This window comes from Strix uralensis, chromosome 3, assembly GCF_047716275.1.
Source record: "Strix uralensis isolate ZFMK-TIS-50842 chromosome 3, bStrUra1, whole genome shotgun sequence".
NCBI classification, from domain to species: Eukaryota; Metazoa; Chordata; class Aves; order Strigiformes; family Strigidae; genus Strix; species Strix uralensis.
Window position 1 is genome coordinate 127,415,626 of NC_133974.1, and position 70,126 is coordinate 127,485,751.

General features: G+C 42.2%; 4 protein-coding genes across 8 annotated transcripts in view; 2 read left to right on the forward strand and 2 right to left on the reverse strand.

Moving 5' to 3' along the window:
* Window positions 1-2,154: 2,154 nt before the first annotated feature.
* Window positions 2,155-13,933, reverse strand: CNRIP1 (cannabinoid receptor interacting protein 1). 2 transcript variants are annotated; one of them, XM_074864358.1, is made up of 3 exons: window positions 13,425-13,933; window positions 12,610-12,754; window positions 2,155-2,874 (listed from the first exon to the last, which is right to left on the reverse strand). In XM_074864358.1, exons 1-3 carry the CDS (start codon window positions 13,892-13,894, stop codon window positions 2,794-2,796), a joined length of 696 nt encoding a protein of 231 aa, XP_074720459.1. In that variant the 5' UTR covers window positions 13,895-13,933; the 3' UTR covers window positions 2,155-2,793. The 2 variants fall into 2 exon arrangements, with proteins under 2 accessions (XP_074720459.1, XP_074720457.1); XM_074864356.1 differs by lacking the exon at window positions 2,155-2,874 and adding an exon at window positions 6,481-7,938 and having other exon boundaries at window positions 13,425-13,907.
* A 3,718-nt stretch (window positions 13,934-17,651) lies between these two features.
* PLEK (pleckstrin) lies at window positions 17,652-40,664 on the forward strand. 4 transcript variants are annotated; one of them, XM_074864353.1, is made up of 11 exons: window positions 17,652-17,853; window positions 21,184-21,290; window positions 21,601-21,769; window positions 25,414-25,569; window positions 30,658-30,839; window positions 32,107-32,198; window positions 32,958-33,142; window positions 34,812-34,916; window positions 36,618-36,701; window positions 37,847-37,916; window positions 38,780-40,664. In XM_074864353.1, the coding sequence occupies exons 3-11, from the start codon at window positions 21,722-21,724 to the stop codon at window positions 38,917-38,919; spliced, it is 1,062 nt and encodes a 353-aa protein (XP_074720454.1). In that variant the 5' UTR covers window positions 17,652-17,853; window positions 21,184-21,290; window positions 21,601-21,721; the 3' UTR covers window positions 38,920-40,664. The 4 variants fall into 4 exon arrangements, with proteins under 4 accessions (XP_074720454.1, XP_074720453.1, XP_074720455.1 ...); XM_074864352.1 differs by having other exon boundaries at window positions 21,187-21,290; XM_074864354.1 differs by having other exon boundaries at window positions 21,187-21,290; window positions 21,604-21,769.
* A 12,536-nt stretch (window positions 40,665-53,200) lies between these two features.
* FBXO48 (F-box protein 48) lies at window positions 53,201-56,029 on the reverse strand. The gene is made up of 2 exons (XM_074864359.1): window positions 55,622-56,029; window positions 53,201-53,680 (listed from the first exon to the last, which is right to left on the reverse strand). Exons 1-2 carry the CDS (start codon window positions 55,880-55,882, stop codon window positions 53,519-53,521), a joined length of 423 nt encoding a protein of 140 aa, XP_074720460.1. The 5' UTR covers window positions 55,883-56,029; the 3' UTR covers window positions 53,201-53,518.
* Window positions 56,030-56,670: 641 nt separating this feature from the next.
* Window positions 56,671-70,126, forward strand: part of APLF (aprataxin and PNKP like factor) — a 24,362-nt gene continuing 10,906 nt past the window's right edge. The window contains 6 exon segments of the mRNA XM_074864638.1: window positions 56,671-56,755; window positions 57,800-57,856; window positions 57,859-57,944; window positions 59,323-59,449; window positions 62,174-62,352; window positions 65,072-65,460. Of these exon segments, the coding sequence (XP_074720739.1) occupies window positions 56,671-56,755; window positions 57,800-57,856; window positions 57,859-57,944; window positions 59,323-59,449; window positions 62,174-62,352; window positions 65,072-65,460 (923 nt within the window).

The window sequence follows — 70,126 nt, forward strand, 5'->3', positions numbered from 1 at the left end:
TCCTCTTCATAGTCTGCTCTTCAAGAGAATCAGTAGTGGCAGAGCAGGTAAGAAGGCTGTGATGGTAACATGGTTAATGTCTAGATTTTGGTGTTTTGATTAGAATAAAGATGGGTGAGACAGTTGCTATGAGGCTAGCCTGGCCATGGTGTGATGCAGGTTAACACTATGTTCTATCCAGGGTTCCTTCTATAGATCTCTGTATCCCTCAGTCTTGATTTACACCTGGACTGTTCACCAAGGTTTCATTTCTGTGGGAAGATAGGATGCAGTGTGTCCACATTTTATCCTGGTGTTGAATTTGGGTTCAGACAGGGCATGTACCCTGACCTGGGAAATAAGAAGTGCTCTCTGATTCCCTTAGCTACTTGTTCTTTCTTGTTGTAGCTGTGCCTCACGGGAATGCAGCTCACAGACTGCAGTGATGCTACTTGAGTAGGAAGTGGCACAAAACCAGAGCGATGAATCCTGCCTGGCCAAGCTGTGCTGACTTCTGCTTTGAGTGCTTCCTAGTATCTCCGAGTAGTGCTGCTGCACAGGGTGTTGATGTACTTACTTGGTACACCCCTCTCTGTAAGGAGGTGTAAGGGCTTCCTTGCATATCCCATAATATGGAATATAGTGCTGCTTCTCCCACCCCCTTGGATTATTACATTAAAAGTTATTGAATGACTGGGGGCCTTACAAGTTTTGTGAGTAGCTACTTACTGCAGAGCCTTCAAGGCAAATGAGTTTGATTTGTTGAGTGAACAACAAATGGTGAGAGAAGAGAGTCTTTTCTGTCTCTCCGTTATGGGTGAAAGATGAGATGGGACGTTAGGGGATGGCAGGTGAGCTATGACAGTACTCACTAGCAACTACTGACTGCCTGGAGAATGCTCTAGTGAGATCTGAAAAGTTTTGAGATTGGTATGAAATGTGTGGAAAGTTACTGACACTGAGCTTAGCGAACCAGAAGCTTAAAGCTACTTACCAGTAAAAACCATGGGAAGTTCTTTAAGAGACCTTTGAGGCTAGGAGCAGTCTTTCTAGCAGAACCTGGAAGGAGTATTAGAGGTGACCGAGTTGGAAGATGACCAAAAGAATTGGGGGGGGGGGGGTGTTCTCTGGTATTGTTATATTTTCATGTGAAGACTACTAGTGACTGTTCCTCTGCTGCCTGTGGGTCAAAAGCTCAGTGTCTTTGAATATGCTTTGAGAGTCTCCTGTCTCTCTTGCTGTTTCTGTAGTACCATGACTCCAAGCTCATGCCCCTCCACTGGTTTCCCTTTAGATATGTGGGCAGAAGCTGGTGTCTCAGATAAGACATGATCACTTGTCGATTTGTAGAATGGAGTGCATAGAAAAAAGTGTACTTACCTGTCCTAGTCATGGTTCTCAAAGAATAAAGACTATAGGAGGATTGACGAGGTGGCTCATAATGTCCCTTTCCTGTGCTGTTTGGATCATATCTGAGCCCTGGAGCTAAGTATGTGGCAGCATTCCTTCCTTGCTTGCCTATTTGTGCTTGAGGGCTGCTGCTGCTGCTGGCATTGCAGGGCTAAAGATGAAGGAAATAAGAATTGATAGCTGGTTTTATTTTAAAAACAAGAAAAAACCTGCAGGAAATTTTTCAGCTCTGCTAGCTCATTATGTAAGTGATTCTGTACCTGTATGCAAGCACAAATGTTAGCTCTTGATCCCTAGAGAAGAAAATATATTTTTCTAAGATAGGGTATATGATCTGTAGAGGAAATCTTTTCACTGTATTTAAAACAAACAACCTCTCTGGAAGTATTTCCTCAATGAATTCTATATTAATTTGTATTAAAATGGTTAGGTCTAAATTCTTACAGTTCTGGTTTAAGCAAGGGCAGTTAATCCACATTTTAGCATATTGGGCCAAATTTGTCCCTCATGTTAACTCCATATGTTCTGGGGGAACTTTGTGCCAGGAAGGCATTTGGCACTTTTTCTTGGTTTCTTAACCACCCACCTCAAGGGTAGCAAAGTTCAGTGTAAACATTGTGCATTTGAAAATGAGAAATCAGCACATTTATATATGACTGTTGCCTTGTTCTGATAGACAAAATGCTGCAAGCCTCTTGAACGGTGTTCAGTCTGTGACAGAACTGAAAGACACATGAAGCCACTTTTTTTTTTTTGTTTGTTTTAATGCTTTTAAATCTTTGGAGTGCTGTCACATAGTTTCCATACAGAACAGGGATGACTGCAGTTTTATTTTTCACACAGTGGTATTTCTTGCATTTGCTCAGCTTGCCTGTAGTGTAGTGTTTAGGCAGAGAAGTAATACAGTTAATTAAAAGCAAACAAAAAACCCCCTAAACAAAACAGAAAAGCACCAATTTTAGACTATATATTCTAAACATAGAATTGGCTGGGGCTTGTTGTCTACAATAAGTCTGAAATATGGAAGTATCTTAGGTGAATCTGTTGGCATAGCAACTTAGACTGAGTGGAAGAGTGCCATCATAGTCAGAAAATAGTATATGTTGTGATGTTAGTGCATGCTACTGCCACTTCTCTGCAGACAAGGCCCTCTGGGGTTCACATTAAACTCGGAATGATTCAGTTCAGGCTTCTGAGAACACTTGGTCCCTGTACACATACACTGTAGCTTAATGTAGATATTACCGAGGACGTTATCCCAGTCACTCCCGTAACAGCAGGATGGCACCGACCCTTGGGGTTAGCATGCTGAGAATGGGCAGAAGGGCCAGCTTAGCTCCAGCAGTCGTATGGTTCATGCCTTCATCTACATCAGCTGTTTATTATCGCTTCTCTCAGGATTGTTCAAAGGCTGCAGAAGTTATCGGATGGGATACCAGGCTGTTCCTTGCTATTTGGGATAAAGGGAGCAGGAGTGTCTGTTCTCTGGGGGAGGGAGACAAAGATGTTACGATAGCATATGAAGCACTTGTATATGGCAGCATTGAGACTCAAATTTGTCCAAATGAGGAAAAACAGAATATCAAAGCCTTACTCTTGGTCAAGGCAGATGTGCTGTTATGAATTATTTTTTTAATTTAACATTTTTTAGCATCAGCAGAGATGGAAAAGCTGTCATTGCTTTTAGGCCTTGCTTCCAATGAAGGTCTCTTTGTAACTATATACTCATACCTGAGTGATGCAACTCACTGCAGGTCAAAAGATTACAAACTCCAGTGATTGCAGTGGGAGAGCTCACAGAAGCTTGTGATTCTTCACTTGTGCATATCTTATAATACAGAGAAATTTAGTGAGTGTTAGAGCACTGTGGAAACAATCTACATAGTTGTCTGAGTTCTCCAGCACTGTAATGGCAGATACTGCAGGACCTCCACCACCAACCATCAGCAGTGCTTTCTGCAGTCCTGCTTCACTCGTTTATTTTTTGGTGGCTGGTCATTTTCTTCTTATTTATAGTTGGGATACAGTTGGAATCCCTGTGAATTTCTTCTGTAGGAAGAGGCAGAGAAGGCTATACATAATGTATAAGGGGGATTGAAGGTTATATGTAATATATAAGGGATAATGGGATTGCCCTTCCTGAGTGCACAGAACTAAGCTGTGCCAACTAATAAAAAGAATAATCAACAACTTCGAGGTAGGGACAGAGAAAATGAAGCAGAGAGGACTGGTTTGGCTCTTCCTGGGTTGATGCAGCCTTGTCTTCCTAAGGCAGAAAGCCAGGGCTCACAGGGATATGAAACCGTAAATGCTGGTCTCAGGGAGAAGGGAAAAGGAAGCAGTCCAAGGAATGCTGGTGAAAGCTGCCAAGCATGCAGCAGGGAAGGCCTGTGGGCAGGAGTACCTGTGTCTCCCAGCCAAAGATCTGGATTAGCTGCACTAAGGGGACTTTCCAATCATGGCTTGTGAGCTTTGTAGGGCTAAGGGAAAACATGAATGTTGTCAGACTCATTATACTGCTGCTTTGTGCTTCAGGGTTGACACAGCTATTAAGGCAGTGCTCAATGCTTTGAATTCTGAAAACTGCAGCACTTGTTTTGGATCTCAAAAAGAGGTTAGCATTTACAGTGTGCCACGTCCTTATTTAATCAAAGCTTCACACGGAGACCCTAGAAGAATAGAACTGTTTAACATAGCACATGCATCAAAATTTTACATAGTGAATGAGGCAGGTGCTCGTAACCAAATGGGAACCAACCTTTGCTGGCATGTAAAAGTCTTGTGTTAAAACACTTGCAGCTTCAATACAGAAGTTCTGTTCACATCTTTTTTATAGGAAGAATGTAATAAATGAGGTTTTCTGATACTCTGCTAGCCTGAAATCAGTAAGGGTCACTGCATCTGCAAACTGATGGACAGAGCCTCAGCTGAAGCCAGTGAAACCTCCCTAACTTGTGTTAGTAGGGCATAGAGACTTTAACAGTGTTATTTCTTTTTTCAGATACAGTCAGATGGTAGGAGATACAAAAGCCTGTAGTAGCTGTGCTAAACACAAAGCCTTGTGCAAACTCTAATGATCTAATGCAGGATTGCAACTGTAGTAATCATGACTAATAACTTGCTTTTAGATACTTTTACTCAGCAGTCTGAAAGTGCTAACTGCTACCTAAATATAGATTAAAAAGTTACTCTGAAAGGTTTGGTCTATTTGTTTCAATCTCCTTATGAAAACAAAAGCTGTGGACAGTTCATGAGAAAAATCTTGAAGTCTCTCATGTATAAAACCTTCAGATATGAGTGCTGTGTGGCTTCAGCTGGATTTGCATATTGTCAGCATTTTCTGACATTGTAATGGATAAAAATATATATTTAAGCTTAGTGTATTGTGTCCAGTTCTGAATTTTGGAGTTCTGTACAAAAATGGAAATACTAATTAGAAAAAGCTGTATAAAGAACAAACTTGTCTGGAGGTTAAATGCTGCTGATTGAATACTGCATCAAACTGTCACAGCAACTGTTTCTTAGTGACTCAAGCTTTATGAATATTTACCAGAGTTTCCTGGGTGAAAGCAATTCAAAACATTACTTTCCAGGTAACTGCTAAAGTTTTGGGTCTCCTTTACTAGGAGCAAATGTTTGCTTTGTTAGCAAAGCACTTGCTGAGCAAGGGGGAATTGATGGGACTATTTTGCTTTACCATGTGCAGAGTATCAGTGCTGGTGGTGTGGATACTCAACAAATACCACGGGACTAATCTTCTATTTAGGAATAATGCAAGGCAGTCAAGCCACATTTCTGTATATGTAAACCTCATTTAGGGGAGAAGGACATAACAGCTGATAAACGCCATTTACACCTTCCCCAAAATAAGCTGTTAACCAGTTCTTATCCTTTTTCTCATTGCCACCATCTGTAAAAGGGGTGCTGCAATTCTGGGCAGCAGTGTTCAGTCTTAGGATATGGAGCCTGCAAGACACAGTTGGTCTGGCCATTTCCTCCTTCCTTTTCTCACTCCATCTGCAGGCTCTTTCTTGACTGCCCTCTGAACTGAATTGCTACAGGACCTGCTAGGACATAAGAAAAGAGGTGCCCTATTTGGCATTAATAGGGGCATGAATATTTACCTTGGGACAGGTGTGCTTCCAGCTAGCTGAGAGTTAACACCCCTCCTGTGCCAGGACAGGCTAGATTTATTCACTGTAACATTTCTTAAGTGCTGGAGAGCTAGGACATTGTGGGCCAAGGATTTCCTAGAAGCTGAACTCAAAGTGAAGGCCTGTATTACACATTTAAATTTTACTAGGGCAGAATTTTCTCTGTTAATTTATGTATCATACGTATTTCTTGCTGATGTGCTTTCAGTTCAACAAAATAAACCAAAGTATGCCAGTTGCAGAATAAAATTGCTTTCTAGTAGTGCAGAGATAAAATTGATTGACAGCTGGAAGTTTGGTATCATTGAAGACTGTTATCTGGAATCTTCTGCTAAACTGCTGGCAATAACACTTCTGTCTGAAGTACAGATTTCATTTGAATTTGCTCAGTTGATTTTTTTCATTTTGAAGAATTCTTTCTGTAGTCTAGGGAGAGTCTGGGACAGAAGGTAACACAGAAGATAGTTTCTAGAATTTCATCGCATTGAAATTTGCCTGTGTAATATTGCCTCAGAGTAGAAATGCAGCTGGCTAGCTCACTGTTCCAGTGGTGTATTACATCAGTGCTTCTGTCAGGCTCTTTTGTCTGTAGAAATCTGCAGACAGTCAAGCTTTTTGATTAATAATTCAATGGAATAAAGTATTTCTTTGATATTTCACTTCTGTCCGAAGCATATGCTTTCCACATTATGTTAGGGCAACAAAATGCAGTTGTATTTGATCAATAAGCTCTACTGAGTGTTACCACGTGAACTGTCCGCATTCTAGCACATTGGATCTGCATTTCCTGGAAACACTAGCATTGGGTAAAGCACATTCTGGTACTTTAGACTGGATTCTCAGAAAGCACTACTCACCCTCTACTGTCTGACTTCCTAAAACCACTGCCTTTTTTGACAGAGTATTTTCAACTCATTTAGATGGTCATACTAGAGGAGAAATTGTTTAAGTCCTTTATTACAAAGGTCAAAAGTCATGGTTACCATTTACATACACAATTTACAAATTATTCACAAAAGGAGTAACAGATATGCAAGAACTGACAGCTTCAGCCCAAGTTGGGGATGGGACAGTGTATTTGTTTCCCTGCTTTATTTACTAAGAGATGTTTGTTTTTCATTGTCTGTATGTGTTAAACACTGATCTAGTGTTTATGTAGCACCTTTAGTCATAACCATGCAAATGTTTACATGCTTATCTTTCCTTGAAAGAGTGCAGTGCATGTATAAACATGCACTTGGATCTCTACTCTCTTCACACTACTGAGTATTTGTTGGTCAGAAATCCTGTTGATTTTCGTACAATACAGTGGTCCGGCTTGGAAAAGTTGGTTTGTAGGATTTTATTGATTTGAGCAATGTGTCATTAAAACAAAAATGGAGATTACTACCAGAACTCTTACTCTAAGAACTAAATTAACTATGGCTGCTATATCTTTCAAGAATACTGTATGATCTTAAGGTATTAACCATGTTGTTAGATGTCTTTGATACCACAACTGATTTATTGCTTTTCCTTCATTCAGGTTAGCATGTTTTATACCGTTGCCTAAAGCTATTTCAGAGACTGGGAAATTTAACAACAAAGAATTTTGAGAGATTTGGTAAATAAGCAAACCTTTCACAGAATATTTTACAGCACTTAACAAAAGGGAAAATGAGTTTCCAAATCCCCTGATATGAAAGCACAATATCAACAGTGCAGTAGCTGCCATTTAGCTAAACCTACAAATATCCATAATTTTCACTTTTTGCTGTCCACTGGGATGACGTGTACGACAAAATGCTTGAAGGATCACATCGATTTAGGAGCAAACACAAATATAAATACAGAAATCACCGATGTGACGTTGCATCCAAATTCTAAGCAATAAAGCAAAACACTTCACAAAAGTTGTTACATCTAGTGGAACTGTTTAGTGGGAATAATCCAAATACTTATGACAGTGTTATGATGGTATGACTTTCTACCCAGCTGTCAAATATTCTTTACCATGAACTTTTCAGTATTCTCAGGGTGTCAGATAAAGAATGTTGCAGATGCCATGGTAAACTTAAAATACAATAATAGGCAAAGATTTTAGTGGCACCACCTGTACATACAACGTAGTTGTTGGAACCTTACGCAACAAAGCAACGTTACAGTATGCCTTTGTTAAGGCTTCTTGCTGGTTTAAAAAGGTAGATTTTTCATTTGGGAGATTGTCCAGCAGTATTGGTTTCACATCTCTTCAGTGGAAGGTCTCTTTATTGATCCACATAAGACTGCGCGTTTCATTTGGTTTGCATTCATACTCAATACTGCCAAAACTGTTTCCCCATTGGCAATGATCCCGTTTGTGGTAGTTGTAGAATTTGACTTGCCAGACCGTTTCAAAAACGCCAATGTCGTTAAACTGTGAGGAAGAGGGAGTATCAGTGTTAGTGAGTTGATCATTTTGTTGGTTTCCCTCTTAATGAGGAACAACACTCTAATGAAAGTATGGAATGTATAACAGCTGCTGCAAGGGTTATTGTTTCTCAAGTCAATAAATCAAAGATGTGTAAAGCCTGCTCTAGCAGTCACAAAGTCTTTTATGCTTAGGCATACATAAAACATGAAGGATCAGATTCTCCATACACTGTCCTCTTGCACTTATATCTGAGAAAGGCAAGGGAGTAAAAATGTTCAAGTTCCCATATGGATAAATGTTACTAACAGCAAGAATCAAAGCTATAATCATTCCTAAGATGACACAGCAGTAGCTGACCCAATGATCTCAAAGTGGATTGTATGTACTGTAGCCCTTGTAGCAGTGATCTGTAGTGATACAGGCCATCACTTCACCTTTATACCATACCTGGAGACTGCAGTTAGGATTGGGAAGATTCCTTGTTTTGCACAGTCTGAAATCTTTAAGGTCCCTGTATTTTGTAGCCTTGTGTTTGCAGTGTCTTGACTGAGACACGCTGCTATTAGACCACTTACTCCTTCCCTGGGATTCTGTTTCGCATTTGACATGAAACTTAAGCAGAAGAAGTTCTTTGTGCATTTCTGTAATTGCTAGTTTTACTGTGATAGTGCAGCTTTTCAAAGTTAGATATGAGTGACAGAAGCTAGGAAGTAGATAATCAGCGTATTTAGCAAGTAAGTATCTAATACAGTGAAGGAGTAGTGAGACATTGACTGTAAGTTGTCTGATTGTGCTTGCAACTTTGAAGTGAATGAGACTATGGCTATACTAAATTCTGTAGAATAAAATCTCCTATTTTTTTAAGCCACTGCTAGACAGCTATGAACGAGGCTTTCAAGGATAGATTTTGATTGCAATTATGGTTGTATAAAATTTGAATTCCTGTGCCTTGAGACCTTGCAGAGAATCTGAAGTGTGGGTGTGAAGCCTATATGTACTGCTGCTGGTCCCAGTAGTAGGGCTTGTGTATGCTGTTAGAAGATACTAGATAGTGGATTCAGTGCTACTGAACAGCACTGTTCTTCAACATTTCTTCCTTTTAAATATTTCCATTACTCACTTTAATGACAGCTTCTTCACTTGACTGTTTTCCATTCCCATCATGTGCCTGGGATCTGACCTCTGATCATCTGCCTATTATGATCACACTTGCAAAGTCAGTATGAAAGCCCTTCTACAAAGTGACTCTTCCTGAGTTCTAAGCAGAGCCTCCTGTATCCAGTTTTCTCAGAAGGACACGTTTGGGTTTTTTTAGTTCAAGATGTGGTTTGTAAGCTGCTGCTGCTGCTGCATAATGGACATTGCTTTAAACCTTCCGCCAGCCCACTGTGCTGTTGTCAAGTCTAAATTTAAGTTACCAGAATTGTGTGCTGTTAGTGGAAGGTTTTTATTTGGCTCCAGTTCCAAGTGTTACCTTAAAGGAGTAGCTGAACTATTTCTGCTACTTCCTTTGACAAAGAGAGAATCAAGTGTACAGGCTATTTTCTCTCTCCTAGTAACTAAAATCTTAATTAAGGAATTTTTTAATTAATCATCTTTGATAGTAATCCTGATACGCTCATGATGCAAGACAGTAAAGGTTAAGCACATTGGATATTACTGTGCACAGTCTACAAAGAGAAATTGTCAGAGAGTAGTGTCAGCCACCCTCAGTGTGGAAAGAGAAAGAAAAGGCATTTTAATAGCATTTGTAGAAGGTGATATGATACAAGAGCAGCATTTAATTTCATTAATGTATGGAGGATCTGAATTTCAACAAGATAGAGGAAGAAAAATTCTTTCTTCCTCCAATGACCCAGTTTGCTGAGCTACCCTGAGTAGTTTGACTGCTATGGATTTCCAGAAGGAAAGAATTAATTGCAGAGCTTTTCTGCTACCATGTGCCTCCCCCCCTCAGCCCTGTACTTAGCGCCTGCAGCAGCTCTGTGGCATAGTGAGCAATCTGCATCCTCAGAGCTCCCCTTATTTCCTGTGGCTCCTGCAGCTGAATCCTGGCTCCTCCACTGGACCTGTACATGGGCTTTCCCAGGGCGGAGGGATGGCCCTACCCTTTGTAGGTGAGGCTTAGAAGCCTATTTCCCTGTCTGCTATTCTGTCACGCAGTGCTATAGGCATGAATAGTTATTTAATCACTCCCTCTGAATTTGCATGCTAGGATGATTTGATGGCCTTTATTACGGGGAATAGAGGTCTAGCTTCTTTATTCAATCTTAGTCTAGTCTGACCAAGAATAAAATGAGACCCAGAGAGGTTTCTAACTTTGTTTACACCATTTGCTAGACAGTGTAGCAGTTTCTGGATAGTGTGCATAATTGAGCATTCAGGTAACAGAAACACATCCTCAGATTCTGGAATTCAGAAACAGAATTGTTGTTTTACATGCATAAACTATAGCTTTAACAGGTCAGATGTCTACTAGCCAGTTAAAGTAGGAGCACAAAGAATTGTTTGTTTAAAGTTTTAAAGCAGATGGGAAATAAATTCTTAGGGACCTTGATGGACCTTCTGTCTTTCAGGCATTAGATTGGCAGTCTCAGACCAGTTTTTAACTGCAGGACTGACCTCACAATCTATTTATTTCTAATGTGATTTCATATTTTATGCCTTAAATAGCGTCCTTATCTCCCTAGGATGCATAAGGATCCTGCCTGTTCTAGAAAAGGAAGTGGAAGCAGAAGTTCCTCATGTCGAAGCAAAATTTAAAGCTGTATGCAGTAAGTCCAGTTTTGAAGATTCAGGAAGTAGGTATTAGAAGCAGTTTTCAGACTGGGCTATCTGTTATGGCTCTGTCTAGCTATGAGTTACACATGTAAATCCCTGTTGAGTTTCCTATATTTAATACTTCAAACTATCAGTTGTGGATGTCTAAGTCTGTACTGAAGAACCTATCTATCAAAATCAAACCCTAAAAGGGGTTGAGGACCTGCTTAATGCTTGAAAACTCTCTTAGCTTCCTGGTTAATATCCACAGATTTGATTTGTGAAAGCAACTGTTTGGACAAATATTGTGGCTACTCATTCTGATGCCGCAACAAACCATCTCAGAGCTTCTGTCTGAAAATCAGACCTTCCTTGCATTTCTTGGAATTACTTCATTTACAATTTGACTTGGTTTTCTCCATAAGAAAAGTTAAACTTTCAGATTTTCAGAGTTCCCATTAGTGCAATGCTTATGGGTGAAGGTACTAAACCAGGGATGCCATAGTCAAAGCGGCTGTTTTTTTGGGAGCGCTGCCCTTTCACGTCCTGGTATAAGGACATTGTGAAATGTAACTCAACAGTGGCATCCAGCAGCCCTGTTCTGCTGGTTGAGAAGTCATACTGGGCGTTTGGTCTTCCTGGGAGTTGACTGTATAGAAAAGTGATTAATGTGGACAAATACTTCAGGGTAGTCTTACTAAGCTAAGATTATGAAGTGGTAACTGTTAATGTAATGTGGGTCTCCAAAACTAAGTTAGGCATGCTGTAATTATTAGAAACTCCAAATGGAGATGTTAACAGTTCTTATTCAGAAGGGGATTGTTGTGCTAAATGATGATTACAGGAAAAAGTAGTGAAGATAAAGATCAAGATGAAATCTTGTGTGCAGTGAGCAAATGTGAGAAAAAGCTGAAATCTGGTGGGCTTGGCAAGGTCCTAAGCTTGTAAAAGTTGGAACAGACCCTTAAGAGAGCTTCAGATGAAGATGGCTTACTGCCTTGTTTCCCCTTTTGGTGCAGGAGGCATAGAATAAACAGCAGGAATCCCTCACAGCTGTAATCAGGAGAGCGGAAAAAACCCAAACAGCCAAACCAAAGCCAGAACTAACCAAATCTCCCTCTGCACCCTGAGCGCACCACCCAGAGGGTGTGTGGAAATCTGCCTGCTGCTCTTCCTGTCTTCTGTCAGCTCTGCTGCCTTATGGGCTGGAGCTTTTGTCATCTCACTTTGGGGCCATGGCATATATCGATTCTGGCCCTTGGAGCTTCTCTTTAAGGTTGGGGTGAGGAGCCACTTGAATAAGACCTTAGGTTAGTGAATGCAGAGATAATGTGATAATGGAAGTGTATGGGGAAAGAAGGGGAGAAGACAGCCTTTGGGGGGCTGTGGGGGTGTGCTCACGCATGCTTTCAGCCTCTGGCAGGCCCTCAGGCATCCCGCAGGTGACAGGTGGAAGGGGAGGGTGGTCACCCCTTGTGCTTCGGGTGTGCTCTACTCCAAAAAACCTGGCAGTGCTGGCAGGCAAAAGGGGGGTCCCTGTATGCCAAGCGCTTGGATTCTAAGCCTGGGACCTTGGTGGGCGTGGCCTGAAGTCTGTAATACGTCCTGCAGAAGAGGCGAGGGGTTCAGCGCTCATTTCTTTCTGCTGCAACACCCCAAGGGCTTTGCTGGTCTCTAGAAATCCCCCTACTACTTCGTGGCCCTTGCTGCTCTCCTGACTTCCGCTTGGGAAGCAGGGTTTGTGTTTTCCAGCTACGCGCCCACCAGCAGTCTTACCAGTGCAGAGCAAAGAAGGAGGAGGGCAGCAGCTGTGATCAGTCTTTGCCCTGGAATATTTGACCTCCACACTTCTCTCCAGGAGTCAAACCCCCCCCCTCCCTTGCCTCCCCGTGCCAGGCTGGGGGTACCACGTACCTGCATGTTGACCTGGATGGGCTGTCTCTCCCCGCTCTTGGTATGGGGCACCCCTTCTGTGTCGTAGATGCCTGTGTAAGAGGCCACCTGCGCATCCCTCGATATCTCTTCCAGGGGGACATTGACGCCGCCAATGCCCATTGTCCTGCAAAGAGAGAGGATCCAGCCTTGCACCAGCCCTTCACTCCCCATTCCTGGCAGCTTGGAGCCAGCACGCTGGCTGGCAGCCTGGCAGCCTCTCTGCTGGGGGATGCTTCAGGGATTTCAGCAGCCTTGCAGCTGCTGCTGACTCACTGGGGCTCCTGAAAAATGTCAGGGCTCTGCAGTCACCCAAGGAAGGTGTCGAAAAGAAAGGCGGGAGGGATCTGATCTGGAGTAGCGGGGGAGAGGTTAGTTGAAGCTCTTCTCCAGAGCCGCCCCTCCACCCAGAGCTGGTTCCCCAGCTGCAATCCGCCCTGGTCCCAGTCTCTGCTTTGTCGTGCTGCAGCGGGGCTTGGGCTGCAGCCAGAGGGGCCTCTTCCCTCTGCCTCCAGGGCAAACCGCGGGCAAGGGGGGGAGAAAAGGGGCTCCGGGAGAAGGTGGGCAGGGAGCGGCTCCCTAACGCGGCCTCACTCCCGAGCCAGTCGGGCAGAGCTCGGGAACAGCTGGCCACGGACCTAAAAACGGGGCCACAGAACCAAAAGGGGCGGGGAGCGAAAAATCACGGAAACTCCGTGTTGTCAGCCTGCCGGGAAAAAATATTAAACCTCTCAAAACTAAAGGAGCGGGGAAGGCCGAGCGGGGGGAGCCGCCCCGAGCGGGGAGGCTGCACTTACGTGGCCTGGACGGTGCCGGGCCGTAGGGCCACCTCGATCTTGTACTTGGCCCCGGTCAGCAGCTTGATGGTGCGGTTCTGGCCGAAGCGCTGCCCGTCCACCTTGAAATACACCGCCCCGTCGTTGGGCTGGATTTTGAGGGAGACGCTGATTTTCACGAGGCCGGGGATGTCGCCCATCGCTTGTCGCCGGGGCGGGGGGGAGGGGGGGGGGGCCGCGGGCTTTGCGCTCGTCTCGCCCCCTCCGCGGAAGGCGGCTGGCCGGGACAGGAGAGCGAGGCTGCGAGGGAGAGGAAGAGGAGGAGGGAGGAGGAAGAGGAGGGGCTGCCGGATCCCAGCCAGCCCTGCCCTTCCCAAAAGCAGCGGATGATCTATTTGGTTTTTCCCTCCCCCTAATCGCGGCGCAGCATCTGGGCGGCGGATGCACCACACCCCCCCCCATCCTCCCCGATCTCCCGGGCTGGGGGACATTTGCAGCTGCTCAGATAACAGCCGGTTTCCAGGGAGTTAATCCGGCCCCGATTACTGCAGCCTTAATCCCGCCGTTCGCCCCGGAGGGAGCGCGGGGGCCCCGCACCGGGCGGGGCGCCGCCGCCGTTCAGCACCACGGACAGCGGCGCGGGCGGGGCGGGAGGGACCCGCCGGGCTCCTCCGCCGGCGGGCAGCGCGCTGGGGGCAGCCCCCTCCCAACCGCCCCACCGGGGGGGATACCCCTCCCAACCACCCCGCTGGGGACAGCCCCCTCCCAACCGCCCCGCCGGGGGGGGAGCCCCCTCCCAACCGCCCCTCTGTGCGCCTCGCCCGTCGCCGCCGGGAGCCGTCCCCCGCGGGCTGATCGAGCCCTCGGGGCTGGGCTGAAGCATCTGCCTGGCGGCACGCAACAGCCAGAGGTGCCCGAGAGGGAGGGGAGGGCGGAGAGCAAAGATGGGGTTTTGGGGCTCTTTCTCTCTCCCTGTATGGCAAAAAGGTTTTTGTGAGCCAGCATGCCTAGACTGAGGGTCAGTTTCTTGTTCTCTGAGGTCAACATCAATATTTGGTTTAGGGTTTCTGTTGAGATTTTTTTTAAATCACTTTATTGCAATCTTCTTATTTTAATAGAAAAAACCCCTCTCTAATTGCAGGATCAGATCCTCATTTCTTTAAGTCTAATACTACTCTTTACTTATGGCTGGTACCACTTCTTCAAGGAGAAGAATCTTTGAAACTGCAAGTCGTACCATAATTCAACTCTCCACAGGTCTCATTCCCACCTAACAGTTAGAGATTGCTTTTAACCCAGGAGCAGGTTTGTGCATCCTTTCCATTCTTTTGCATTTGTTCTTGTTTGCTGTTAAAACTGCAACATTCTTATGGCTGACACGGGACTTGGGCCACAGATATATTTTTTGTTTGATTGGATGTTATGGCAGAATTAATGATTTTGTTAGGAGAATTTCACAGCTACATGTTGCACTGGACCTGACCTTTTCTTTGTTTTCCTAAATCTGGGTTATACACATGGTGGTAAAACGTAGTATTGCTAAGCCAAATGGAAAATACAGCATTACCCAGCTGCATTTCTTAGTGCATGCAAGTTAATTAGGGAATTAATTTTATTGTGAACATTAAGCAAAAGAATACATTCTGTTGAAAACAACCTCTGCAAACAAACAAACAAACAAAAAATCCTACCATATTTACCTTGATTAGGTATCCAGCTAAGAATAGACTTCATAATGTGTCTAGCCAGCCAGATTTCCACAAAGATAAGGGCAGGGCATGATCCCTGCCTCTCAGAACTGTGTATGTGATGAGCTTTGTAAGTAACATCCTACCTTCAATAGCAGTCACTGGCAGCAGGGACTCCCCTATAGGGAAGTTGTTACATGATGCAGTCATTGCTTCTCCCACTAAACAGTCAAGAGTGAAACAAATGGTATTAAAAAACCCCCAACATTTCCCTGTGTATGATGAGGCAGCGGCATTATCAACATTGATGTATAAGGAGAATCTTTTGGGCTTGGTGAGTCACCTAAGACTTGTATTGTCAAAGGGCACCTAGTCAGAGAGTAGTTGCATCTAATCAAGTAGTAAGTTTCAGGAGCAACTCAGCCCATAGTGGGGGTCAATGTTTGATCACAAATCATACACTGAACTCCTTAGATTTGTTGCAAAGATCTTTGTTGACTTTAAAGGTCCTCGAAAGCAGCCCACCAAAAGTTAGGTAAAATGAATCCCTCCAAGCATTGTTGAGATCAATAATGAATGGGCTTGAAAATATCTTGGAAGTTATCAGACAGTCAAGGGGTATGCACAGGTTTTCAGATGAGGAAGCAGCTGCTATAGACAGACATGTATCTTGTAACAAAAGACCCCATTCATGTTTCTCCATATCTTTTTTGCTCATTGCAAAAGAATTCTCATTTTTCATTATATTCTGCTGAAACTGCTGCACTTTGTGGCTTGTTGAAAGTTTTGCTTGCAGCAACTGCTGCTTCTGTAAGTTTCAACGCAATTCAGTATGAAATCACAGAGACCTTACACATGGGGAATCTGATAGTATCACTTAAAGGGGTGTGTGAAGAATAATGGCCATTGCCAGGGATCAGTTTTACTCACCTCATGGGCCAGACATATCATGTTGTAGTAAATTGTGTGTAGCTGAAAACATTGATTGCAATTAGTTTCCCAAGTACATGAGAGGTCAGATCTATAACGAGGTTTTTTCCCTTATTATTTCTGCCTGAATGATCGTCTTTGTCTGGACACGGATCAGGCTGTGACTTTATTCCAGATCGCTGTAGCAAAAGTGGCAAACCTGAGGGAGAACACTAAAAAAGCATCATATTATGGATTATGTGTGCATAGGCTGAGTAACTGTTTTACCACGTGAAAGTGAAACAGTGGTGAGAGCAGAACTTTTATGAAGAAGGAATTTTAAACATAGGCATTGCTTTGCTTTTCACTGATCTGATAACGTCTTACGTTTTGAACCCCTTAGTGCTTTTGAAGGGGGTAGTGAGCCCCCTCAAGTGAGCTGCACCCAGCATGCACAGCTATTCTCATCTCTCTTTTTCTTCCCAGAACTAGGAAAGTCTTCTCACACTGCAGCGTCATCCTCCAAGACCTCTCTCTTGTGCCTAGGCCTTCCCTGCTGCAGCTACATCACCTGCATGTATCACTGATGGGGGACTACTGCAGGGGAGAGGTGAGTGCATCACAGGTGAGGTAGGATGCATCCAATGAAAAGCCAGAGTTAATATGCAGATAAGCCATGGCCTATGCTTTGTGCTGGTCGAATTTATCTAGAAAACATTCTAGAAACATTCTAGAAACCATTTGGTTTCTCGACTGCATCCACTCAATGTGATCTCTCTATGCATGATAATATGTTAACTGCATAAGCTTTTCAGTATTATCATTTATGCAGTCCTTCCCACTTATAGTTAATGCACTAATCCTGCTGCATAACTCCACAATAATTAAATATATAAAATGTGCCTGAGGTCAGAACAAGATGGTTCATTTATGGCAGCCAGCCCACAGCATTTAGATTCCAAGGTGACATGGACAATACCTGTAACAGTCTTTTCATGCTTGCTCCTCTTTGATTCCTTTCCTAACACAGTGCTAAATTTGGAAATGTTCCGGGTTTGGGTTTCTTTTTGAGAAGTGGATCCAAAGCCACAATCTCTCGCTTGCTAAAAATAGTCATATGTGTGATTCCGTATGGAGTGAATTGTGCTGAGACTTGCACCTGCCAGCTCTCCATTTAATACTGTAATTCTTTTGAGACCTCTGCCTCTGCGCAGAAGTGAGAAAGAGTTTTACTGAACTATAAGCCGGACTGAGTCTATCACCTTTGCAAACCACTTGTGCATATTATTTTTTCCCATGTAGCCAATCATTTTGAACATTGGGCATTTGATTTAATTTCCCCTGGAAATGCAGCTTGATTTGCTGGAGAGATGCATATTTATGGAGAACTCACGTGCTGTGTTACAGATGGAGCGGGCTTACGGCATTTACAATGCAGCAAACGTGTTTGAAGAGCAGCTCTGCAAGGCTCGTAGAGAGAGCAGTGAAGCTGAAGTAACAAGCTGAGAAACCGCCTGTCTTCCTTGCAGCTGACACGTTTATTTGCAAAGATATGGTTCCAATTTTCGGTATAAACGCCCATCAGTCTCTCAGCTAGATCCCTTGCTCAGATAAATGTGGTTGATCACTTTTTTTTTTTTTAAATGCTTGCAGGGGTGGACCCTGAAGTAGCAGAAAAAAAACAGAATTTTGGAGGAAGTACGGCAGCAAGATCTCCTGTACAAGAACAGATCACTTGCCAGCAAACTGAACTAAGATACTGAGCTCTGTTGCAGATTGTGCTATTGTGACAAATGTTGCTAATCCAGCATCATGCACCTTTACCTACTAAGGACAGAAATGGGGAGAACAGGGTGAGTTGTGGCAGGTTTCCACAATGCAGGTTACTTTCCCTTTCTGCCAGACAAAGCTCTATCCTCCCCTCTGTGGAGAGCTAGAAGAAATACAGCTTTTCCACTCTCTTATGCCTGGTGCTGCTCTTTAGGAATGGCTGCATAAAGAGGACATGCATGAGCAGTCCAGGCCATCCCTCACACCTGCCGTGGCCACTGTATGGTTAAGGAACATTTTGCTTCACATGAATGATTTCACTGATCAGCACATTTCTGCCTGGGGCAAGAGAAAGTGCTGATTCCCCTGTGGTGATGAATGGTGATAAATGAAACCAAGCCTCAGTGTTAAAAGAAAAGGATTATTTCAGACATGTAAGCTAGAAGGACAAAAGGAATAGCTGAGCTTTGAAGATGAAATAGAAACAATATAGAGGAAAGAAGTGTTATAAAAGTAGTTGTTTCCAACTAATATTAGATGGAGGTAATTTTATGCTTTGACACTGAGTTCCTTAAGTAGCTCATGGTAAATTCTGGAGTCACTGGCTTGGTGCCACTGTGTCTAGAATTGCATTTCGCACCTCCAAGGGCTCTTCATGCAGGTAAATGAGAAACTGAGCTTTTGCGAAAGTGTGGAGTCAGCATCCTTTTCTGTTCAGATTAAACTACTTTTTAGTATAAGGTTATACAGATGTTCTATTGAAGATAATCTGTCCCTGGACATTTCATATCATCAGTTTATTGTGCAGGGCCCTGTCATCCTGACTCAGCACAAATCAGCAGGAGCAGATGAGCAGGAAAAGCTGTGGAAAGGCTGCCTCCAGGGAGGAAAATGCTGGCAGATTCTTTTGTCTTTGTTCCCCATAAGCACTTCCACTGGGGAAGGGGTTTCCTTTCCTCAGGTCTGAGGGGCCACAGGGTAGAGACAGAAGGAAGAGCTAACTGTGAGTGACTTCTTTGTCTCTAATGCTTGACCAGGCTCTGTAGCATTATGGCCTCAAGGCAGCTAAAAAAGGGATACTTTAACTATAGTGAAAGGTATTTAATTCGAGTTGCCGTTGTCTATGACCTGTATTTTTGCATTATCCAATCAGAGCAAAAAAATATATGTACCTTTTCCCAAAGATGGAACCACTGGAATGAAAGGGAAGAGAAGGAAATAATTCACCTTCTTAAAGCAAAAGGAATTACTGACCAAAAAAGACATTATACAGGAGGAGTCTACAAGCTCCTAAGTTTATCAGGCTTATGTGAAATGAAGGGAGCCTTCACAGAAACAGAAATTCAGTTAGATCATCTCAACTCTGGGATGCATCTTCAGTTCATTCCAGGCCTTGGGACTGGTAGGCAGATTCCTTACTGTAAATGTGACACAAAGCTTTCTGATCACTTTTTAGTGATAAAACATTAGTGATCACTTTTTAGCTTGGTTTCCAAAGAGCGTGAAGCTTTTATTAGCTAGGTGTGACTTACTGTCTCTCTAATAAATTTAGAATCTTTTGGCTGATGTCAAGTACACTTGACAGCCAGAGAATTGGAAAGCATATATTGAATCTTTGATTTGCAAACTGTCTAATGGATGACTGGCTTGGTCAGCAACTAGGACCTTTAACAGCAATAGCATGATTGACATGAGCAAAGGAACAATGTACTGAGACTCTGTAGGTTCTAGAAACAAAATCCAAATAACCTAATAATACATAAAATCATCACAAAAAGGTGTGCTTTGGGCAGAATGCACTGCAAAGTGTATAGCCTGAGATTGCCACTACAGACAGGTGCTCTGCCTGAAGATGAGACTGGAGGGGGGTCATTTAAGCAGCAGCTAGTTGAGAAAGGTCTGGAAAGGAAAATCCGAATTCAGACAGTGAAGAGAAACATTCAGCAGTTGGGATAGTGAAGCACCAATACAGATAACCAAGAAAGGAGTGGAGTCTCATCTGGGAGAACCACTAAATAGGCATCAGCGAGGAATGGCTAGAGAAAGTCTCTGAGGGCTCTTCTTACCCTCTGATCCTCTATCACAGACCTTGTCAGACTTCTGTATACTTCTGAGTAAGGGCTGAGACAAAGAAAGTCAAATGGAGAGCAGGAATTTCTGTCTGTGGAAAAGTCTCTGTTTGGAGATCTTTACCAGTGGCAGAGGTGACAGATGGAGTATCTCTGGGCTCAACCCGTATCTGAATGGGCTCAACCCGTATCTGAATGGGCTCAGCTGTAAAAGTGAGTTGGAGTCTTGTGCATGAGAGATACTTTGCTGTTGGCAATGCAGCAGCCTCCTTATTGCCTCCCATGTACCACCACCCTTCTTTCTATATGGAAAAGAAGGGACTGTGACTCTGGTATATATCAATTTTTGGAAAACTATGGCTTTGCCTTATCTTTTACAGAATCACAGAATCATCAAGGTTGGAAAAGACCTTGAAGATCATCCAGTCCAACCATTAACCTCACACTGACAGTTCCCAACTCCACCAGATCCCTCAGCGCTGGGTCAACCCGACTCTTAAACACCTCCAGGGATGGGGACTCCACCACTGCCCTGGGCAGCCCATTCCAACGCCCAACAACCCCTTCTGGAAAGAAATACTTCCTAGTATCCAGTCTAAACCTTCCCTGGCACAGCTTGAGGCCATTCCCTCTTGTCCTATCGCTTGTTACTTGGTTAAAGAGACTCATCCCCAGCTCTCTGCAACCTCCTTTCAGGTAGTTGTAGAGGGCGATGAGGTCTCCTCTCAGCCTCCTCTTCTCCAGATTAAACCCCCCCAGTTCCCTCAGCCTCTCCCCATCAGACCTCTGCTCCAGACGCTTCACTAGCTTCGTTGCCCTTCTCTGGACACGCTCGAGTCATTCGATGGCCTTTTTGGAGTGAGGGGCCCAAAACTGAACCCAGTCATCGAGGTGTGGCCTCACCAGTGCCGAGTACAGGGGTAAGATCCCTTCCCTGTCCCTGCTGGCCACGCTATTGCTGATACAAGCCAGGGTACCATTGGCCTTCTTGGGCACCTGGGCACACTGCTGGCTCCTGTTCAGCCGGCTGTCAATCAACACCCCCAGGTCCCTCTCTGACTGGCAGCTCTCCAGCCACTCCTCCCCAAGCCTGTAGCTCTGCTGGGGGTTGTTGTGGCCGAAGTGCAGCACCCGGCATTTGGCCTTAGTGAAACTCACACCAACTGTATCCAAATGAACTCTGCAGCAAGTCAAAGATGCTCATAGAAAGTGACATTCTGCGGCACTTTATGTAATGCACTGGTCTAATCCATTTATGCCTATTTGACAGCTGACCTCTTTGGGAAGCCCCAGCATTGAACTCCAAAACCTGATTAAGTCTGATAAACAAATTTCTTGTATCAGCAGAGGGCGCATCATCTTTAAGTGAGGTCCCTCCAGCTCACTGCCAGGCCCCACGTGCTCACCCACTGAGAGTCAGACTTCAAAGACGGGATGAAGTGACAGAACCGGTGAGTTGGAAACCTCTCTCTGAGATCCTCTTGGCACGCACCAAGCAGCAACACAGCATGCCGCCCTGTTTGTTGTTTTGCTAGAGTTCATGTGTTTGCAGAGTGGGCCTGATTTCTTTCGAATGGGCACTAATATGCTTATTTAGTTTCCCAGGACTCTGTCATCAAGGCTGGCTGTATTTGATACAGTTACGCATTTTGTCAGGCTGTTGCCTGTTCTGTCAGAGGCAAACTATAAATACACACGTGCTTCTGCGTTTCCCTATCTCTTACTCTGTAAGAGGAAATGGGCTTGTTTTCATGTGATTAGCAGGCAGAGGAACTTGTGAAAGTGACACAGCTGTACTGTAAAAACGCCAGCCCACGGACTTTGCTGCCAGAGGAACTTAACTGCCAGCACTGATAGACCTGAGAGCAGGATTGCCTGAGACATGGAGCGAGAACCAATGCGCATAAGGGAGGGCTACTTGGTTAAGAAGGTAAGTGGGCAGTTTTGGACTGTGTGGAGGAGGAAGCTAACTCTGAACATGTTGGGGAGGTGTAGGGGAACACACTTCAGTTTTTTAAAAAAGAATAATTTCTTCCAAAAAGAACAGGCAAAAGAACAGAATTCCTTGAGCAGTAAAACAATGTGGTGTTAGTGATTATAGAGGTACTTGATAGCGGTTATATCTTGTCAAAATACTTCATAAGGCATTTTGCACATATTTCAGATGTACCTTTGGATCAAAAGATTCATATTTTTATTAAGTAACCTAATGCCCTTAGTGGAAGCTTGGCAAAACAGGTCACAGCTTGAAATGGCCACAGCCTGCTCGATTGCACTTAATTGCTGAGTTAAACATGAAGGAAGCATTGTGACATTAAAGAGGTCAGGTCACCTTGGCCTGGAGACAGTGTGTGGGGCCACAGGCACTTGCCTTCTTTGGGAAGGCAGTAGCTGCCCCACAGCAACCTCTGCTCTGGAGTCTTTTGTGGTAGAGCCTGTAGGATAAGGCCTTGGCTTTCATTTAAATACTTTGTGAGATCAGTCTGGTTTAAAGCAGCCTAACTAAATAGTGTCAGTCCTGGAGCAAGAGAGGAGCTCTCTCTTGTGGTGTCTCTGCTCATCAAAATGAGGATGTCACTCATTAGAACAGCTGGCTGGAGGGATCTTTAGTCTGGGACCAGTGTTGTGAAGAGGCTGCTCCTCAGTCTTGTTTCCACTGACACTGGAAGGAAGAGAGTAATTGCAAAGCTGCAGTGATGCTGTCATGAGGAAGGAGAGAGCCAAATTCATGCTGTGCAGATTGCAGGTCTCTAGTTCCAATGGCCTGATATAGAGAGCAAGTGACTCATGATCTATATTCCTCCATGACAGGGGAATGGCTGGAAACTTAGACACTGGGACAATCCCAAACTGTGTGCCTGGCTGGGTATGCTGGGGAAAAGATGCATACAGATGTGGCAGTGTCAGTCCCTCAGATTCCTGGGGGTGCTGGGTCCCCAAAAACTCTCTCTGTGCAGGTACTACTGAAGTTGCTGTTGGGTGCTGTTGCAATGGCAACAGGGAAGTGGAAATTGTGCTTGTTTCCTAGAACAGCCTCTTAGGTGGCTCTGTCCTTACAGAAGTGAGCTTATGCTGGTGGTGAGGAGCAGCGGTGTGCTAGAGGAAGGGCTGGAGGGCAAAAGGAGCAGAAGATACAGATCAGATGGGTACCAGCTGTTTGATCCATCAGTGAGGTTGCTATGAATTCCACAATCAGAGCTTCCAGCAAGGACAAGCATGCTCCTGATTAACCTTACCTGCTAATTATGTACTCTTCTCCTCTCCTTTATGTAAAGTGAAACCAAGAATTTGACCTCCCAAAGGTGTCATCCATGCACCAGCTCTCTTTGCAGAGATATTTACATTAGGCTGGGAAACAGTGCTGTGCTTGGGGGTCAGTGCTTTAGCTGGGACGATGTGACCTCCAGTAAACGTGGATTCAGACCTCAGTGTTGATTTAGGTCAGCTTAAACATCTATTAGTATATTTTGGGGACTTTGTGTCATCTTTTGAGCATAAGAGCTAATTTTCTATTCTTGTAGTGCTGCAGATATTATAAAAAGAAGTTGTTCTACTGAAGGGAAGTTGTGTATGTTTTTAAAATGGCTAATGATTTCAGAGAGTAATTCAGGGAATACCCATCTGCATCTGCAGTCTTTGGAGTAGGTGTGACAATTTGATTTTTAGTCCAGGAAAATCAAATCCAGCATCCTTCTTGCTTGTCTTTCATGAAATGTTTTAGATGAGACCAATGTGACCATGTTTGGGTTTGCTGATGGTGTGGATCTGAGACTGCCAGTCTTAACACTGCTCTGTGGTGGCTTCCATTGGCCGAGCATGTCAGAGTCTGGTGTTCAGGAAGTACTGGACTTGCTTGTTTATGAGCAGAAGTATTGTAACCTGTGTTAAGCCCACAAACAAAAGGAAATTTCAACAGTTCTTGTCTTGGCTCATGATCTTGATTGATTTCTTCGCAGAAAATCAACCAGTGGGTCAATTTGGGCTCTCAAAAAATGGTAAATTCTTATGGCTTATTTAAAAAAAATAAATCAGAAGAAACCAGCAGGCAACCCGTATGTGGTACCCAGATGAGACTCTCTTTTTTGTAGTTCCCTGTTTAGCTGGGTTTCCAGAGAGCCCCCAGGGCCGTGACTTTCTCTTGGAAGGTAGCATTCATTTGTGGGGCACCTTCTGCTTTCAGTGATGGCTGCAGAGGCTGGAAGCAGGTCCTGCTCTTAAGATCTTGGCTGACAGGTTTCCCTCCCCACCCTGTAATTGAACATAAGGTCTGATTCAGAGTGCAAAAGGCCTTTCTTGGAAGGTAAGGCAGCAAAAAAGGATGTGACAGACAAAGGGTTCATTTGGGGAATAAATAAAAAAAAAAGACTCGGCATGTTTCTGTTCCATTCACTTTTGCAGAAATACAAAATGCAAATGTTACTGACTGTGCCCAGTTCTCTGGTTTAACAAATCAAAACAAGCCATTTGCACAGCACTATGGTGGCTGCCTTGCTTCTGTCTGCAGCTTTAGCACTGCTCAGCCACCATGGTCTGAGGAGGACAGGGATGCTGTGGGTGGAGTTGTAGAAGGGGGAGGTTAAATTTAGGTCTCTCTTTGTAACAGAAAGAGCAAGGGAAACTAATATTTTTGAAGGATGGCCTCTGATTTGGGGCCCACAAATGTTGGTTGTGCTTTGGTAACGCTTCAAAGGAATTGCTGGTATTCAGCATATCTAAATGTTCATTTGGCTGAGCTGTAAATCACTTGGCTATCTGGGATTGTGACCACTTTTGAAGCTGGTTGCAGGCAGGACCAAAGAGGTTGTCTAGCTCGAGTGCAGCAGTCTTAGTAATTTTAGCGGTTAATTGTTGAGAAACAGGTTGTTCCTCTCTGAGTCCCTGAAAGTTTTGTTTTTGTGTTTCATTGTATGTAGGATCCAGCCCTGTCTTTATCTCTGTATTTCTTGCATCTAACAGCTGTGTTTCAGGAATAGGAAGTAAAAGTTTTAAAAGATGAAATGAAGCACTTCGATTCCTCACCACAGCAGCTGGAGATCTGCAGCCTCAGGCCCTTAAGCCATTCATTACTCTTACAGTTTGTTCTTTTATATCTAGAAATCCTCTGAGATGTGTGCTTTCTTATTAGACAATCAAGTCTCAACGACAGATTGTATTGGAGCATCAAGTCCTAAATACAGCACAGGGTGCCCAAATTAATGAGGCAGTCCTAATGTGCCAGCTCACATCCAGAAATTTTGAGGATTATTCATAATATTGCCACTATGTTTTCTTGAAGCCAGTGGTTGGGACTGAGTGATACTGAAAAGAAACACCTGCCAGGGCAGGCAATGTGATTTTGGAAAAACTCATGGCTGGAGTGACTACAAGGGGAAATTAATGGTCGTCAGAAGAATAACAACAATTTTTTTTTAGCTGCATAGTAAGATGTGTGCGGTTGGGGTATGTTCCCCTTGAGACACTAACTATAGTTATTTTAGTGTCAGTCAGACACTCCCTGGAAGGTCATATCTTCAGTGGTTATCATGTGAAGAGTGATTTATTGAGCATAATATACACAGTGGTTTATTGATGCAGGGCAGCATGTTTAATACCTGGAAGCCAATGTGGGTCGTGCTCTTAGAAGATGGAATTGAATTCTACAAGCGGAAGGCTGACAACAGCCCCAAAGGGATGGTCCCACTAAAAGGAAGCTCTATTAACAGCCCATGCCAAGATTTTGGCAAAAGAATGGTAAGTACTTTTTTTATAACAATGACTGACAGTATACTTATACTCCTGGAGGCACTGAAGGGGCAAAAGGCTGGTGGTTACAGATTCTTTACACTCATCCTAGTGGCAACTCTCACTTGTCTTAGAAGGTTACAAGCAGGCTTGGACTTGTGTAATATTTGAAAAGTTTGACTGCTCAGGAAAAATTCAGGATACTTCAAGAGGAGCAATTCAGAAAGTGTTTTGTTTTTTTTTTTTAAATGTCTGAGTCTGTCAGAGAGCAGAGCTAAATTATATTGTTGTGAGGATACTTAGCTGGAATGGTGCAACTCCTGTATCAAATATAAATGTAGCTGCCACAGAATAAAGGTGTGGGAAACTATTTCATGAGCAGTGGAAACATTTACTTATCATCAAAGAGCAACAGCTGGCTTGCTCAGACAGGAAGGAGATAAATGCTGTGACACAGATGCCCAAGTAAAGCTGTAATTCCAAACCTTTTTATTACCATTTGGTAACTGACCCCATACGCTTCACATTCATGCAATCTGTATTAATCACACACTGCATTGTTACTTGTAGGGCTTTTGCAAGTGACTAAGAGTCACATCTACACTCAGAGAGAGAGCAAAAACCAAAACTGATTTAGAGAAAGTAGTCCAAATGTTGTCTACACATTTGGGATCTCTAAGGTTGAGGGTAGTAAGTTCCCAGTAAAACACACAGATCACTATATTCACAAATTCAGAGTCTTATTTGACAGAAAATACAAAAACATAAATGTACAAGCATACATATTTTGATATAGGGTGCCCAAAAAATAGTTGTTGGTAAAACAAGATTTCTAGTATGAGTGAAGAATCATATCTTTAATCAGGCATTTGTTATTTCAACAACTCAGTTTCATCAAGTAGGCATTATACCCGCAGGAATTCCTCTGACAAAGGGTTCCCTCAGAATGTGGAATATTATCCAATGACAGTTTAAAGAAATTTACCACAAGGATGTGTGACTAAAGATAGAAGTCTCCGAGAGCGTTAGAAAAATAGAAAGAAAGTGTGAGAGAGCGCATGAGAAAGCAAGTGTCTACTTTCTTGTATGAGTAAAGTGAGGAGAATTATACCTGTCCTCAGGTTTTGTGGTAAGTGGCGTCAGCATCCCCTGGTGTCAGCATCCCCTGGTGTCAGGTTTGGACTTGCTGGCTTTCCTTTTTCCTTCCTTTCTTCTTTCGTTTATTTTTTTTCCCTTCTTTGTGCAGACTCCATATTTATATGTTAAAAAAAAAAAAAAAAAGTTGATTCTTATGGAGTCGTTTTAGACTTAGATCTGTTAAGAAAATGGAGCTTTTAACTTAAAAGCTCTCTTTGAGGCAGTACAATAAAAGGATGGGGCAGAGAATAAAGGTTGCTGTTAACCCTGGGCTGAGTCAAAGAAGTTGTAGATGGCTGCTTCTCCTGGGAACAAAAGGTTTTAGAGGACCATTACCTTGGAAATCCCACCCAGACCAGGATCATCAAGAGCTGCTTGCTCTTCCTCGATCTCTCTAGGTACTGGGAGTTGTCTACAGAAGGAGATTGTATTAGCATGCCTGGAAGAATTGTATGATCATGCATTCCCACCCCATGCCCATCACAGGTTTTTTGATCCCTGAGCTGATAGGGGCGATTGTCCAACTGATTCAGAAGGGTTTGAGACTGACTGCTGGGCAAGCCCATTTACTCTTCCTGATTGCTAAGGGCTCCTGCCTGAGCCACCCTTGGGCACGGCTGGGCAAATCTTACTGTTTAACCCCTGCGGCTTTGGATCTGACCTTCTGCTTCAGCCAGCATGGGCTGTGTCTCAGTGCACTGCCTGGGATCTCTTTCCTACAGCACTTGGCTTTACATCTTTTGCAAACCATGGATAATAAAAGTGAAGCATAATTACATCTAGGGACTAGAGGATGGGGCGGGAACGTTAAATAACCAAATAAAGGAACAGAAATTAAGTATATTTGCACACATCTGGTTCTAATTCTGCTGATTTGAAACCATGTTCCTACATTATCTAATTAACAAGTCTCAGCACAGCACTCCTTACTCTATACATGAGGTATAAGGCATGGGAGAAGGGTACTATGTTCAAGAGTATCACAGATCCTACATTATAAATGTAGAAATGAAGTTTTTCTCACAAAACATTCCAAACAGTTGCATGGCAAGATTTGTCAGAGAGGTCTGAAGTATCCGATGTCTGCTGAAGGCAGAGTGAGAGGAATCCTCACCTGCCCAGAGGGCTGCCTGAGAATGTACCAGTTTGCAGAAGATGCATTGCATCTGTATCAAAGGGTGATAAAGTCTTTGAGGATTGTTCCTTTGACTGCAATGAGTTTTACATTATGCTTCATTTGACATTATGAGTTTACTGGGGCCTTTTCTGAGGGAGAATAAAGAAAAAAGGAAGGATCTCAGACCTGGGGGTTGAGGCATCCAAAACACTTTTTCATAAGTAAGATCTGATGCAGAGTTTGCTGAAGTCAGAGGAAGCGATCCAAATGACTACAGCAGGTGTTGGAGCAGATCCTCCTTATTGAGCTGGTGAGATCGTTCTGTAAGTCCATAGACAAATAGCCCTGGAGACGTATTTTCTCCTAAAATTTGCACTGTTCAAACAATCAAAACTGCAACGTGCTCATTCATGTGAGCAATGCCATTACTGGGATTGTTCTTACAAGTAGTTACTGCCCAATACGATTAAACCTGATTTTCTACATTGTATTCCTTGAAAATGTGGTATCTTGATTTTTGTATCTTACGTTTTTCAGCTTTACTATACTTCTGAATCCAATGTCTCTCCATTCCATCCTGCCTTCTCTCATTGGTTATGTGCCAAAATACACAGTTCTTCCTGTTATGGGAACTATTCTGGTTCATAGTGATTTGCATACATTTACTTGATATGGCTAGAAATGAAAGTATATTTTTAGGACAGGACTTCTGTAGGGTGAAAAGTGGAATAATTCTTATTAGGTCAGTTTTAAGTCCAGCCTCACTCACCTGGGATCAGTTTGGAGCAGGGACTATTGAGCCATGAGCAGACTTTTATATTCATCTGGTTAGATTTCAGCTTTCTGAACTGGCTTGTGTATCTGCATCAGGGCCTAGCTTGAAACCCCAGGGCACATCACCAATATGCTTTGTTTACAAAATCAGTTGCAAAAAGCAGGTACTGAGGGGAAAGGAAGCAATCTTGGATTTGTTAAACAGAGATATAGCCTGTTCAGACAAGGCTGCAACTGCATATTTTGATATTTTATTTCAAAATGCATTCACCACTGTTTGCTGTTCTTAATCTGAAGTTTGATCATCGCTTAATGTGATGTTAATTCTGCTATACTTGTGCTTTCTCTGCTTTCCCCGTGGCTTTCCTGTGGATAGCATTATTATGTATGGTTGCTCATAGTCAGATTCATTTGTCCTAACTTAAACTATTTAAGACGTTGGTGTTTAGTTCAGTCAAATGGTCTAATTTTCTCAACAGCACGAACAGATACACATGATCAGAGGGAGACTTGGTCAATTCTAGGACTGGAGACCCAACATCTTCACCAGTTTCAGAGGAAGCCTGGATGTCTAGCTCAGTGGCCTAGATTTCTAACAGCTGAAGTTAAGAGAAAGAGTCTCCTCTGTGTACTGGAAATGAAAACTCTTCTTGAGCATTTCACTGTACGTTGCTTCTCAGCTCTTGCGCTTGGAGAATGCTGATTTTCCCTTTGGTAAAAGCTTGCTTTATTGCTTTGCTATTTGATTCCGTTAATCTGGTGTGTTAGCATGACTCTTGGGTCTTGGATACTGGATTTGGAGAGATCTGTCTGTTTGCTTTCCATATGCACTGTACATTGATTTTCAGGATGTAGCTCTTTATTGCATAATAGAAAAGGTGGGTGTTGCTGGAAATATGAACAGTGTCAGATAAGAAATGGTTACTTATCTGTCTGAAATGGATTTTTGAGGACCCACTGCTTTGTAAGTTTGAAATCTGTCTTCCATGAAAGTCAGTGGGACTTCTGCACAATTTCAGGGTGCCAGAATTTTTCCCATTGGCAACAATCTGGAAGATACGTCTTAGGGATGTTCATGTGCCATTTAGAACGCAGACTTTGGTAGACTCATTCGGTGTTTTGATTTCATTGCTGTAGATTCACCACACTCTGCTCTTTGACACTAGTCTCTGCTTTACTTGCCCTCAAAAAGCCATGCTGTTTGCTTGCTAATTAGCCTGTCATTTTTAGATGCCTGCTGAGTCAGAACCTGTTGTATTTATTCTAATACAACTACAGAATAAATGACAGTTCCACTTATGGAGAACTGTATTTTAGAGGAAGTGGAAACCCTCTTGCCTGAGTAATTAGATCCAGATTTTTCCATCCAAAAGGTCACTGGATGAAAATGAGATCATACAGTGTGAACTTTGTGGGGTTTTTTTTCAGGTTGGTGTTATTTTTTTCTGTTTAGAACTACCTTTAAAAGATCTTTTCTCATTTTTGGGAAATACAGTCTTTCCATTGTTACTGGTGTGTTTAGATAGGTAGTAGTCATAAGGTGTAGCCAAGGGTTGGATGTATCACCTCCCTACCAAGCCCTTAAAGGTTTGCTAGGCTGCAAATGTGTTCAGCTACTCTCCAATGTGACTGTGATCTTTTCTCCCCTTGTGAATCAGTAGCTGAGCAACATGATGTGGTTTTTTTTTCCTCCTTCAGACTGACCACATCTCTATAAAGATTAAGACAAATTTATGCCCCCTGTAATCCTGCAGGGGCTGGGCACTTCAGCCTTTAGGCTGTGTTGAAGTTCCCAGCAAAACTTAAAATCAGCAGCTATATCAGTGCCACTCACCTTGGCTGTACTGACAATGTAAGGATCGCTCTCAGGGAAATAACAAAAGGAGTCAGTTATTTGCACTGCCTGTTCATGTTTCTCTTCAGGGTTTTTTTAATTTAACTGTGGCTCTAAGGCATTTTCCACCATCCCTTAGGCACAGGTGGACTGTATGTCTTGGTGATACGAGGTTAATCGTGCCCAACTGGCTACACCACAATAACTTTTAAAAAAACATAATTTATCATTCCAGTTTGTCTTCAAGCTCACTGCGGCCAAGCAGCAGGACCACTTTTTTCAAGCTGCCTACCTGGAGGAGAGGGATGCCTGGGTACGAGATATCAAGAAAGCAATTCGTTGCATAGATGGAGGCCAAAGGTTTGCCAGAAAATCCACAAGAAAGTCTATCAGACTGCCTGAAACAATCAACCTGAGGTTTGTTGTCATAGCTCTGCTCCCCCATTTACTTCCATCTGCAGGCAGTGTGCCAGATATGTAACCTCAGTCTGGAAGAGCTATGAGCATGTCTGTCCATGCTACCTCTCTGGTTTCACTCAGAGTCCTTTCTGCATGACTAACAGTTTCAGAGCGTAGCAAGTGGCAGAAATGAGCTAGCCATCAGAACCGGGAAGGTCATTTTTAATACATCATCTTTTACCAAAAAATGCTTATTTATCAAAGGTTTTTGCTGATAAGGAGATTTCTGCGCACACTGCAGTGCAAGAGGAGATCCCAGCCAAAGTGTGATTCTTCCAGGGGAGGCATTTTTATACAATATATAATTTATTGCAAAAATATTTTAAACCTTTTGTTTGCTCTCCAAAGAAACACTGATGTTAGCCTAGTTTTTGGATGGTGAGGGGAGAGTGATGCCTGCCAAAGAACTTGGAACTGGCAAAGGGAGAAGAAGAGATAAAGGACACACACAGGAAACCATCTGTTTGCCAGTACTTTTAAAAAATTAAGGACAACTTTTTTTTTTTTTTTGCCTCTGAGCAGTAAATACCAAGATACAAATGAGCCTGCAGTGCTGCTTACAAGACAGTAAAACTGCACAGGGCCAAGATCCTACTAAATCTGACTTCACAGGCTTCAGCAGAGGATCACCCTGACTAACAGACCAAAGGACTTAGCCTGTGACATTTAATATTCATCCTTCTTGTCATTCTGGAGCTCCAAGGAATTAGAGTTCTAAGCAACTGAAAAGCGCGTGGGAGGAAGGAAGTCACACCAGGGTTCACTGAGGTTACTTAGGGTCTCTGAGAGCATGCAGGCTTTGGAGATGTCACAATGACAAGTTTTTCTGCTCGGCCAAAGACCTTTGGGGAAACACAGTGCAAGGCAGTGAGCTCCTCTATTGGCACGGAGGCTGTGGGGCCCTGTGAAAGTGCCTCAGCAGTGAGTGTTCCTCTGTTCACACTACAGTCACCACAAGTTGTTCCATTCTCAAAATATGGGGGTGTGGTGAGCTGTTTGTGCACTCCCCCCATCTGCTCCTGCAGCTGTGACAGTGATGTAGTGAGGCCTGAAGGCTTTGCAATGTACATTTTTCAAGAGATTAAACTAAGCCATGCTATAGCTCTGCAGAGAGAGTAATATACCAGAAAAATTTGAAGACCCCGTGAATGACAATGGTGTTATTGTATGAACTGGCTAAATCCTTTTATTTGCTAACAGTTTCTGTGGTTCTTTGTATGCACAGTGCTTTGTACCTCTCAATGAAGGATCCTGAAAAGGGAATAAAGGAATTGAAGCTGGAAAAAGATAAAAAAGTGTTCAATCACTGCTTTACAGGTAAGGAGATCTTGTCCCTCTTTTCCGTACAATAAAGGGAGCACAGGGCCGAGAGACTAAAGATATATGAAACAGCTCTAAGCTCTGTAGAGCACAGAGAAGTTTGAGAAGAAGCCTGGCAGATGTTTTCTTGACCAACATAGGAGGTGCTTAAAGGATGACGCTTGAAAAAGTGTTCTGTTATGGCCATGGTAAGCAAGAGAGGAGGAAGACATTTAACCAGTGCCAGAAAGATTGAAGTAGATCTTTGTAGAAAGTTGCATGAAACATTTAACTCCAGAAGAATTATTCATTTCTGAATTTTTCATCAACAAACCATGTCACATTGTAACTCCTGTCCTGCTCCAAGTCAAATCTGTGGGTGCTAGAGTCAAAATCCACCCTGTTTCGACAGCACTGTGTTAGTAACATAGCAGCTTGGAAGACTGCCTTCTCCAGGCTTGGCTGTCCTTTGTACTCCCCTCCGCCCCCCCCCCCCCCCCCCTCGAGGCTTCCCAGCTCAGCCCAGCATCCCCTCCCAGCTCTTTTCTCCCTCAGGTACAGTGTTCAAGAGTCGTACTGGCCCCTGCCGTCAGTCGGATCGGCTGTACCTCACTGCATGACCCAGGCACCTTTCCAGATCAGCTCTCTGCATTGTCACTAAGAACATCTTTCAGGGGACTGATGAATAGATGGAGTCAGCTTGTTGCCTGTGTATTTTTAGGCTTCTTCGTGTTTCTCTTGGTTTGTGGCTGATATTGTTTATTCCTTTGTAAACAGGCACCTCTGTGATTGACTGGCTGGTGTCTAGCAACTCCATCCGAAATCGCAAAGAAGGTCTCATGCTTGCCTCTTCCCTCTTGAGTGAAGGCTACCTGCAGCCTGCAGGGGATACGTCCAAGGCTGCTGCTGAGGGACTGTCAGACACCCCCTTCTTAGATCTCAGCGACGCCTACTATTACTTTGTGAGTGTTGTATTCTGTTTTTTTTTTATCATCCCAGAGTTGCTGATGGTCTGCTTTTCTCAGGCTTCTTGTTGTGTTTCTTAAGTCGTGGAGGAAAGGTTGTACAGAAATGGAGAGATCCATGTGAATTGTCTGTCTCTACATGGTGCGTGGAATGAACTGGCTCACTTTAATATTTGTAAGCAGGACTTTTTTTTTCTGGAACCCTTCTAAGTGTGAACTGAGTGCTGAGATCAAGCTGGGTTGTTTTAAAATTAGACTTTGTTCCTGGTAATTTCACCAGTGACCAGAATTTAGCCATCAGTTCCCCTGATGGTTCAGTGGAAGAGAAGAGAGTAATTCATCATCATAGGGCTTTTCAGAGTGGCACAAGCTACAAACCCATTTTTGTGCAGAGCCATCAAATCTGACTCAGTGTGTGTGTGTACACACACACACACACAGAGCTTGCCTGTGAGCAGAGAAGCAAAAGTTTTTACTATCTGCCAATAATACCTGTCCTGGGTAACTTACCCAACCTTTTCAATTTATTGCTTCATATTCTGTAGATTGACTTGAAGAACTTGCAATATCACAGTCGCAGTCAAATACTGTTTTAAGGATATTTGGTTTATGAACTTATGCTAACAACTAAGTATGCCTTCTGTCAAGTAAACTGCATAAATAATACAATTCTGTTTCTATTTACCACATAGAATCACTCAGCTTCAGCAAAATGTGTATCCCATTACTTCATTTGTTTTCCTAGAATATGCCCCACAGACTTTACCTGTGCAGCAATGGAAGCAGAGCCACTGCTGGTGAAGGCAGCCGTGTGGCCATCCCAGTTCCTGGCTACCTGGGACACTTCTCCTAGCAGCCCATGTGTGCTCTGCTTGTTTTCAGTTTGATTCAATACCAATGTGGTGCAGGAGGCCACAGCAGGTCAATGTCCAACTTGCTATCATACGAGTAGGCAGCACAGACATTTACTCTAAGCCATACAAATGGTAACCTGCATTTACATCACTGGAACAGTGTAAGGTTTCAGTAAGTAGCATCACAGTTTTCTGGTGTGGAATGGATATGATGCATGGATCCTGAGACAGCCTGGGCTCAGTGCACACATCACAACATCACAGCTGTAAAAAAAAAAATTGCAAATTTCATAAACTAGGGGCAGTTCTTTTTGTTGGAGAAGACATCCTGGATGGAGCATTTCTTCTCCCCAAATTCTAGATGGTTGTGATGGATGGAGGAAGAGGAAGGGTGTGTTGGGTGCAGGGATGGCTAGGCTGGAGTGTATTGGCTGTGCTGGCATTGCTTCATATGAACTGCTGTCTGTGCATTTAAAAACCTGTGACATCATGGGATTGAGGCAGCCTGTCCATCGTGGAGGAAATGTGACACCGAGAATCACGGAGAATGGAGGCTCTGAGATATACACAGATGCTCCAGCTCTCTTCAGATGCCCTGTGACCCATTGGTGTAGTCCTACCTCACACTGAAAGGCTTCCATGGTGACTTGGAGCGCTTCTCAACTTCACTGGGAGGTTTTTCCAGTAAAAGGGTTGATTTTTTGGGTGGCAAAAACCAGGGTGAAAGCAAGCCAAAGAGAAGCCAGATTTGTATGTGTACATAAACATGAAGCAGCTGTGTAACTTCTGAATTTTCTCTTGTGGTCATGCAGCCAGACAGTGGGTTTTTCTGCGAGGGAAATTCTAGTGATGATGATGTGGTCCTGAAAGAAGAATTCAGAGGCATAGTAGTCAAACAAGGATGCTTGCTGAAACAGGTCAGTATTGCTCATGTTCCATCCCGTCACTGGGATGATGTTGCGTGGGTACAAGATTACTCTTTTACACCAAAAAGCTTTAAAGAGAGAAACTAGCCTATGCTGTCTCCACACTAGACAGGTTTCATGTCTGTCCCTCTTGTCTTTGCACAAAGAATGCTTGCTGTAGCGTGGCAGCAGGGCTTTTGCCCAATGTTGCGAGGTTTATTGCTCTTGCTATGAAATAAGACAGTTTATAGTTTTAATTAGGAAAGAGTGCTAAAGCAGGAGATGTGACAAGTCATTGGTACAATGCAGAACTGAACTCAGGTAAAAAGGCTGCCAGTTCAGTGTCCTTCTGGCCCCGCAACTGGATTCAGTTGCCAGTTTTCACAGGCGTTTTCAGCATACCTGAGCAAAAGAGTCTCCTTTCAGTCACTAATATTTGATCCTGTTCCATCTGTAAGATGGAAGATAACTGTATACCTTCCTTTCTAGCAAAACTTTAAGTGATATGGTGAACATAATGGGACGATCCTTACTTTCTGAGGCCATTGCAAGCAGATATTAGTGAGCTGAAGGCAAGACCAGGATTCTTCAATGAATAGAATAGTTCAGTTGGAAGGGACCTGCAATGGTCATCTGTCTAGTCCAACTGCCTGACCACTTTAGGGCTGACCAAAGGTTAAAGCATGTTAGTAAGTGCATTGTCCAAATGCCTCTTAAATACTGATGGGCTTGGGCCATCGACCGCGCCTCTAGGAAGCCTATTCCGGTGTTTGACTACCCTCTCTGTAAAGAAATGCTCCCTAATATCAAGTCTGAACCTCCACTGTTAAAATATTCCTTAGGAGTTCCTAAGAACTTTTTGGTGGTGCTCGCTTGTGTTTCTCTCGCTCAGTCAGACTACTCAAAAGCAATGGAAGAAATTAGACACACATCTTTCTGCTAACTTTTACCCTGTCACATTCACATCTGCCTATTTAGTAAAACCTTTCTTGCGACCAGCACAGCTAATTGAGAAATTAATATTTTGAAATGCTGGGAGGAAGTGATTCATGTCATTCCACCAGTGTTAGTCTGCATTTGGTCACCCTCAGTGACCAGTTGTGATCACTGCTTGGAAGCGTCACTGTTTCTGCTGAGAATGCTTTCATCAGATCTAGATTTTCCCCATCCATCATTTCAGTCTTGAAAACAGACAATGATGCATCTACGTCCATATTGGAAGTGGTGTTATTTCTGCTTGAGCTTCTCAGCCATGAACCCTCTCCAGGTGCTTAAGCCAGATAAGCCTTTTTTGTTGTTGTCTTCGCAGGGATAGAAGAACCTTCAGCTCATTCCTGCCAATAGTTCAAGGTACCTTCCTGCAAGACATTTTGCAGCCATGTTTTCTGGCAAACATTTAAACCCAGTTCTGATAGACCTCATGTGAACGTCATAACTACCAGACTATGAGAAGTGTTTAGGGGAATCTCACATGTTGAAGCTCTTCTGCTTTGTACAAAAATCAAAAATAGAAAGCCGTGTGATAGCCTGGTTGTGTAAAACAGTGGGATGCAGAAAGGCTAGGTTCAAGTCCTACTCCAGTGAATATTTCCTGTCCAAAATATTCAGCTTTTCCCCTTTTGTATTTGCCTGTTCTCTCATGTGTGGGTAAGCTGACTGTAAGCGCTTGCAGGCAAAGGAGTTCACGACATTCCTGGTTTTGAATTTTCCTAGGGACATCGGAGGAAGAACTGGAAAGTGAGAAAGTTTGTTTTGAGAGAGGACCCTGCGTATCTTCACTACTATGATCCTGCCGGAGTAAGAGACATTTGTTTATTTCCCTGTTTGTTTTAAAGATAATGCTTTGTAGAAATATCTGAATGGTGTATTTGCATGAGAATGTGTGATAGGGAAGACCAAGCAGGACAGCAGGGCTGTTTGTGCTCACGTGGCCTAGCCATCCTCTGGAAAAGCAGACTGAAGGCTGGTTTCTGGGGCTACCTGGGAGCAGCTAACACTGAACTGTGCTCTCACCTCTTATCTGTGATTGATTAGAATTAATGTGTGCCCTCACTTGATTAAAATGAGCAAGGTCATAAGTGCAAATGAACACAATACAGACATTTTGCAGTTTATAATTGAGGTATTTTCTGTGTCAGGCTGAGACATGGTGTTCCATTTCTTGTGTAATTCTAATGGGCCATACTCTGCCCTAAGAAAGGAAGGAGCGTTGCCACAGGCAAAACCTGCCCCCCAAAAGCTGACATTCAGGTGGATTCAGCTCACAGGTTTTATTTCATCCTGCATTGCTACAGGAGCTGTGCAGCTGTGGGTTACAGGTGCTTTATGCTGTGCCTGTCCCCCTTGGCAGAGGCAGCCTAGACACACTGGAGAATCAACACTGAGGAGTTTCTGACCTCCCTGGTCCCAGCTTGCCTTTCCCCTCCCAAAGGGCTGAGGTGTGTCAGCTTATAGGGACTGCTTCTTTGAAATATACACCAATAAAAATATGTCTTCACCCATTCTTTGACTATCACAGTCCTGAAGTGCACAAGAGGCCACATTGTAAATAAGGGTATAGCTGCTCCTGCTACTTGGCAAGAATGCTTCTAAGTTCAACTCTTTTTCTGTCTCATCTTTTTTTCTATTCACTGTGACATCAAAAGGAAGGTTGTAGTTGGCACAGGCTTATATTCTTCTTGTACCTTTGTTCAGGACATGCTAAATACTCTGCAAATCCTGAATTCCAAATCCCAAAAGAGATTTCCTATTTATTTTCAGGTCTCCCCCCTACCACACCCCCCACCCTCCATGTCACACACAGACTGAGGATCCCCTGGTTTCCCAGGTGACATACTAAGTCAGCAAATATTTTTGTTTTCATTCTTGAGTTGTAGCCAGATATTAACACGTGAACAGTTTCAGAAGTGTTGCATTTCATCTTGATTCTACATCCTCACCAGGGAGAAGAACCACTAGGAGCAATTCACTTGAGAGGCTGCGTGGTGACAGCAGTGGAAGATATGCCAGACTGTAAGGAACCATTGCATGAGCTGTGTAATAAGTTTTTTAGTACAATCTTTCAATCTGCCTGAAATCACAAATGGCTTTTCCTCAAAAGCAATCTATGTGTGATGGTTCAGTAATTCTTCTAGTAACTAGTCTCTCTATTGTTGTCTTAATTACTGGAGGAAGATACTGTGGTAAAGGTAGCAACAGGGAATCTTGTGTTTTGTCAGTTGTTTAGAAAAGACTCGTCAAAAGGATGACGCCATCCCTATGTTAGGATAACTGGCCTTAGACAAAGTAAGCTGAGTTTGCTCTTTTTAGTTGACGATTTTGGGATGGAAGCTTTACGTTAGAAATGGTTATGCCAAAAAATTATTACTGTTCATGTTCTGTTCCCTCCCAAAATTAGAAGCTGTGGGAAGAGCAATGGTTAAGCATTGCTGCAAGGAACAAGAAACACTCATTCTGTGCATTCTCCTCTCCACGGGAGAGGCAGACTATCATACCCAGCAAGAAGGTCTGTTGGCACCTCAGCACCTGTGTAGGCTGTGTGGGCAGACATGAAAACAACCGGAGTTTGGTTTTGTAGCTGGCAAGGCACGGGAGGGTTTGGGGAATATGACCTGTCTGCAGGATTGCAGATCTTTCCATGATTGGAGATTAATTAACTCAAGAGACTCTTGAAGGTGAAATGTGCAAAATTCATGGGTTGTTTCTCCAAGAGAGAGACCTATCTCATGGACCCAATCTTGCAATCTGTTTGCGAAGGCCTGATCAGGCACAGCTGTAGGAAGGAAGAAAATCCCCTTACAGTGTGTAAGGGAAGAAACATTGTAAATACAAGATTTTAGTCTCTCATAGCTGACTTCCTCATTTCTTCCCTGTAGCCAAGAAGTATGATGTTGACAACATCCTCTTTGAAATCATCACAGCAAATGAAATCCACTATTACTTGCAAGCAGCCTCATCTGCAGAGCGTACAGAGTGGATCAGAGCAATTCAGGCAGTTGCTAGGACTGGAAAATGAAGATGATCTCCCAGCAAGAAGACAGACAACTGAAATTCATTACTCAAAACAAAACAGGAATTTTGGCATTTCATCAAGAGAAAACAAAATCATTCAGAAAGGCATTCTAAGGCTTGAGGGTGGGGGTGAGGGTCCATAGTAAGTTTCAATTCTATAGTGGGCACTAACAAACTAACATTTTCCACTTGTGTTATGGTAATATTTTACTAAATATTTTACTAAATTATAGCATAGAACATGCCATATTAGTGTGTGCTTCTTAGAGTAATCAGTCTCCCTTGGGAAGGCTGTACCTTATACCTTTCCCTGTTGCCACAGCTGATAATGAGAATTCACCATTAACAAAGGACAGAGTCACGTCACTGGCTGTGAGGAACTCAACTAGTCACCTACCATTCAGCCTATGTTGTGGTTCAGTATCTTCAGATATTTCAAAGTCTTCCCAAGACAAACTTTACACTTTCTTCTTTACCAGCCAGTGATCTTTCTACTGCCTTGTTCACCTACACAAGCAATGCCATGGATTTAAGGAAAGAAGTCAACTCACTTGGAAACCTAATCCACTCCTTTATAATCCTGCAGTGTTAAGGAAGGGAAGAATACAAATGACTATGGAGGCACCATGCAAAAAGCAAGTACAACTCAATGAGAGCGGTATGAGCTTCCATGTAGGAAAAGTCTCTTCCCACGGTATTTCAAACATGAAGCAATCTCAGTTCAACTTCTTTATCACCTGATTTTGACCTTTGCTAAATTTCTCAACAAGAATCTTCTCTAGGACCATTGTTTCTCTTCATTTAGATCTCCAAAGCAGTTGCCAGGGTGTCATGTACTGCTGTATTTGACTTGTATTTGAATTAAGAATCTTGCAGGAGAAGAGGAAGGATCCATGGGTTGGTTACTTGAATTGAAGTTTAGGTTCTTCTTTCTCTTTTTTAATCTCCAGCAACATACTCGGTCCTCGGTTCTGTGCCTTAGTAACATAAAAGAAACCTTATGCTTGCTGTAACTGAAATAAACATTGTTATTCGACAGGGTCAGTTTACCTCATCAATCTTTAATTTTTGTGTGACTGTGTATCAAACTTCTAAATCTTAAACTTGAAGCAGGAGTTGAAAGTTAATGTAAGATTCTGTGTGTAGATGACTCCTGTGGCACAGTGATGTTTCTGAGAGCAAGTAAACTTAAAAACTACTAAAATTCTGTTCGTAGATCTAAAAAGGTGCCTTATTCTTAAGAATTCTTATTCAGATCTCTTCAGTCTAAACATGAATCTGGAGTTAAAGCTTCTTTTCAATTCTGCTTAATTATGCCTGTATCTGAGCTAATGAGCCTGAAGGTCCTTTGCCTTAATATTGCTTACCATAAAGAAAACACATCCCTACAGGGGCAGCAGGCTGGCAGGGACCTCATCATCACGTCCATTTAAGACATCCAGAGGAAATCGGGTTCTGGCAGGCATTTCCTGTATCTCACACAAGCTGACAGGATCGCCGAAGCCTGGTCTGTCATTCTGAGGAAGGAAGACTCATGGCAAAAAGATAGGCTGTTTGCTCAGCCTGCCTCCTTGATAATTGCTTTGTGGTTGCTGCTTATTTTTGCTTTCAGAACTCACCCAAATATGCCCTGTGGCACAGGAAAATAGAAAAAAAACCTCACACAACCAAACAACAGAAACTTGCCCAGCTTAGCAAAGGAGGGATGCAACTGCTGATTTTTAATAAAACTAAAAAGTTTTACCAGTCTTTGACCTCGTCATTTTTCCCTGTGTCCAGTCAAGGGTACAGCTGCCCACCTATGAACGGTGTTTTCTCTGGTAGATGATGCTAGTCAGGGCATTTGTGGAAGAGCTCTGATATTTGTACCAGACTGTATCAGCAGTGTTTCTAACCTGATGGGTAGTTCTTTTGAAGATAGATCACAAGGGTTTGTAGGTGTCTGCTTCTTGGCAGAAAGGGGAAGATTGGAAGTGTATGTCTGATGCCACTCTACCTACATTTCCTGCTGTAAGTGCTTTCATTTGCCTGAGACTGGTACTGGCAGTGACTCCAAACTGTTATTCTTTTTAGTCGAGTTCTCATGCATTTCTTGACATCAGTAATTAGCTTTACATTCCAGGGTGAATGTGCTCTAGTCAGTCTTGTCAGCCCGACAAGAAAAACAGTAAATTTCACAGACCCTTCTCTCTGATAAGCTTTTCACAAGGGATGGACTGGTGACCAGGGTTATTATGGGGATAGTTTTCAAAGACACTTGGTTTCCTAACTCATGGCAGTGCTTTTGAAAATCAAAGTAGGTACCTGAATGCCACCAGCAGTCTGACCTTAGGAACCGTGCATGCGATGATGACAATTGTCACGACCCTTGAATTGAGTCAGGTAAGTCACTAGGGAGAGAGCTACTGGAGTTGAGACAAGGTGGCAAGGACTACTGTAATAGGTGTTTGTATGAGAAACAAAAGGTTAGTTTTACATCACTACAGTTTCTAGAGATACTAAATAGATCTGGTCCAAGCGAATTCAGTATTAGAAAGCAACTACAAGTCTATCGTAGATGATGAGGTCAGCCTAACTTTTCAGAAGGTGTGGAAGGGAAGAGGCATGTATCCTGAATAGCACAAGAGAAGAGATCAGGCCTAGAACAAGGAACTATTAATTGAAAGAGGAAAAATAGAAGAGCATACCTTATGTGCCACGCTTCCTCCATCTGTTTTCACTCTCTAACTATTTAAATCACACTTCTACACACTCAGCAATTACAACATCAACATCAGTTCCTTTTTTACTTAGAACATGAATTAGTCTTTTTTTCATAAGACTAAAGGACAGCAAAATAAACCATTGTGGATAAGGTCTATATTTATAATCTTCAATTACAGTAAGACTTGTATGATATATTCTACTATAAAGATCCCCTTAGGTTTGTATTTGACTTTCCATATCTTACAGAGCTGTTTTCCCTCCCCTGGGACACTGACTGCGTGGTTATTACAGTCAGGTTTTCAGGAACGTTTATTAACCACGCACCCATAAAAACACCCATGTAGACATGGAGCTCCTTCTTCCCTGGTTTAAAAGAAAATGGATCAAGGCAAACCACACACACATACACTGAAAAAATAACATCCATGAAGACTGCAACTGCCTAAGAAGCTTTCAGCTACAGGTGTTACTTCATATAATCCAATAAACACTGCATATGGAGGTAGTTCTGTCTTAATGTGTTTTCCAGTGGTTTCCACAAGCTGTTCATTTTCCCTGTACTGCAGCTTTCTTCTGAAGGATAAGGTTAGTATTATTTTGTTGTTAAATGTAGTTATTTTGGTGCTGTTCTTTGCTTTTTATTTGAAAGAATAGTTAACAAAAGGTGTTAAAGGTCTACTGAAAATGTGTTTCTAGTAATAGTTTATTGAGAAATCTTTAATCAAAGTTCGTTCATAAAGAGGAAAAAAACTAGTTAAAGCCTCTGAGGTATGATCTAGTGTGTACTGTTATCCCTCTTTTAGACAAAGTTTTTATTTGCATTTGTTCTTGCAATACTCTAAATTCTTCAGTGCGGTAATACTGCTTCTTTGTCTTAGAGTTCACTGTTACAAATATTACGTACCAATTATTTCCTCTTTTTCTTTCCCCCCCTAATTTGTTCTCAAATACTTCAGAAGTTATTTTACGATTAGACAACTTTCTTTAAAGGGCTCTGGATATATGTTTTTTATTGTTTGTAACGTGCCTCCATTTGTCCTGAGTTCAGGCTTGGGTAGCACCAAAACTAAGAATCCTGAAAACTTCCCTTAATCTTTTTGGTGAGGGCCAGAAACATTTTAATAGGGTGGGGTTTTTTCAGTTTGTTTTTTTTTTTTTTTTCAGTTTGTGCCTTTTAAAACTGTAGGAGACTACAGGAGGAACTGATTGTCAGTAGTCAGTATTTCTGTGGGTCTCTTCAGTTTGTGTTTTGAAAAGTGCACATATTTTCACTTGTGAACTGTGGTCTTCTCGTTGATGTACAGAGATTTTACTGTGCTCAGCGTGAACTTCTGTGAGCAGTAAAAGACTCTGAAGATGGGCTTCAAATTTCTGCCTCCCGTTTGGGTTTCCTGCTGGCTAACAGGGGGACGTGGGCTCTAGTCTTCTCACCAACCACCTTTCTTGGAGGAGTTTTTGGGTCTGATGGGTTTGACAGCCTGAGAAAACTGAATGTGCTATGCAATAAATAGTGTCAAGTTCTTTAGTCTACCTACTTGAATAATTTTTAAGTAAATGTAGTATTATGCTGAATTTGTCCTAAAGTAAATAGAAGTGGAATATATGTGCTCTTATGTATTAATAATAAGCCACAATATGCAAGAGGTTCTTTTTGAAAGCTAGGATAAAATAAAATGCAAGGCTGTTTGCACAGCCTCTGGTTGAAGGTTTGCTTCCAGATTATACAATTAAGTAGTTGCACAATTATATTATTTAGCCTGTAAGCCGAGCAGTTCTCGGCGTATAAAGTGTCAGATGTTTGCTCTTTAACATCAGGACACAAGATGGGAAATCTCAGTCCTGCTTCTTGTGACCAGTGTTGATAGTAAGAGGTCCTTGTCTTGCTTTCTAACCCTTTGGGTAGGGGATTGATGACTTAAGATGACTTAAAAAGCAAATGGTTGAGGCAGGATCAGTGTTCTGACTGGTGAAGCGTCGGTGCCTTTCCAGAGGACTTTGCCTGCCCACCACATGTGGCTCGGCTGCTCAGGGGAGCCTTGTTGCAATGTGGAGCCCTTGCAATGCTCCCACTTGGCTTCAGCAGTCGCTGGTTTGGAGCCTGAAAGAGGAGAATGTCTTTTTGCCAGCTCTCTGGAAGTAGCTTCAGTATGAGAATGAGGCTTAGTCCTGGCCAGTCAGCAAAATTAATGTGGCAGGGAGCCGCCATCTGTATCTGCGAGTTGTTTTTGTTGTGTGGGATGATGAAATAATTGAAGTCTGAATCTGATGCATGAAGAATAATTTAAATGTGGTTACTTCATCATCTTCTGAAGGTATTTAGGAACTGCTTTACCTCTTAAAATGGTGCGTTGGTGATCTGCAAGCCAAGCAAACAAAAAACACCCTTGAAAAATCTCTGACTGAAAACAAGGTTCTTCTTTTGTTGTTACTCGTGAGGCTTCTTGAAATAGAGCTTCTCATTTGGCTTCAAAATAAGTATTTTTTTTTCCCCTCGGTTAGAACATAGGACTTCCTGCTTTGCATTTAGAACCAAAATTGTGGCTTTCCACACTTTGTTTCTGGTTCTTGTAGATTGCTTAATTCTTTTTCCTTTCAATTTGGTTGAAGGGAGAGTAAAACTGTGTATGAAAGCTGAGGAAAATGCTGCTTTTCATATTTCATTGAACTTCCACTGTAAGTGTAATGGGGTATAGTAAAACTCTTCACCTTCCCTGCATAGACTCTGCCTTTTTTAAAGATGGCAACACGTTTCCCTCTCTTTCTCCATCCCACTGAAAGATGACTGAGAAGGAGGGAGGAAAAGAATTGAAGGCAAATGCTGATGAAACTGATGGATTGATTTTTGTTTCCAGACATTGAAAGGGAGGGAAATGATGTAATTTTAAAAATTTGCCTTCAGTATGTCTTTCACCAAAATTTTGAATATTAATAAACCAGAGTGATCAAGGGAGAGGAGGAGGAGCTGGGAATTGACTAGTTTAATTTAAAAAAAAAAAGCAAAAAATCCAAAACTAGTCATCCCAATCTTCCCATGTCCTCAAACTCAGATATTAAGAGGACACTGAGAACTTTCTTCTTAGAGTATTGCCATTAGCCCCTTTCTCTTTATCAAATATACTAGAACAACCTATTGCTGACAGATTATCAGTTATATAAATCAATGTATAATCAGTCTTCTCATGTACCTGCTTCTACACCACAAGTCTGAAAATCCTTTCTTAACCACCAAAGTATATCAAAAGAAAACCAAGAAACTATCTCTTTTGTCCTTCATTGCTTCTGCTATGAGTGTATGTAGGTGTCCTGCTTTTGAAGGCTTAAGTTGCTGTGTGTTTCCTTAGTATGTGATGGTGAAAGTGCAGTAACAAAATCAACACATATGCGTGAGGTATTTTTGAATAATAGGAAGTGTTGTTTATATCAGATTTTTAACAGTCCTATGCAGTTTTCTGATTAATAAAAGGAAATATTTACCATTCTGGTACATAAGTGGTAAAATGAGGTTGCTGGTTTTTTTTAAAAAATTTAATATTTTTACTTAAAGAAAGGCTATTTTTCCCAAGTTACATCTTCAATTTCCCCTTTCTCCTCTTCTCCTCACCCCACCTCCTTCTTCTTCAAGCTATTTTGACCTAAACTTCCTAATCTAAGAAGAGAGCTTGTGGCTCTGCTTTTTAGACCTCGTATACTGGAACTCAGATACATAAACAGACCTGCTTGGTGGCATTTTAGATGTGCTACAACATAGTCTTTAGTCACCCCTCTAGAACAGCGAAAACATCCTCTTATCTCCTTATACCTACATGCTGTGAGTAAATGTTTGGTTACTTTATGGGTACTGAGTGTTAGTCTTTAAGTGCTTTAAGTGTTAATTTAAGTGTTAGTCTTACTTTATGATGGTATTCCTACGTCTTCTACTTTTTATTTTCCTGTTGATTAGGTAATACAAATTTGAATATAAAACCATGCTCTCCCTAGTTAAAATATCAGAATTAAACTGCAAACTGTTGCATTACATTGGGGTTTTTTTGATACTGCCAGCCAAGTATGATGAAGATTAGTGAAATAAGATCTATTAATGGCCCAATGATGAACCTAGCTATTCCTTTTAACCCTGTATATTTGCTCCTTGTTGTGTATTATCTTCTTTTCAGCCCTGTTTGATCATTGTGGAACTTGCAGCTACAGCAGACAAAAAATTTACAGCTGAGCTCAAAAAACCCAAATAGACAAATTCATGGATGTAGAACCCATTGAAGGCTATTAAACACAAAGGTAACTCACCTGACTCAGGAAGTGTCTAAGCCTCAGGGTGGCTAAAGACACAGTTTACTGTCTTAAATGCTTTCTCTTGCTTATACTCTTTTAAGTATGTATTACGGACCATGGGATTAGACTTTCGATCCTATATGTCTATTCCAAAAATGGACAAAAATCACTCCAAAATGTGCACTCAGCTGACAAAACTAGGGTGAAGTTACTTCACTGAAGTGAACTCTGTAGACTTGAAGGCTTAGGAAAAGGCAGAATTGTTTGCTGCAATTTTCTTTCTGATTATGGTGTTTCTGCATAAATAAAAATAGTGTCTGTGACAAATAACATTTTTATTTTTCAGTGAGCAACTGACTGTGATTTACCCATGTTGTAAGATCTTTCACCAGCAATGCCATCGCATGTGTGTAATAGAGGAAAAGTAATTTTGTGCACTTTGAGACACCCTGAACTAAACTTTATTAGCATGAATCCTACTCCAAAAAATTTTTTTTCCATAGATGTAACTTATCAATTTTAATAATCAAGTGAATATTAGAAAAAAAGGAACATTTCAAAACCCAAACCCCAAACTAAACAGAAACAAAAAACTCCAAATAATAATTTAAAAAATCAAAACATTGGGTCTTAGCAAAACCTTAAACCTCATTCTGCAACGTTTGGATTTTCATTTTCATCAGCAGGCTAAGCAGGATCGCAGCTGTTTTGGAAGATAGGATCTACAATCAGCACAATCTTGTTAAATTAGATAAATGGATTGAATTCTGAAAAATGACCAGACATGCAGAAGGAAGTGAGATGGTTTAAGTGATAGGTTAGTGTCAAATGCACAAAGGTAGAAGAGAGAAGTTGTCTAGGTAGTTGTATCACAGAGTAACATTCAGGGATTAAAATGAATGAAGAGACATTTATTCAGATGTGCTGCATTAGGATTATCACATGAGAAAATGAAGGAAGATTGCTCTGATCTATTACTGACTCCACTAGAAGCTAGGTATTTGATATATGTTTTCTGAAAGAAAAAAAATAAAGGAAAAAACCAGTACAGTAGAGGTCAGAAGGCACCTAGAAATCTTGGAAAATAGAATCATTGAATCATAGAACAATTTGGGTTGGAGGAGACCTTTAAACGTTTTTTTAGTCCAACCCTGCCTATAACGAGCAGGAACATCTCTTCAGCTAGATCAGGCTTCTCAGAGCCCCATCCAATCTGACCTTGAACCAACTTTGTGATGAGTTTATGCCACAAAATAAAACCTAGATCTAAATCTGCATTTAAACCAAGAATCTGAATTTATCTATAGATTTCAACTTTCTTTGTATCTAAAATATAAGAGACTGACCTGTATTTACCATTTTGGATTTAGTATGGAGAAAGCAAGACAGAAAATGAGAAAGTAATCTTTTTTTTTTGTAGCAAGTGCTTGCTATAGTAGAAACAAAATGCTTTGGATGTCCCACAAGAACCTTTCAGGTGAACACTGAAATAAAACACTCAGAATGTAATAAATGGTTCCTTTCCCATTAAAAAAATGTATTGACTAAAAAAAAAAAGAGAAACAGTATGAGTTCGAAGGGTATGGAAGGTAAATACTGTGTTCTGATTTTGTTGAAATACCTGATAAGTCTGAAAATGCAAGACATCTGAGAAAGTTAAGGAGTGATTGCTTTGTCTGATAATATCAAAAATAGTACATTTCTCTCTTAATTTGGATTGCATGTTTAACAAAAGCTAGTGTCAGAGGTGGAAGGCCAATGAATTAGAGACAGTACTGTAATCTTCCCCTTGGTGCCTCATCTTTCATATCTCTTTGAACTGAATGCTTTTCTTTTTCACAGTTTTTGAGCAAATAAAGCTTTTTTGTTGCCTGAAGTCCTCTGGGTGAATAAATGGAAAATCAGCATTCTGCTGGATTTTATAGATTATTTAAACAGACTTAATAGGATTCTCTTATATAACAAAAAAGAATATAAGAATGAAATGTAATGAGGTGAAGATACTGTACAATATCATTAATTAGAAATAATATTTAATCAGGAAAAGGACATTGCTATGACAGCTATTTGTTCTGAAATAAGACACTCTGAAAACAAACTAGATACGGTGTATGAGCTACTGTCTGCAGCCTTTTGAGCAGTTTGGCAAATTCATATCAGAAATTCTGTGAGTGCCATTGTAGTCTCCCTATATAAGTATTTGAGGAGCCCCCAGTGTTACCATGTGTTGATAAGATTTGCATCTTAGAATGACTTTAAAGAGCAGTATAATTTCGTGGTGAAATTGTCTACAGACTCGTGGTGTTCAAAAATAAAGGCGCATGGGAAAAGCTGGTGAGTTTGGTCAGCTATGCTAAATGAAACTTGAGGCACGTTTCTGTTATTTGCCATGCTGTCAAATGGCTATATACTGCATCTTGAGAAACCTAGGCGTTAGGATCTCCTAGCCAAATTTGTACAGTACTCTTGTTCTTTAGCATTATGATGGAAAAATAGTGGAAGTTACTGAAAATATTCCCTCAGTTGAACAGATGGGTAAAGTTCTTATGGGGTAGTGTCATATTTCATTTATTAGCTGTAAGGCACTGCTGCAAAAAAAAATATTTTGCTTTTGTCAACTTTTCTGTTTTCCCCTGTTAGGATTAAAGGCTTAAGGTGGCTGGTTTGTTTGCTTGAAGTTTTCTTTCTGTTCCCAGCTTGCTCAACCCATACTTTCAATTCAGCCTTTTGAATCCTCCAATAGGTAGCTGGTAGCATCTTGTGGCCTTTTGTATTTAGTGTTCTGAGATCACTGAGATGTTTAAAAGCAATATTTAGTGCTGTGGTTAATACATTATCTCATGGCCAATGGTGTCCTGTGACATCTGGAGAAGTCTCTGTGTAGAGCTTCAACTGTCTGGCATCTCATCGACAAAACTTACGCAGTCAACATGCAAGCAGCGGCTCCTTTGCCTGTTAAAAGTTTTAAGGACTGTGCATTAAAACCAACATGTGCGGTTCTAAGAATATTTTAAAATGTGGATCAAAAAAAGCTAATGTTGTACCTAATTTGCATGCTCTAGCAGGCTGGTTTTTATTCTCCCCGGCTTTGTAAATCCATGGTTGCTGGACATGACTGGCAGTGTTTGACAGGATGATTCTGAGGAGTTGGGAGGGGCTGCAGGTAACTGTGTTGGTACACAGAATTTTCCTCTTGGGTTTCATCTTGAGTTTGCTGTTCATCACCTTTCTCTTTCTCCCCCTCCTACCCACAGCTGTAGCTCAGGTTTTGTTGGTTTACCAAAATAGTAGAAGTGGGTCTAGCCCTCATCACTGAGGCCTAGGAAAAGAAAAGCCACCGCCAACCCCAAATTCTTAGCGTTGTGCTGATCAGAAGCTGCTGCTGACTTGCAGTGTTAAATGCAACAGGTGATTTCTTCCATGGTTCTGGGGACAGACTTTTCTGAACATATGCTGAAAAACAACTGCAAATTGTCAGGATGCTCTTGGGAATCTGATAGGGTCTACCCAAGTTTGTTTGGAGAGTAAATAAAAAACCACCCGCATCCCCCAAATTGCCCTATCTGTATGCCTTTACTACCTTTCTGTCAGCTTTGGTGGGCCAAAGCAGCTAACCCCAGTCTTGAGCCCACCTGTTCTGTTTTCAGTTGGGATAACTCTGTCACTTGGTATCTTCCAGAGATGACCAGGATAGAAACATGAAACATTAGTGCCAGCCTATCAGAAGAAACACTTCTCTTGACAAAATGAGCTTTGAAATTTGGGTGGCCTAATGAAGAAATGACTGTAGTGATTAAACAGCTCGTGCTTTCTTTTTCATTTAGTCTGACTGCTAATGGCAATGGCCCAAAGCCACATCCTGCACCATGATGAAATAAAGCCACAGTGTCAGCTCCTCCCTTCAGAAATGGAGCACTGCAGTACCGAGTGGTTGCAAGCAAGGTTCTAACACCACAGGGCATTTTTGGAAATGCAGAAATAAAATACTGACCTCAGGGGACCTCAGGTTGAGCTTCAGTGCACGGCATTTTGATGTCCAGCTGTGTGCAGCAGCTCGGGATGTTTTGCACAGCAGGGAAACTTTTTTTTCATCCCAGAAGCCTGGCTGGTTTAAGCCCGCGTTGCATAGTTGGGGGGTGTGGGTGGAGGACATCCGATTTGCTCTGCACTGCACAAGCTTCACGTGCTCCCTCAAAAAGCCTGCCTGTCTTAGGAAAGCTGGGCAGGCAGGAAGGTAAACATGTGGCTAACAGGATACCTGGGTGATGGGTGCCTCGGGCACCTTTCTGCAGCTGACACCTTCCGAGTAGGAGGGTAGAAGTGGCATGTGAATGCAGTGGGAAGGTCAGTGGGGTTTGCTAAAGTAGAACTTTCCACTTCCTCAAAAACTTACGGGTGAGAGAGCTGGGCAGTAGAGTGGAAAAAGGGTTTTACCAGCCCCCTAGGTGTGAGGGGAGCTGGCGCGTGTCCTGGTGTGGTAGGTGGGTTTTACGTGTGCTTGACTTAGCTGCTGAGGATGCTCTCTGGGGAGGATACCTACGCATTAGTGCTAATTTAGGCAACAGTACAATCTTCCTGTTGCTGGCATCTCAGTGGTGGTTGTTTGCAGGTAGGAGGGGAAGGCGATGAGCCCAAGCCAGCTGGTGTGCGAAGTGTCACCGTTTGGAGTGACGGATGCTGCTGGGGTGTCTTTAAAGGGAAGAGAGCACATCCAGTCTGCAGCGGAGCTGAGAGGCCGAGTAGGTGGTGCAGGGGCAGAGAGGGGTAGAACAGAAGACTAGAACTGATGTAATGAAATCTTCAGGGTGAATTAAAACCCTTAAAGGAGGGGCTCAGAATGGGGAGGGGAAGCAAGCTTTGTTTTCATGAGAACTTGTACTTAAATACTTGTTTTCTTCTTTCAGTAACAGATTTTTCATGAGAAACTCGCACCACAGCTACTCCAGATTTAAAGATCCAGGCCTTGTCTAATTGTATAGCTGAGTGTATAATTCTTCGTTTAAAGAAGCACAGCCACCTGATTTGGACAGAGGTAGAGGCATGAGATACCGGTGATTCCTACGCTTGTATGAGAATGGAGAAAAGCTACAGCTAAGTGCGTGGTGAAACAACTCTGTGTCAGGATTTATATCAGAATAATTATTCTATTTAAAAATTGTATCCTGAGACAGATGAGAACTGACAGCTGAGGGGCAGGAACGGAGCAGAAAAAGGGGATAAATGTCTGGGAGTTAGAGAGGCTGGGCCAGGAGAAAGATGAGGGACTAGGTCCATTATTGTGCACTTTTTCTGTCTTACGATTAATAAATTGGGCATTCCTGAGGTGATGAGAATGTGCTGCTAGTATTATTTTCTTCTTTATATGCACTTTTTTTTTCACTTCTAGCTCTCTTAAAGTCAGGGTGAAAGATACTGTGAGGCAGCACCTTCAGTGGAAAAACTGTTGTGCTTGGGTGTGGTTTGTTTTTTTTGAAATTTGAGATAACTAGACATAATCTTAGAGCAGTATAGCTAATAATAAAGGAAGAAGTTTGCAAGTCATTGAGCTTTGTGCTACACCCACTATACTTAGCAAAGCTCTTTACTCTGAGTACTCTTCAGCCATATTTAGCAGCAGGGTGATAGCAGAAGCTTCAGTGAATTTTGGGTACTGCATCCATTTTGGCTAACATAGTAGTTGTCCCACAAGAACAGCATCATCTCTTTTGGCAGTAAAGGGAGATGTTATGCATCTTTATAAAACCCGATCCTGATCCTGGGACTAACACTTACCTATAAGGAATAAATTGCAAAAGATGTGTAAGAAACAACGTCCAGTCATTGCATCACATCACATCACACAATGTTGTTGATGAGAAAGCTGTCTCAATTAGAGATGCAACTCACGATTTAGAAAAGGTACTGGTGCTTATGAGCTGAAAACCTGTTTTAATGGGGAAAATGTAGGAGGCTGAGGCAAGTGGATCAGTTTTGATGACATCTGCTGAATGCTCCAAACTAGAAGAGGGATCAGGTAACATACTCTTCTTGGAAGCATTTTAGAACTACCAGTTTCACCAGGCTGTTCTGTTTCTTCCTTGGCCTGTAGATACAGGCACCTACAACAAGCAGCCAGTGAGCCCAGACATTTGCAATAAAGGGGAGTAAAAAATACTAGGTATTTTCACCAGTTATTCCGCAATGGTTAAACAATTGTGAGAAAATAAAAATGCGTAATTTGGAAGCAAGTTTAAACAAATGGTTCGTTTAACCACCAGCACCATCGAACAAAAAAACGCTACCCGGTCTTAGCCCAGAGGACCGTGGTTTGTGTTTTCAGAGCAAAACTGCTCTACTGCTCCATCTAGTGTTATTTGGCCCCGGTAAAGGTAAGGGCTCCACCTAATTTAAGTAAACTCTGTATCTAATAGGGCCTGATCTATGCCATTGAACTTCATGTTCGTGACAGGACACTTCTGTCCTTATGTTGCCAGAAGGTCCTCTGCCAAGTCCACAGTAGCTGATTTGAAATCACTTCATATTAACTAAGTTTCTTAAGCATGGTAGAAGTCTTCCTATAGAAAACTGGTCCCACATTGGTGACTGAATTTTGTAGGAATACCTCAAGCAACAGGGACTTTCCCAGCATTTTCCCACTTACTTTACTCTCTAGTGCAAAGTAGGCAGGGAAAGGTGATATTCAAATGGAATTGTAATAAATTGATTTTGTGGTCACTTTTATGTTGAGTAACGTGCCACAGAATAATGTGTCCTCTTTTCCCAGCAGCAGTTTTTTAAAGTCAGTGCCAAAAATCAGTGCTGGTAAAGCAGGGTCTGTGTGGTCTGTGTGATGGGAGATCATAATGTAGGAAAAAAATAAGTTTCTCAATTTTTTTTTTTAGCTTGACTACAAAACTATATGAAGTTGTGTTATCTTGCATGGTTATCTGAGTTATTTTATTTAAAGTAGTAAATTTCGCTCTACTCCTCATCATGCAAATGACTGAAGTGCATAGCTAACGGTAGAGAGGCTGTTAAGTTACGTGGCTACTTCAGTCCGGCCTGATGCCTGGATCTGTGAGTCCTAATCCAGAAATCCCACAGCTGGGCAGTGGAAATGCAGCGTTGCTGAGCACTGACACCTCTGCAGGTGCAGCTTCAGAGAAGATCCTGCGAGGGCTCTGTCCCTTGGGATGGGTATTGGGGAAGTTCAGCTGATCCTGAGGTGACTGCCTTGTCTTCCTCTTTTCTTTCCAGTGTCTGGATTGGTCCTTTCCCCAGCCTTCCCGTGTGGGTTCTCATGTTGTGCTGATGATATGATACACTTCAAGTCAAACACACATTTTTTTTTTTTCTTAAAAATAATGCCTTCCAAAATAAAAAGTGCAAACTGAAAGTACAATCAACATCTTTTTGACAATACAGAACATTAAATTTACAAATATAAAATTACAACTGGATATTTAATTTAGAATTTTACAGAAAATCAGATAAAGTGCAAATAAAAAAAAAGACAATTTTTTTTTGTGAGAAGCTTTCATCCTACGTTTGCAGACACAACTGATTTTGAACAGCAAAATATTTACAGTTTGGAAGTCCGTGGGTTGTTGATAGAAGGTTCTTGAGTTGCAAGAACCAGCACTGGTCTCTCATCTCTCAAGTTCTGCTTCCAGGATTTCTCCCCACGTGTCCACATCCATTGGATACATGCTTTTCTCTGGCAAGCTGTTTTGTGAAGGAATGTTGCTGTATTTCCCACTCAGCCATTCCTGCTTCACTTTGCTTTTCCAGTAGTTTCTCAGTAATGTGATCTGATGGAAAAAAAGACAGCCTAAATCTTGGAAATTAACCAATTTAAGTTGCATTCAATGCAAGTAAGTTTTGCATTGGAAAAGTAATGCTAGAAAAAGGATTTGGAACATGTCTTTGCAAATCTAGATGCTAAGCCCAGGAAGGTGCACTGCTGCCAAGAACCAGACCTTGGTCTACTTCCAACTTTTCTGTTCTAAGTTGGGTGGAGAATCGCTTCTTGCCTCAATTCTTTGAGGGTCAAGATGAAAACCCTAAACCAGGAATTCATCTTCCTCCTTACTCCTTAAAAGAGGTGCCTCTCACTTTCCCTTCCTATTTAGGTTATTTGTGACCTTTAACTCTTGTTTGAGCTCTTAATGCAGGCTGGCTGGATTCTTCTCTTCAGCCAACTGCATGAAAAATGCTGACTTTTGGTGTGTGTTTGCTTCTATTTCAAATCCCCTCTCCAAAATACCGATAAAATAGAAAATCAGTGCAGGGAGCCCTGGAAATTCCTGTGCAAGAGTAGTAAGATCTGTACATTTGAAGGGCAACCCCTACCTGCTTGTGGCTTTGCCTCATACCGAAACAACTCTACTGAAATGTGAGTCCAGAACTGGTTTTTTTTTGCTGCTGCTGCTGCTTCCCTCTTTTCACCCCTCCACCGCTCCCTGCTCTCAAACACACCAGCTAAAATGAGGCGGGGATCAACCTCTGGCTGGTCCAGAACAGTAGCTGTGAAACCACTCCTTTCCTGATCTACCCCAGCTTGCAGGCTAGATCCAACAGTGTCAGATTTTCCAGCCTGTTCAGCTCCTCACTCCTCAGAGCAGCTGTAACTGGGAGTGTGTATGGGGAGAGTTTCAAAACAGCTTCCCAGAGCTCCTTCTTGTTTCCTTTTCTCTACCCCAATTTTATCCTCCTGGACGCATATGGAGGCAGAGCTACCCAGGATGAATTTCCAGGAAGTCATTCCTCACCAGAACTATTCCCATGAAATACAATGAAAGCACACGCTGCCTAGCAGGTGGTACATTGTCTTCTCCCCTCCAGCCCTGTCTACTGGGACATGCGCTTTGTTCCATGTTAGGGCTGTGCAGACTTTGGTACGATGAACATCAGTGCTGAGGCCGTGCAGGGCTGTGTGAAGACTAAATGGGGTGTGCGGGCCGGCCAGATGTGGTCCTGGCTAGGGAATGGCAGCCTTGCTTTTATCTTTCTGCATATTTAACCAGATGTCCAGCTGTTGGGGAGCACTACTGAGCCACCCTGTGATTACAGCGGTTCTCCCATTGGCCTGGTGTTGAAGGTTACACTTTGAGAACAATGTAGCTATATTATACTTAGGTCAAGAAAGATGTTCTTTGTATACGTTAGAGCCAAAGGCATCCCTTATCAGAAGAACAAGTAGATAGCTGCCTTTGAGCGAGGACCTTTAAGAGGATACATTGCCAACCTGGCAAGCAAACTCAAGGTCCATGTGTCTTTAGCTGAACTACCTTCGTTATAATACTAAAGATCACACCTACAGGTCAAGAAGACCCTTGCCCAGGTGAAGGCCCGTCCCCTGAGCACGCACAGTGGTAGAAGTATTGTGGCAGCAGTATTATAATTGTATGTAAATTACTAACCAATCATTGTAGGAGGATGGACTTGGAAAATCACTAACTCTGCAAGTTTTGGGTATAAATATCGTACAGTAAGTCCCGCTGGTGTGCTTGATTTGTGGGAAACCACCGAGCACCTTGGCGTGCGCAACCCTAAAATAAATAAGCAAGGTCTCTCCTGAGTGTGTGATTATTTCTCGCACACTGGGCGAGAAATCTGCTTTTTGGCCAACACTGGGACAGCTGAGGCGTCCCATGGAATGTCCTTACCTGTAGCTGATGGAATGTCTTTACCTATTTCTAGTACCAATCCCTGAAGCCTCGCTGCCATCACGTCACTGCCGTTAAATTTACCTTCCAGGAATACCCATGTCCTCGATCGCAGTCGATCTCCCGCTGGCAGACGGCCCTCACGCTCAAGCAGTGGTGCCTCCACAAGCGCTCGTTGCTCTCGATGACGCGGTGCCAGCCCTTGCACGTCACGGCCGCCTGACACAAGCTCTCAACGTCCAGGTCGCTGAAAATCCGAGAGCTCACCTCCGGCGGGAGGACAGCCACGAAATCGGCCGGGCCCCCCCCGCCTCCTCCTCCTCCTCCTCCTCGCCCCCCCGCCATCCCCGGGGAGGGGCAGACGCTCCCCGTCACCGCGGTCGTTGCGTCTCCGGGCGGCCGCGGGCGGCGGCAGCAGCACCCGGGGCCGCCATGTCCCTGCCTTCGGGCCGCTACGTCACGTCACATCGCGGGGGGGGGGTGTGCGGGTGTGTCTGGGGTGTGTGTCGGTGTTTTTTTAAGGCGATTCTTTCCGCTTTTCGGGCCCGTCAGAGACGGGGCGGCCCCGCCGCGCTGTGGCGGGGGCGTGCGACGTACTACGTCATCAGGCGGCGTCCGCGCGCCAGCGGCCCTCTGGCGAGCCCTGTTCCTGTCCCCGTTCCCGGTGGCGGCGGTGGCGGCGGCCGTACCCTGTGAGGTGAGGTGGGGTGAGGCCGGTGCCGCCCGTAAGAAGCAGCGCTGCGGGTGCCGAGCTACCGGCACCTCCCCGCCGCCCGCTCTGAGGGGCCTGGCCGCGGTCTGCCCGCACTCCCCCCGCCAGGCCTCCCGTGAGGGGAAGGGCGCGCGCGCGGCTCCCAGCGCTGTTGCAGGCCGCTCCCCGCCGCCGGGACCTGCGGGCACCCCCCGCTCCGAGGGCAGGGTGGGTTCGTGTGTTGATCCGCTGTGCTTAGAGGGGTACACGCTGAAGCCCCGGGGCCGGGCTTCTTGCACCCCCGGTGCCATCGCCGGGGGGAAAAAGGACCGGGGGAGCCCGTGCAGAACCGAACGTGGAGGGGCCTGTTCGGAAAAGGGGTGCGGAGCGCGGGTGTGTGTGGGCAGAGCTTGGCCTCTTGTTTCGCCTCACGAGGCGGTGAATGGTTCAGCTGGTCAGCCTGTGCCTTCCCTCTAATGCAGAAAGCTGTGGAAGGGGCGACAGTGACTCCCGAGTGGTGCTGGGCAGTGAATACAGCAGAAATTCGACTTTTTTTCCCTAATTCTTTGTGGTGGTGAACAGACAGGGAAGGGATCTTACCCCTTCTGGAGAAGAGGAGGCTGAGGGGAGACCTCATCGCCCTCTACAACTACCTGAAAGGAGGTTGCAGAGAGCTGGGGATGAGTCTCCTGAACCAAGGAACAAGTGATAGGACAAGAGGTAATGGCCTCAAGCTGCACCAGGGAAGGTTTAGACTGGATATTAGGAAGTATTTCTTTCTAGAAGGGGTTGTTGGGCATTGGAATGGGCTGCCCAGGGCAGGGGGGGAGTCCCCATCCCTGGAGGTGTTTAAGAGTCGGGTTGACCCAGCCTGAGGGATATAGTGGAGTTGGGAAACTGTAGGTGTGAGGTTAATGACTGGATCATCTTCAAGGTCCTTTCCACCCTAGATGATTCGGTGATTCTGTGTGATTCTGTGACTAGTGGAAAGGCAAGGTGTTGAAGATAAAACAGTTGCAGTTTGGGTGTACTTTCATGAGTGCAAAGCATTTTGTACGTGGTTGCTCTGAACTGAGGCCTTTAAAACTAGCACCTGAGTACGTGCTGTCACCTCAGAGCTGCAGACTTGCAGCCTTTAGTGAGAACTTGCCAAAAAGTGCTGGACTCATTGGGTGTCTAATCCTGAAAACTATCTTAATGTTACGTGACTTGTAGTATAAAATACAATTTTGAGAAATTGCCCAAATTCACGGTGAAGTGCATCCTAAACTGTAATTTCAGCTTGCTCAGAGTTTTGTCATGGCAGTGATTAGTATAAGTTATGTACTTAAAAACCAAAACCACAGTTCAGTAGGGGTCAGCAGCGATTGGAAAATCTTTGGTTCAAAATAATTCAGTGGAAGATGTAAAGGAAGGCATGTTTATTTCCTCTGCAAGTTGTTATAAGAGTATGTTGCATTCAGTTTAGAAGTGTATTAATGGGGTTCAGACCAGCTTCTGTGTTTAAGTGAAAAGTACATGTTTATATTCATGATGAGTTTGACTAGCTAAAAATTAATTTGCTTTCTCAGAAAAAAATCAGGAGGCTGATGCAGAAGAAGGACCAACTGTTGTTCATCCTGTTGAGATGATAGTCCACTGTTAGTAGAACCGGCATGTTCTGAGATACAGGAAATCGCAAAAATGAGAAAAAGTGACACTACTTCCAGACATTTGGTGGGTGCTTAATTTTTAAATTAAATTTAATACTGGTAAGCATGTGTTGAAAATTAAAAGGTGTTGTGTTTTCTAAACACTTTTTTTCTTCCTGAGAAGTAAATTATGACAAAGTTGTGTACTCAAAATATCTGTTGTTTTATTGATTTGTTTTGTGTACTACACAAGTATATAAACATATTCTATTGTGTATTTATGATAATTATACTGTGGTAATTTTTTCTCTTGGATATACAAAAATTGCTACAGGAACTTTGAACTAACAATACAGTAGCGGAGTTCAGTACTACACAACAGAGTCCAGTTCTGGTCTCTGGTCTATATCAGTAACTGCCCCATAAGTCCCTGTGAAGCCCTAGGGGAATGAATGACTGTTCTTTCAAGCAGTCTAAAAGCCTCTGAAATTTATATCTGGAGAGCCCGTAGTTGGACTGTAGATGCCTTGTGCTGGCTCTAAGTAATACCTGTTTGTAGTGTACAAGCAGCCTATTTCATTTGAATCGTACAGCTGTCATGGAGTTGTGTTGTCAAGATCCGTACAAACACACAGACAAACAACCCTCCAGTTTTCCCCAGCAGTCAGCATGCTGCCCAGCAAAACAGTTTTCAAAGCAAGAATGTTTTGCTTTTTTAAAATGTTGCCAAGTCAGATGGCTTTCAGGCAGTCTGATAAATAGTGTATGGAGCCAGGGGGGTTTTTCTTAGATCTTCTGTTGTGTATCCAGCAACATGGTGCTAAAAGGGACACATTGGTCAACATCATTGTACAGTAGATAATAACTACATACAACAAATGAAATGTCAGCCTTTACTGCAGCTGAGATTCCTGGGATGGATACTTACTTTTTAGTAAGTAGATATTCAAACTGATAGTATTACTTTCAGTAAATAATCATGTCCTGAACGTGACTTTGGTGTATTTACATTGTTTTTACAGGCAAGATTTAGAGTGTGGTTCCTTTCCGGAGCAGGGAATTGAAAGAATGCTAGCAAGACTTTTCTGGGGTTTTTTTTGACAAATAGGCATTTGTTTCTTAAACCTGCTCTTTCTCTTACCCCTGTGGAAACGCTACAGCAAGATGCTGGTAGAGCTCGTCTGTGAAACTTTCAGTTTGTAACCTTTTAGATATTTATTCCAAAGGTCTAAAGGAGGGTTGTTTTTTTTTTTTTGCTGCATGAAGGTTTGTATAGATGTTATTTTTTCTGAGTAGGAACTGTAAAAAAAAAAAAAAAAAAATTTAGTCAATGGGCACTATCCAAAAAGTAGGTAGTTATCCTGGCTGCATTTGAAGAACATAACTGTGTACAAACTTGTGATCTAGTTTTTCCCCCTATTTTGTAACTGAGAAAAGGTACTAAACAGTAAATATTGTTTCAGGTTCCTCTTTCTGATGATAATGAAAGCGAACAGTCAAAATCTATTCAAAGAAAGAGAGTGCTTCCATCTTGGATGCTGGAAAGAGATCTCCTGGTTCAGAGGATTTCTGAGCCTGTAATGAAAGGAGGTAGGTTTGCAGTGTAGTACGTTTGCATACCAGTATACATTTATGTGTTTTGATAGAATTTTCTGAAATTATAATGGTGGTGATATAAAGTATTAATTTGTTGCTTCTCTTTCCACACTCTGTGCCTGGCAGCTGACAGAGCTGACTTCTGTTTTTGCCTTTGTCATCAGTCCTACAGGTGTGACAGTGCTCTTTCTGATCACTTGATTTTCTTTCCCCCCCACTTTTTTTTTTAAAATGCCAGGTAATATACTCTCTTTGGACAGCCGAATATCTGATGTACTGGAGTCCTTTCCTATAAACTCACCTGTTTTGTTTAATATGTAAATTCTAGGTAGTTTCTGTACCCTTAATTCCAAGCCTTCTCCACATTTAAGTCACTGATGTATTGCCCTTCCAAATTTAGATTCTTCTAATTTCACAGGTTTTAAAGTTAGGGTTCTTTGGGTGGTGGTGTGTGTTAGTTTTTTAACTGTGACTGAATCAAACGTGATCACTTAGTCCAAAGTTACTTCCTAGGAGGAACAGTTCATCACAGTATAGTAGTTTCTTACTGATATGAGGCTAAAATAGTATTGCATTCCCTCTCGTCCTTCCCGCAAAAGGAAATTGCTGTATATATGATAAACTTCTACCGCTGGGTATCAGCAGTAACAGCAGCAGAATACTGTGTTTAGTCACTATCGGTGGGAGACACAAGGGTGCCACATGGGCACAATCCTGAGAAAATTTTCTAGCATGTCCTGCTTTGGTCCTGGGAGCTTGTAAAGACTTGAAAAACTGCCATTGGACATTGTGTGACAAACTTACCGCAAGGCATTTATTGCTGTGATGACTTTTATCGATGGAACTGGAGGACTAAAGAAAAGAGAGAAGGAAAATGACTACTTACATTAACAACACTCCCCCAGCGTTTGTGTCTCTGTGTGCTGAAGACAGCACGCCCCACCCTCTTGCTGTTCTGCAGTGGGGTGTGAGGGGTTTGGGTGCTAACTGCTGAGTTTCCTTCCCTAGCCTAAGAGTATGAACTGTGGTGGTGTGACCACACACAGCGCGCAATGTCCGCTCCTCTGTGTCCAGCACCTGTTCTGTAAGGCCTCTCTTTCCACCTGCTATTTCTGCTGAGGTGGTATGATGGAAACATTTGGCTCTCAATGCCTGAGCAGGCCTGCAAAGTGCTTCATGCAGTGTCTGACCAACAGCTTCCTACCTCCTGTAGGAAATGCAGGTGTCTGGATGGATTGACCTGGGCAGTTGTGGCTTTAAACCCCTCTGCTGTATGCCATTGGCTACCCTGCCTATTCCTTTCCTCAATAGCTTATTTTGAGAAAATTATAATAAGCAAAAGAAACTTTACTTTTAAATTTTTTTTTTCATTCTTCCCCTTTCCAAATCTAGACGGTTCCCTGCTGTCTTATTCCCTCGGATGTAAAAATTGCATGTACCAGAGAACTCCACTGGCTGTGTCGAGTCCCGTACTAGTGTGATTGTTTTCTTATGTTTGGGGTTTGGGTTCTTTTTAGGGTGGGTTTTTGTTTTGTTTTGTTTTTTTCTCCACAAGCACCGTAATATTTGTTATATATGTGCATGTAATGTGTGCTTCAAAGACTGAACGTTTTGATCACCTGAGTGTTGAGATTTGGAGCTGTGTGGGCAAGGAGTATCTTGTGGGCTGTTGACCTTGAGTGAGCTAGGGATACAGACAAACACTGCTGGAGCTGTTTAAAAAGTTATTACATGAGGTAATGATTCCGGTTCAGTATGGGCAATTTTAATAAAACAACCAATCTCTTCTGCAAATCTAAACCACTTCCTTAAAATTGTGAAATGTTTTGCATCATTTCAGGTGGTATTGGATGGGAAGGTAGAAAGGTAGAGAGTAAAACTAAAAGGCTGCCCTTTTATTCTTTTTTGTCTGTCTTCCTACTGGAAAGGTAACACTGATTTGTGGTTTTCAAGTCAGACATGAACATTTGGAAAAATTCCTTGCTTCATACACGTGACTCTGACATGTCAGTATTTTTGGAAGCGGGGGAGTTTTTGAAGTCTTGCAGAATGGCATCAAGTATCTTCCTTCTGAATGCATTTTGCAGCAGATGGAGCTATAACAAAACCAGGACAAGGGCCCTAGCTGTCTCCCAGCTGTATATCCAGAAAATGGTATGTCCGTACAGAGATCTTAGTTTTCTGAGATGTGAAGCTTTCCAAAGAGAGGCCCAACATTCACTTTCTTTCTGGTGGTTCCTGGCTGATGAAATAATCAACTGTGGTGTGGTTGACTAGGCAAGTGGGCATACCCTGATTTTGCCATGGTCTATGTAATTGATGTTTATGTGTTTAAAGAGGTAATCTGAAGTGATACTTACATAAAAGGTCTGTGGTAGAAGTCATCTTTGGACATGTGGTTTACTTGATCAGCTCCTATTCTGCAAAAGAAATTGTCAGTTGTACTGATACAGTCAGTCAAGAACATCCTTTGCTACATATTTATTGTTTTCCTCCAAATTTCCCCTTTAAGCATCTGTTTCATTCTAAAACATACTTTTTACTCTTATAAGCAGGAAGTGAAAAATGTGTTGTGGAAAGAGCACATGCATAACTGCTGCTATTTCTCATGCTTTTTGCCCAGTGTTCTGCTTTGAGGGAGCTTTGGATTTCTAATGTGGTTCAGGATTTCACTGTAAAAGCTGCATTCCAGAAGTACCCTTTTATTTTTCTTTTAAGGTAATAGAATGAAAAAAGGCCAAGGAAGGGGAGAAAGTAATATGGAGTCATTAAAATCAGAAGTAAATGTGCAACAGAAAAAAAGATTAGCCTCTGAAGAAACTATAGAGGATTTTGAAGGTGAAGAGCAAGATCAAGGGAAAAGGAGCTGTCTTTCCATCCCTGTCCCTTCATCTCAGGTAATTTTTTGGCTGAGGGCAGAACCATGGTATTTTGAAAAATGAGAATGCAGTTGGCAATGTCTCATTGAAGGTTGGGTCTGCAACATAACTATGTGTTCTGCTTGTGATTTGTTAAGAGTTGTTTTGAAATGCCAGTCCATTGGACAGCACTATAGCAAGGATCCTGGAAGCCTTCAGAGACTGCGTTTTCTGTGCTTCCTTCTTGGGATCTGAGATTTAGGCCCCGAATGTTCCACAGAAATATCAGATGTTCAGCTTTACAGCAAGAGGCTGGAAGAGATGGGCCAAAGTACTGGTCCTCGGAGTGGTTTGGTGTGTGGTTTCTTTTTCCAAGAACCCTTTAGGGGCAGGTGGTGGTATGACACTGGTGTAACGCGACACTGGACTTTGCCCAAATGAATGTCATTCTAGTTGGTGAAGTTTTATGGTCAGAAAATTACTGTATGTGGCTTAGCAACTGCTACATTTTGAAGAAAGATAGTAGGGAGTGTGCTTATGCCACTACCTCAAAATCTGAGTCAAAAAAAGGAAAGAAAGTAATCTGAAATCCAAAACTACCAGTGGCAATGAGTGAACAGACACTTCAGTCCAGCTGGTCAGTGTGTCTGTGTGTCTTTAAAGTACAGCTGCATTTATAGGCAGTTAAATGCTTACTGACAGCACCCTGCTAGTAATGGAACAAGAAGGATCATTATCAAAGACAAAACATATGCTGGTGAGAGCAAAGTGAGGCTTTCACTGACTTTTCCTTTAAGTGAACAACCCGGGGAGGTGTTTCTAGTCTCTAGCATTGGAATTGCCTGGATCTGTTACAGGATCTGATAAAAAAAAATAGCTAGCATGCTTCATCGGTTTTGACACTAAAAACAATTGGGGGTTGGTTTTCATTTTTAATTAAATCTTAAGGTTAATTGAAATGATCTACTCATGGAGAGTATTCCCTCCAGGGTAGGTTTGATATAATACAGTGGTACCTTTTAATCTGAAAAAGTGTTCTGAGTGGTGAGCTGCTTTGGCTAGGTACATTAACACCAGCTGCAGTGCTATTTTTCTCTTTGTCAAGTTATAAGACAAGTGACTACATAATGAATTATTTCATTTTGCAGTTTTTAAGTATGAAAGCCTTGCTTATTTTCACCTAATAATTTCATAAATCGTTTTTATCTCAAGCACAGTGTAAAAAATTGCCTTCAGAACTTTGCAGAAAAAATAATGGGTTAGTGCAAGCAAAAGGAATAATAAGAGAGCTCTAAAAGATTAGAATTTTGATATCAAAACCAAAATCACTCTCCTGCTGTCACATTGAAGGCAATTAAGAAAGCCTGCTGTAAGGTAGGAGGTAAAAAAGATCTCTGTTCTAAGCGGCAGCAGCTGCCAGATGGCAGCGAGGTGGCGCACACGTTGTAACCGGTGCCAGTAGTGCTGGTGTCTTCGGTTTTCCTTGGTTGCAGCCTGGTTTTTAACTAGTCGCCACGATAAAACTGGAAGTGTTTACTCTCATTAGATACAATCTAGGCAATGGGTTGAAGTATGTAGTAGAGAGAAGTCCCAAATGGGAGAGGCAAATTAGAAAAAGTAATTTAGCCCTTCTTCTGGGAATGAGGGCTTATTTCCTAAACTGCATTGTTTGCTGAGTCTTATTTTGGGAGTCTCAATAGAAGACTTGTATCTGTCTCCAAGCCGACTTGCTAAATATGCTTCTGTCAGGATCATTTGATACTAATGCTGACTTTGCTCTTTCTTAATCACATTGCTGCTTAAGTGTAATTGTCTTTGGTTTTGGCTAACAATTTGTTAAGACCTGTATTGAAAGGAACAAAATCAAATAGGAAACCACCAGCTGATTTTCAAGCTCTGTTGAACACATCTGTGTAAACTGAGTATAAATTTACTAGAGGGGGAACTTAGATAATAAACTCTAGAGAGCAGAGACCTTTGAATAGTTCTGTAGTGTATCAAAGTAGTTCAGCCTTCAATATAGGTATGCTTCCAGACAGTGTCTCAGCTGGTGGGACAATCAATGTTCCTGGCTTGCTTATGTATCTTGTATTCTTTTTCTAAAGCACACATCTCTTATTTTAAGTGTACATATGTTCCAAGATTTTAAATGCAGTATTTATCAAAAGTGAAATCTTTGCCTGATGCTATCTACTGACAAACTGTTGTATGATTTAGAGCTGAAGCATTTAACATGAGGTTAGGATTAACCTCAAGGTATATATCATGAATTCCCATATATCTCCGATTAATAGATAAATATATTTCTTCTAGAGTCTGCTATATCTTCACATGTATAACCCCCATTCATTTTTTCAGGAGCAGTACTTTTAATTGAAAGGTAATTTAAACTAAAGTCCTTGGACTATTCACAAACTGAGGTGGTGAGAGAGGAGCCTGACTGTGTTGTGAGGGAACTGGAGCTGATGACAGGAGCTCTAGGATAAGTTTTTCTTTAAATTGTCTGTGTGTGTGTTCTTACCTTGAGCCTTTTGTTCAGCAGCTGTATTTAGCAGCTAACTTGAGTTTGGAAGGTGGAGTAGAAGATTTTAAAGGCTGGACCAGTTGATCTTTTGAGGTCCCTTCCAACCTGGGCTGTTCTATGATTCTCTGATTTTGGAAACCGGAATGATGAGATGAGGCAGAGTTTGACCTTAAAGCTTTTAATTCTGAAGAGTGTAAATTTTCAGGTCCTTCAAAATGTAACCTTGTTTCACAGAATACATCTGGATTTCCTCTTGAGAGTACCATGGGAAACATGGAAGGACATGTCAAGACTGGAACAAAAAACCCTGGAAGTTCTCTGGAAAAAAATGATAGGCAGCTGCATAGTAAATGGTCTAAAAGAATAGGTCAGATCTCCAGTAAAACAAATATAATTGAGGAAACAGAAAACAAAGAGCAGATTACTGGTTCTACAAGCCAACAAGCTCACTGGGGCAGGACTTCCCAATATTTTGGTGCCCAGGAAGGGATTCTTGAGCCTGATGCAAATCTGGATTGCGAGACTGAGATTTCTGATTCAACCAGAAGTGCAGATGCTTCAGAAGGCTCCAAACAGATCAAGCATAAGAGGACACCTTGCATGTATGGAACAGGCTGTTACAGGTAAAGCAAACTAAAACTAGCTTAAGATAGCTTATATTAAGAAGTAATGTATTAGCTATAAAAGAGGAAAGAGTAAAGTCATCACAAGCTTTGATTTGAAAAAAATCTTTTGGTAAGCAGGGGACTGATTAGAAACAAATGGCATAACAAGGATTTTAAAAGTGTAAAAGGAGGAGCCAGGATGTTTTGCTAAGTGCTGATCTATCCCAAACAAGGGATGAAGTACTTCAGCAGATTAAAAGATGAAGTGTTGTAGGAAATAAGAAACAAAGATCTGTGTACAGTACATGTACCAGCAGGGAGAAGAGATGTAAATGTTGAAATGCCCAACATAGACCCTGTAGGCTTGTTTTATTAGCAGATGAAACTTTTATGAAAGATGACTGTTGATGATTTATTGAAGTTATTGCATGCTTAGTGATCTGAATATTTAAAATACTTATTATTTGTCATCCCTAAATAATCAAGAACTACTTTTATTATAAATTGGCCAGTCTGCCTTTTTTTTTTTTTTTTTAATGCTTTTAGCCTCTCCCTAAAGCCAGAACAAGGCATACCTACAAACTCCATGTTAACCTTTATCTGGTCAGCGTCTTTGGTAATACTTCAAGTGAAGAACAATTTAAAAAAAAAATACTATTTTTTTTCTTTTTTCTCCTTCTCGTATCCTTTCACTTCATGGTGAAAGAGCTGTCATACAAATGTTTTGTGTGATACAAATGTTCCAATGAAGTTCCAAAACACCAGTGCCTGGCCTCGTGGTAGTTCCTTCTGCCCAGAGAAGGTCTGGAGTGCCGTGTTGGTCTATCAAAGGGAAGATATAAATCTAGAGATGGACTTGAGGCTAACGAATGACCAGTGACCTGGCGACTGCATTTAGGAGAAGTCTTTGAGCTTTAGATAAATCTGTGTACACTGTAAGCATGAAGGATAAGGCGAAGCCAGGAAACAGTGAGTCCTGTGATTTATTCCTCCCCCCCCCTTATATTTTTCCCCCAAAGGGGCTTGAACAATAGGGAAAATACCGAGGTTGTTTAAAAAACAAACAAGCACAAGTAAATGCATTCTTGTTTATGTTCAATGTGTAAATCAAGTGTCAAGCTGTTATGCTAACAAACACATCAGATTTCCAGCTTTCATGTAGCTTTTTTTTCACATATCTCAAATTTTGCTCTTAATGAACATGATGAAGACATGTTTTATTAGGCAGTTAAGCCGATCCAGTAGTACAAATGCAGCCTCTAGTTTGCTCCAGCTACTTGTAATTTTGCTAAGACAAGTCATCCCCTGTATGGGGGTTAAGCTGATTTAATGCTCTGGTACGCTGAAGGATTCCTAATGTTTAGAAAGGCAAATTTTAGTTACATGTAATGTGGAATAGGAGTCTGTATGTGCACATTTGTTCTTGGGCCTTTACTCTAAAAATTTTGGCAGCAGTACTTTTCAAAAGTATTGTTACGAGAGAAAAAATAATGCTTTGGAATGACACCTAACAAAATCTTCTTTTGGAGAAGTTTGTAAACATGAAGTATCAAAACCATCAGCTTTGATCTGCAGGAAATGTCATGAGACTAAACCTGCTTGTTTACAGCAAAAGAAATACGCTTTTTAGTCTTAGTGTTTGCTTTTAATACAAGATCACAAAGTAGTCTCTGCATCAGTGGGATAGCTGTGTTAGAGTAAAGCAAGTCATTGCAGTTACCCATATTTTTAACAGAACATGTACCTAACCGTGATGTGAATGGAGGCTCTGAAAGAACACATTAGTAGCATATTCAGTTTTTCATTGTGTGGTGCTTCCCTTGAGCAAAAAGCTAGTTTTTAGAGTTGCTAAGGAAGAAGAGCTACTTTGGTACAATGGGTAGCTGGTTTCCTGCTCCTTCATTACTTCAACCGTATGAAATGTCTTCTGACAAGGTGTGCTGTAGGAGTCATCTTAAATGAGTACTGCTTTATGGAACTGTAACAGTTCCTTAAAGTTTTTTGCTAGGTGAGGTTTCTTATTCATAAAATATCATTTATCTGATAACTAAATGCTCTTCAGTGTTCTAGTCTTTGTTTTAGAAACTCTTATTAAGAGACACTCATCTTCTGGATATGTCTCTGGCATCTTTGGTAGGCGCCTGGTAAAACAGCAAGAATTGAAAAGATTAAATATTAGTTCTATTAACTTTATCAGATTTCTCTAACACTTATTTTAAACATTTAGGAAGTAACTCTGTAACCCATAGTTCAGTTTGTTCATTTATGAATTTGCAAACACTGCTTTTGAAAGAATCAAGCTTGATGCACACCTCTTGCTCCAGGGATTCTTCTTGTCATTGTCCTTCAGCCCACATTCTCTTTCTGAGGTAGCCTGAAGCATTGCTGAATTGAAAGAAACGGCTATTACCACCAGGAGGCAAAGTGCTCTGTGAATGTTATCTGACTATATTTGTTGTCAAGGAACTTACTCTTTGAATACTGTCCTGTGTTCATTTTCCTGTCTTCTGCTTGTTTTTCCAAAGTTAGAAGACCAGGGAATTAAAAATAAAAATAAATCCAAACTCAACCCCCCTTTTCAAGGGCTGCATGGAAGGGGGTCCTGTAGACCTGAACTCTTATCTCTAAAACTGTAACTCACAGTTTTTGTCCACAATTCTGTCCTTTTGTTGGTCTGCAATACAGTTCTCTGCTGACTGCATGTGTGTAAATCTCTTTCCCATAGCTCTCAAAGCAGGGCACGCTCAAACCAACCTTTGGATTTGTATGTGCATTCTTCTAAATCCTTTGCTCTTTATTTATGAAAATAAGTATTTTTCCTTTCACCTTAAGCTTGTAAATCTGGCAGCTAGAGACCTGCATCTGTCTTTTTTTGAGTCCTGTCTTCTAATAAGGCTTCCAATTTAGAACTTACAAACATCTTACACACAGTTGTGGCATAACTTCAGGCTTGAATTCTATAGCTTTATAATTAGTGCTGGTAATTCATTACATCTTCACTACCAGTTACTTTAGTAGCTGAGAAAATAAGCCCTTGAGATGGCAAGGGTCTTCTGCGTGCAATTATAAAAAGCCAGGGATTTTGAACTAATCAGTGAAACTTGCTTTAGAAAAAAGTTTTAAGTTGCTTTTGGTAGCTGCACAGATGGAAAAACTGTCTTAAATATTTCACTGAGCATAACTGCACTTCTGCTTGAGATGACTGCATTGATTCTGAAAAACTTTACATGTTTTATTTGCATCATTTTCTGCATCATGAAGTGTGAGTACACAAATTCAGAGCTTCTGTGAAAGCAAAGTTGCAGTAACTGGGTGAGTATGTTTATGAGAAGGCAGCTCTCCCATAAAGCTTTATTCTTAAAACAGGCTTTTAATAGATTAAGGAGTAAAGCTTAATGATTTTGTTTTGATCAAATGCAGTGAGGTTTTCTTGTGAAACTAACTTTGGAGTGCAACTTACAGCATGATTGATGTTGTGCTCTTGCAACTCAAACCTCTTGTGTCTAAAAAAGCAAACCTCCTTCAAACAACTCAAATCCTTAAAAAAAGGAAGAAGCTTTAGATTTTTGCAAGGGAAAATGTTTGCTTAATATAAGTATGCACTTTTCTGCTTCTGTTTTTGTTGGGTGTTGTTGCACAACTCATAGAATTTAAGGTGCTTCATAGGTATAATTCGAGGAGCATCATCCACTGGCCCAAAGAATCCCGAACCCTAGTGATAGGGAGCATGCATCAAGACCCTTTTGTTTCTATTCCTCCTCCTTTTTCTTATTTATCTCTCCTCCAATAAGGGCTGTTTGGTGTTGTGTAACTAGGTTTTGAAGTAAATTTTTGAAAGGAAATGGATGTCTCCTAAAATAGAATAGGTTGGCTAATCGACAGCTATTAGGCTTTCTTTCCTTGGTGACTATGATGCTGCATGGATCTTATTGTAGGAATAAATATTAAAATGGTTTCACAGAACATTGCTTCTGTGTCCCTTTGAGAAGATGAATTGTGTTGCAAATGACTGAAAATTCTTGCTAATGTTGCTAGTCAGTTAGCTCTGTGCATTTGGAAAACAAAGCAAGTAGCCTCTAAAATGACTTGGTTTCATCTCATTTACTTTGAAATGGGAAAAGTAGGCGGCAGCCTGTCTGAATTTGGTGTGAGAAGTGATGTTTCCTGAGAACTTGTTGTACAATAAAAGACTGGTAAATGCAATCTTGCAAGGAGAGATACCAGGCAAATGGAGATTTAAAGTGTTTATACTAAATAAACTTTTTCAAATGCCTAAAAGGGGGCCTCAATGGCTAGTAGAGTTCACAGCACTTAAGTGATCATTTTGCAAAAGCTGTAACAAAAGCTTTATTTTCTTCTGGTGGTAGTAGAAATGCTGAAATTAATATTGACTGTTCCCTATAAAGTTCATAAGAGGTAGTTGTGAATTTAAAGGAAAGAATACCTGTGATCAGTGAGGAAGCTGTTGTGCTGTAGCTAGCTACATACACGTTTCTGGCTTTGTGTTTCCAAATGCAGCTGTAACAAGTATAAATTAAAGCAGTAATCATTCTGTAGTTTAAAGCTGTCATTCTTCTTGCTTGAGGCAAGCAGTTCACTTTTATAATTTGCACAAACACATTAAAGATTATGTACTCTGGGAATTAGTGTGGTAAATCACTGAATTATTTTGTGGATGTCTTTG

Bases quoted from the DNA above. Each gene is read 5' to 3' on its own strand.
- CNRIP1 (XM_074864356.1), bottom strand. From the start codon at position 13,894: ATGTCCCCCAGCCCGGGAGATCGGGGAGGATGGGGGGGGGTGTGGTGC. The intron at 12,755-13,424 runs GTAAGTGCAGCC...CTCTCTTTGCAG, and splicing joins CCCGGCACCGTCCAGGCCAC to GACAATGGGCATTGGCGGCG. The intron at 7,939-12,609 runs GTACGTGGTACC...TCTTCCTCACAG, and splicing joins CCATCCAGGTCAACATGCAG to TTTAACGACATTGGCGTTTT.
- PLEK (XM_074864353.1), top strand. From the start codon at position 21,722: ATGGAGCGAGAACCAATGCGCATAAGGGAGGGCTACTTGGTTAAGAAG. The intron at 25,570-30,657 runs GTAAGTACTTTT...TTATCATTCCAG, and splicing joins AAGATTTTGGCAAAAGAATG to TTTGTCTTCAAGCTCACTGC. The intron at 30,840-32,106 runs GTTTGTTGTCAT...TTGTATGCACAG, and splicing joins CCTGAAACAATCAACCTGAG to TGCTTTGTACCTCTCAATGA.
- FBXO48 (XM_074864359.1), bottom strand. From the start codon at position 55,882: ATGGCGGGGGGGCGAGGAGGAGGAGGAGGAGGAGGCGGGGGGGGCCCG. The intron at 53,681-55,621 runs GTAAATTTAACG...TTTTTCCATCAG, and splicing joins GACATGGGTATTCCTGGAAG to ATCACATTACTGAGAAACTA.